Source organism: Cydia pomonella, chromosome 24 (genome assembly GCF_033807575.1).
Source record: "Cydia pomonella isolate Wapato2018A chromosome 24, ilCydPomo1, whole genome shotgun sequence".
NCBI classification, from domain to species: Eukaryota; Metazoa; Arthropoda; class Insecta; order Lepidoptera; family Tortricidae; genus Cydia; species Cydia pomonella.
The window spans coordinates 3100223-3172311 of NC_084726.1; the positions used below are offsets into that span (position 1 = coordinate 3100223).

Sequence of the window (72089 nt, forward strand, 5' to 3'; positions counted from 1 at the left end):
ATCATTATTCCCCTATAACTTGTTTTATGGGCGTGGCGTTTAACTACTCCTTATAAAACAAACTCCCCCACAGCGTTTGTCTGTTTGTATGTATGTTCGCGGTAAACTCAAAAACTATTGAAAGAAATTTCATGCGGTTTTCACTTATCAATAGAGTGATTCTTACGCAGTGGCTTACGTGAGCGATGACTCGCGAATGCGACGCGGCCCATCGGCATTCGGAGATTGCCCACGTAGGACACTTCCATAGGTACCAAAGGATTGAATTCACCCACGCCGCGCCGCGCCGCACTGCTTCGCGTTCGCAAGTTATTCGCTAACGTAAGACACTGTCTTAAGGAAGGTTTAAGTGTGTAAATTGAAGACGTGAGTGAGGATGCTTGAGATGCCTGAGGATACCTCGTAGAGAGGCGAAACACGTGTCGAGTTTTGTACGTTTGGTGGTAGGTTTTTTTTTACATTTATTTGCGTATTTATTTTTGCGGTTGGAGGGTGGGAACATTAATTGTATGTAAAAATACGCAAGTAAGTATAACGGGTTAGCACTGATTGACTAGCACTAACGTGTTTCACGGATTAGAAAAGTATTTTTTTTTTGTTTTAGTTAATTGTTAAATGTGCGAAGTTGGGGATAGAAATGGTGAAGTTACCTAGACTATATTAGAATTCTAAAATATTTACTTTCATACTAATTTTACGTACTTCATTATATTGAGAATATTTCTAGTTAAACTATTATTTTAATGTTTTACTTAGGCGAAGTACGGCACCATCGCTGAAGTGAGTTTTCTACGGTAGATAATTTTGTCAACCCTGATTTAAAATTATCAAAATTATACATAAGCCTAAAGAATATAAAATCTTTGAGTTTAATTCAGCCACCATAACCAGAATGCAGTTGTAGAGGTCTATTCTCAAGGGTACTTTCAATATTATCGGGACCCGCGGCCCAGTGCCTACATTTTGACTCGCGACATAAATAATATCACAATGTTTTGACTTATCTTGTGGGACGATGAATATGTTGGGGAAAGGGGAGTTTCAAGGGTACGTAAAAGCACATTGTATTCTTATAGTTTTAACATTTTTACAATACATATGGCACCGCCCTAGTGCGATAATTAACACATTACGTAACTATGTCGTAAAGGACCATATTATGTACTCTAAAATATTGTACGATACATGTGCGAATTCATAGGCAATTCGCAACTCGTGTCGATTTAAAATACTCCCTTCGGTTGTGTGTTAATTTATCCCCACTCGCTGCCAATTTCGTATTTTTCGCACTTGTATCGTAATGTATTATTAAACTTTGTCTTTTATTTATGCTTTTACAGTACTTATGGCGCTACTTTACCGAACTAGTGCGATAATTAGCACATTTCGTAACTATGTCAAAAACTTAAAGGGCCATATACAGGGTGATTCAGGAGACGTGAGCAGGATCAAGCCTGCATATTCGGTAAATTATCAGCAACTGTTTCGTACCAGTATTTGTGAGATTAACGTTAATTTAATTTTTACTGTTAAAAAAAAAGAGTTTTATTTTATTTACGATATTTATGGTCACCCTCTTTGTTTTATCCATAATAAGTGACAAATTGAATGTCATCGGAGTGTGGTTACTTTTATAAAATCGTATCTCACTCAAGTGTGACATTTTATTTTCTTCATAATCAAAGTGCTGTCATAACGGTTAAAGAGGTTTTATCTTTGTTAATTAATTGTTGTAGGGTGTCCATGATTGTAGATAATCAAATTTGTCCTTAAGAAAAAGTTAAATAACAGATAAAAAGCGTGATTGTTTTACTTAAATATGATGGTGAACGATTCATTAACATTTACTGATTGTGTGGTCTTAGTCCAGCTCACGTCTCATGAATCACCCTGTATACTGTAGAACGTTGTACGATACGACTACATGTGCGAATATATCGTAATTTACTATAAATTTAATTTTGTGACTATAATTGGCTACTTGACAGTTTTTTGTAAATAATATCAATCGATCTTGATTTTCCTGAGGATCAAATGTCTATATAGGACTCATGGCATTTAAGCAACACAAAGGTCAGAAATGAGAGTTAAAGTCTGACGCTCGCACACGACGATTGATACGCCTCTAACAAACTGATATTGTAATGTGACGTCACATTACATGAGTCTGTCCCAAATGTATGGAAGATTAAGAATATTGCGTTTTAGTATATAGTTGTCATACAATTTATTTTTAAAAGAAATGTAAGAAATCGATCTTCCGGGCTGTTCGATTAGGCATGGAATGCCTTGCCAGTACAGTTAAGATTAGCTAAATATCTCTTCATATATATAGATATATTTGTGTATAATACTTGGTCTCCATATTTAGCTCCTTGCACTACCTGTTGACGTTTGACGACCGGTCTGGCCTATTGGGTAGTGACCCTGCCTATGAAGCTGATGGTCCCGGGTTCAAATCCTGGTAAGAGCATATATTTGTGTGATGAACACGGAGAGTGTTTTCTATGCATTTAAGTATTTATAATTATATATTAAATATATCGTTGTCTAGGTACCTACAACACAAGCCTTATTGAGCTTACTGTGGGACTCAGTCAATTTGTGTAATAATGTCCTATAAAATTTATTTTGTATGAGTTCTACAGGTTGTCTGGAAGAAATCGCTTTTTAGCGATAAGACCGCCTGTTGTTACCTGGTTCTAATTTGCTTCAAAATTTATTTGTAGTTTTACATATATGTAAAATGTATAGTTATTGTTGCAATAAAGAATATTTACTGGAACCACGACTGGAATTCCCATTCATTGAATCAAATATTTTCAAAGCATGCTTGCAAAGTGAACTCTAATATATTTCCTAAAGGAATCCTTTACTCCAGCTCGAATGAAAGCAATGGCTATTGACATTCCTATTTACAGGAGTAATGTTCGAGTTTTATATTAGTATTTGTTCTATATAAAATACTAGGTTTAAAGCGGTGGTGGCCGAGATGACCGTCCAACTTTCAATCCGGAGGTCGCGGGTTCAAACCCCGGCTCGTACCAATGAGTTTTTCGGAACTTATGTACGAAATATCATTTAATATTTACCACTAGCTTTTCGGTGAAAACATCGTGAGGAAACCTGCATACATCTGCGAAGAAATTCAAAGGTGTATGTGAAGTCCCCAATCCGGATTGGGCTAGCGTGGGGACTATAGCCCGAGCCCTCTCGCGCATGAGAGGAGGCCTGTGCCCAGCAGTGCGATGTATATAGGCTGAATTATTATTATTATTATTACTAGGTTAAGTTCGTTGTTGAATTTAATATTACTTTGTAGGTAAAGTCGAGTAAGTTCAGCTAAATAAATAGGTAAATATTATATAATCCAGTAACTTTAAACATTAGCGTTTGCGTCAAATCCGGTAGTTCTGATTTTTGCAGACTTGTGTATGATGTTGGCCCAATGAATAATCCAAGTTTGAGACCTCGAACGCCGAACGTAACTATGTTAAAAATCGAAAATCTATATAAAAAACTATTCCTTCAAGGTTATAGTCACCCAAATCTAAAAAAACCGACATTTTCGTGGTTCTTTCGTTTTTTGTCAATGTTGCTTTCAGCGCTCGAGGTCACAAACTTTGATTATTCATTGAGCCAACATCATAAACAAGTCTGCAAAAATTCAGAACCGATTTGACGCAAACGAACCCAATATCAAAAGTCGACAGTTACTGGACTATAGGACATTATTAATCAAATTGACTAAGTCCCACAGTCCACTCACAACAGCTTGTATAGTGTTTTTTTTTTTAATGCCGCGTCGGTAGCAAACAAGCATACGGTCCGTATGATGGTAAGCAGTCACCGTAGCTTATGGACGCCTGCAGCTCCAGAGGTAACTTCCATACAAAGAGCAATTTTTTCGCATCAAAAAAAAAAAAATCTTCTACATTTTCCTAATAAAAACACTATACCGATTATTCAAACGGATACCCGCTAGTTTAGTTACATTCTGTATATTAAATAAGATATTATAAACCTTTGAAAAACTATCCTTACGCTTATTTATAACTTTCATAAAGAAACTTTCATTCAGCACCAGCAAAACTACCAATTAACTATAATCGTCCGAATAACGAGCGTTTCTTTTCACAACTGTAATAAATGTCCACAAATTGCCACACTTTGGCACCAATTAGTGGTACACAGGGGCCAAACTTGGCAACTTCCACGATGTCAACTTTTACCTGGGACCATTTATAATGTACGGATTCGCGAACGTAGTGTTGCGAGAACTAAAAATGGTTATAAGCTTATAAGGTCAATATGTTACGGGTAATGTAAAATAACTATAGTAAAAAATAACTAGTATTACCCAAATCTTGGACAAAGTCCGAAGATTTAGACGATTTCAATTTATTTATTCATAACGCAAGTTACATCACCGCAGCCCGTATGCTTGTTTGCCACCGACGTAGTATAATATAAAAAAACATAATGTCAATTTACATTAATTATTTACATTCACATCTTATGTATAGTGTTATATATCAACAACAATAAATAATAATAAGTAACTAATTTTAATAATCACGTAAAATTTTTCTGATTCATATATTCATCTAATGAGTAAAATGCTTTATCTACTCTTAAGCTTACTTGTCTTATTTTCACTTTACTTTATTTTTATTTTTACTTGATTTTCAATAATAATCTGTATTCGGAATTTACCCGTCCACATCTAGGTTTATCCAACAATGGTTGGGTAATATTAGGTGTTATATGATCACTTCTGACATTACCCTCCCAGCGTTGGGTAGACCTATACGATAAACGCTGAATACAAATTAAAGTAGAATTAAATTTCGGGCTTTACCCAAGAGGCTTGGATAATACCAGGTATACCCACTGTAACTTAAGTTTACATAACCTTCTAGTATTGCCAGTAACATTTAAGTAAACTTACCTATTATCACCCAAGTCTTTTGGGTAAAGCCCAAAAATTAAATCCACTTTAATTTGTATTCGGCATTTGCCCGTATATATTTAGGTCTACATACATTGGGAGGATAATGTCAGAAGTGCTGACGCAACACTTAACATTACCCAGCCAGTGTTGGGTAGACCTAGATGTGCACCGGTAAACGCCGAATAATGTTGTTAAATTTTTTCGATTTTACCAAAAAGGCTTGGATAATACTTGTTATACCAGGGTAAACTTGAGTTTAATTAAACTTCTAACATTACCCGTAACTAATACATGAATTCGCTACTTGCGGTTAGTGGCAAATGTATGTATATACAAACAACAGTAATAAACAGTGTGTAAATTCAATACGGGCGAATATTTAATCGGTACTAGATACATAAATTATACCTGTCCATTTTTAAATGAGTGTAACATCAATTATATGGCGCCAGATCGACCGACTCTTGAGAATCCAATATTTTTCGGCAAACAAAAATATATCAACATGACAGCCAATACCTAATAAGCTATATTCATTGGCCTTTGAGTCTATTACAGACTATTCAAACAGTGTCAGGTAGGGCGGCAGCGCTTTTCATGGCTGTGTAGGCCAATACGGGAGCGGCAAACACGGCCACAAGCCAGGCAGGTAGGTGTAGTGTGTCCGTGGCGAACAGGTGTCGGGCTGATGACGCTTGGCTCGCTTACTAGCAAGTGTCTTAAACCAAGCCTCATCGTGGATTTTACGTCCGTCGAACACCAGTTTGCGCCACTTATCTCTGTCCTCGGCAAGCTCCTCCCATTTATGAACAGGGATGTTGAAGGCGTGCATGTCTCGCTTGGCGCAGTCCTTATGCCGTAACATAGGCCGACCAACGCTTCTCTTGGCATCAGCTATGGCGCCAAGTAAAACACGTCACGGCAAACGAGAAGGTTGCATTCGATGCACATGCCCCAGCCATAAAATCGGCTTATTAGAATAGAATAGAATAGAATACTCTTTATTGGCACACCTCAGTAAAAATATACAAGAAAAATAAATCGATTAAATTTAGAGGTAGACAACAGGCGGTCTTATCGCTAAAAAAGCGATCTCTTCCAGACAACCTTTGGGTAGCGGAAATAGAGAAGTTAATCGAAAAAGTAGTTGTTGCTAAACCGTTATGAAGCCTACATTCACACACACAATTACAGTGAATAAACATATACATATAAGGAATAAATAATAATAAATAATAAATATAATAAATATTATAGGACATTATTACACAAATTGACTAAGTCCCACAGTAAGCTTAATAAGGCTTGTGTTGAGGGTACTTAGACAACGATATATATAATATTATATATAGGAAAGTACAGGGGTGTCGGCGCCGAGTATAATTTTATTCCATTCGGTGTCGAGACCCTTGGTCCGTGGGGCCCTGGCGCTCTGAGTCTCTTCAAAGATCTGTCTAAGAGACTCAGAGACGCCACAGGAGATCAAAGAGCTGGCAGCTTCCTCGCTCAACGTATCAGTCTAACGATCCAGCGAGGAAATGCTGCCAGCGTCTTCGGTACTATGCCGCAGGGGCCATTTTTAGATTTATTTTAGTTTTAGATTTAATTTAGTCATATTTTAATTTTAGTTTACATTATTAATTGATTATAAGGTTATATTATTATGGTACTTATATATAAATATTTATAAATACTTAAATACATAGAAAACACCCATGACTCAGGAACAAATATCCATGCTCATCACACGAATAAATACCCTTACCAGGATTTGAACCCGGGACCATCAGCTTCGTAGGCAGGGTCACTACCCACTAGGCCAAACCGGTCGTCAAGGAATACAAATAGACATACATAAACATACATATAAATATGTATAAAATTAATCGAAACATAGCTAAATATGACAGCAGCATGTCAGCCACAGAGTAAAAATAACTATGTACTATATAAACTAAGGGAGAGATAAATAATGTTCTTTGAGTGATTTTGAGTGGTTTTTAGGGTTCCGTAGTCAACTAGGAACCCTTATAGTTTCGCCATGTCCGTCTGTCTGTCTGTCTGTCTGTCCGAGGCTTTGCTCCGTGGTCGTTAGTGCTAGAAAGCTGAAATTTGGCATGGATATATAAATCAATAAAGCCGACAAAGTCGTATAATAACATATAAAAATTTAATTTTTTTTATGGTACCTCCCCTACACGTAAATTGGGGGTGAATTTTTTTTTTGCTACAACCCTACAGTGTGGGGTATCGCTGGAAAGGTCTTTCAAAACTAATACGGGTCTTCAACAAACATTTTTTGATAAAGTGAATATATTCGGAGATAATCGCTCCGAAAGAAAAAAAAAAATCTGTCCCCCCCCCCCTCTTTACTAACCCCCCACCCCCTAACCCCCCTCTCTAACTTTTGAACCATAGGTCCAAAAAATATGAAAAAAATCGTGGAAGTAGAGCTTAAAAAAGACATTAAATGAAAACTATAGCGGACATGATCAGTTTAGCTGTTTTTGAGTTATCGCAAAAAGTTTCCCCTTCATAGTAAAAAGACTTACTTTAATTATATATTTGCCTATTTGTTTAACTCGGGTGAAAGGTACCGTTTGATCCCTTGGTTAACAATGTACTATACTTTAAGCTCCAGTTTAGCTTATTGTGACGGAAGAGTAACCACGGAACCCTACACTGAGCGTGGCCCGACATGCTCTTGGCCGGTTTTTTATTTATTAATCTAGATACTTATTACAATCATCTTATGAAATGCACGACAGGAACTGACAGATATATTAGTCCACTAGGGCGTGAAACTAAACTTATTAAGAGAAATTGTCACAATGTCAATGGAAAGATAATATCGGTTGTCAGGCGGATTTTTCGCCCTCGTACCATGAAAATACTCGTAACAATAGTTACGATAAAGAATAGAATAGAAGCGTTTATTTGCAAGAATACGTAGGTACAAGGTGTTACATTAAATATTGTCACAGTATTCAGCCGAAACAGCATGCAAATATTAAAATATACTTATAATCTACTTATTCTTAATGAATGAATGAATGAATTTATTTCATAAACATCAATTTACATAGATTTCCTTAAATTAGAAACTCTGCTTCCTAAATAGGTATAACCTGTACTTTAGGGTAAACAGCGCTCCTCCCCAAAAATTTAGTTGCAGGAGATGTTTTATTTATATAAATTTTAGATAAAAATTGAAAAACTTTAGTATCATTAATACTGAGAAATTTAACTTATAAATCTAAACATGTGTATGTGTGTGTGTGTGTGTATGTGTGTATGTGTGTGTTTGTGTGTGTATGCAAAAAAGAGAAAATGAATATGCAGAAATGTTCAAAAATAGTTAAGTAATTATGTTCATAATATCTTCAGTGTTTTCGTAATTTTGATGTAAAAGCCAGTCTGTAACAATATTTTTGCATTCCCTTTTAGTTTTGTCGTAAATATTTAGTGTTTTATTAAGTTTATTATAAATATACGGCCCATTAAAATCAAAGAATTTTCTGCTAAAGGCTGTGTTAAATTTTTTTTGATCTTTTCCCAACATAGAACGCTCTACGACAATTATTTCTTACATGTTGTCTATTGTAGTCAAGTGTTGAGTGGTATTTGAGGGCTACGCTTAGAATAAATAATTGTCTTACTGATTCTAATCCCTATATGCTAATATGACATATTCATATATTCCTTCACTGAATAAAAACAATGTTCTTCAAGCCACTTATTGAATACATTCTTAAATTCTAAATCGTGCAAGAGCTTGATACTATCAGGTAGTTTATTAAAAATTTCTATGCAAGTATTGTAGGCATTCCGTTTATATATATCCGCACGGCAGGGAGGCTGATACAGAAGGGTCCTATATTGAGCTCTTTGGTTTCCTTTAAACATGTCTGAGCGCAACTTAAAATAGGTACTCCATATGAGTCTTTACAAAGATACAAACTTTTTTAATGTACATGCACGCCAAAGGTAGAAGCTAAAGTGCTAAACATAGGAAATTCGCAACGAGTGCTGATAATTTGAATCGACACGTGTTGCGAATTACCTTTCGCACGTTGTACAACGTTTTCCAGTATATACGGCCCTTTATATTTCTGATATACGCACGTGTAATGCTAGTTACCGCCCTAGGTAATGTGGCACCAAATGTACTGTAATAGTACATTACGATACAAGTGCGAAAAAGAGGAAATTCGAAACGAGTAACGATAAAATTAAAACACGACGGAAGGGAGTGTTTTAAATCGACACTAGTTGCTAATTGCCTCTTTTTCGCACTTGTATCGTATAACATTTTACAGTACATATAGCCCTTTAAATTTTCGACATAGTTACGTAATGTGCTAATTATCGCACTAGTGCGGTAAAGTAGCACCATATCTACTGTAATAGTACCGTAAAACCACCCAACTATAGTTCAATACTGCAACTATGGTCCACAAGTTCAAAAGGAAATTAAGTATCTAAGCAATGTTCCTTTTGGTTTACTCCTAGTTTTACCTTCCATTTATAAACATACTTTGCCTTAGAACTACAAAAATATAGTAAAATACACACCTGAACGAGAAAAATTGAGTTTATTTGTGGACCATAGTTGGGAGCTTTGGACTATAGTTTTACGGTACATTAAGATACAAGTGAAGTTGCGAATTTCCTTTTACAGTACTTATACCAAAGAGAATTTGAAACAGTTAGATTGTCAAAGAAAACTTTGTAGCCACAGTAAAGTTACTGCCATCTTCCGATACATGATTAAAACTTTTAGAACGCCATTTTACTTTGATCCTTCTTTCCCTGATATGTGTTCAATTTATTAAATTTCAAAAAGTGGCGCCAACTTACCGGGCATTGGTTAAAGATTGGGGCGCCATCGCTCGAAACGATGCCGGCAAACACCCATTGGACTTAATAATAAAATAACCAAAAAAATCATACCGGAGTATTCACCCAATTATAAGCAAACACAACTTATTATTTTGTACTTATGTTGAAATTAACCTTAACCTTTGCCAAAAAAAAAAACAAAAAAAAAAACTATAAGCATTAAGATACAAGAAAGCAAAATCAAAAGTAAAACAGATGTAACTATTCTAGAACTAACCTCCAACTACTAGTATACTGCGATATGGACAACTTTTAAAACCTGTACCCCTAGTGTAAATAAATTCGATTTTGAAACGCGTTTGCGTTTAGTCTCATTTTGTATGGGTTTTTGAACAGCGCGCCAAGCGGGACGTTTTGGAAAGTCAAAAATCTCATACAAAATGACACTTAACGCAAACGCGTACGTCACGTTTCGCTGTCGAAAATATTTACACTAGGGGTAATGAACCTTTTTTCGAACCTTTTAGTCTTCGGTAAAACCGTGTGACATTTTTCACCGCAACTTTCCTCCCTATTCCGTGGTACAGGCCACGTCATACCTAAGAAAACTAAGATTTCCCCCAAGTGAGAAAGGATAAATCGTGACAAGTGTCCGCACTCGCGGGGATTTCGCAAACTTGTCGCGCACAGCTTTTGGCCGATTCCGACTTTTAGAATACGACACCGACAAAAATTTCAGTCAAGTAGGGAATATAAATATTTTAATAACAATATTTGTGTTTTTTAATAGTCACACTATACCTCGGAAATAGATGCCTCACTATCCAAGGCCCTTGATGGTCTGCGGTAATTTTTTTATACTACGTCGGTGGCAAACAAGCATACGGCCCGCCTGATGGTAAGCAGTCTCCGTAGCCTATGTACGCCTGCAACTCCAGAGGAGTTACATGCGCGTTGCCGACCCTAAACCCGCCCCCCCCTCGTTGAGCTGTGGCAACCTTACTTACCGGCAGCAACACAACACTATGAGTAGGGTCTAGTGTTATTTGGCTGCGGTTTTCTGTAAGGTGGAGGTACTTCCCCAGTTGGGCTCTGCTCTAGATCTGGAAAGACATCCACTGGCTGTGCCCTACCACACGAAGCGAGATGATATTCTCAATGCCCATACCTCTCTTTTGGACGTAGTTTAAGGACGTACCCGGGTTCGAATTAATTCTAAGAAACGCTGGCTGAACGTCGTGATAGCGGACATGGAAGGGAACAATCTTACACCTGAGGATGCCGAAGACCGGGAAAATTGGAGAAGATTGAGTAGGAAAGCGGCTGCCACTAGGGCGAAAAAACGCTAGGTTGAAGAAGAGCTCAACGAGGGGGGTTTAGGGTCGGCCACGCGCATGTAACTCCTCTGGATTTGCAGGCGTACATAGGCTACGGAGACTGCTTACCATCAGGCGGGCCGTATGATTGTTTGCCACCGACGTAGTATTAAAAAAAAAGAAGAAAAAGACACTGTTAAATTTTAATCTGAAATGGACGTTATATACTAAAAAGATATGATCTAGCCCTCCAGTAGCCAAAGCCGGAATTGAACCGGCATCTTCAAATTGTTGGCTTCAAAAAATGTTTCTTTTACTTTCTCCCAATTAAAACACGATACCGAATATGCTCTTAAATGGATTCCCACTGTTTTTGTCACATACTGTATGATTCAAAGTTGACTAACAATCTATCTGGTATGTCTAGAGGTTGAACCCAAGACTCATATCATATTCGTACCATATTTTAAAAGTTTGAATATTCCCCCTTGTTCCCCACCGCCTCTGGATTTAGTCGCCAACTTCGCGAAAAGATTTTAAAAATTTTAGCTGCAGCGGAACACCATGTAGATTAACTTAATACATATAAGTGTAGGGTTTTCTTGTTAAATGTTTTACCATTTTGTATTTTATTTGCTTGGTCGTCTAGTTTAAGATGTTGAAATATGACATTCTAAAAAAATTTGACACCAAATATGTTTTATATAAAAAGAAAAAAGGAAACAATGGAATATTTCGCACACTTCTGAATTTTTTTCAGTAGCTCTATCTCTATACCTACCAAATTTAAACTAAATTGGTTTAGTCAGGGCCCGTACATTTTATGCCGTTGTTGTAAAAAATACGTAATTTCAGATATAGGCATTTTCTTTCATATAACAAAAAATTTTGAAAACTTACCTATTGACGCATAAATAAATACTTATTACGTAAAATACACCATTAAATATCAAAAATATGTGTTATTTAATAAACTAACAATGTATTAATTAGTTGAGTGACAATAAGATAAAAGTCAGTTAGACGTTCCTGTACCGATTATATAGGGGCTGACAAATGATTATTTATTTGAAAAAACTAATTGGTATATACCGTGACGTAATTTTTCCGTCAACGGCGTGATATGTACGGGCCCTAGGTTTAGAAGTTTAAACGTAAAGGGGATATAATTTTTTTTTTATATTTCATTTGCTTTTACTTCGGAATGGTGTCAATATGATATCTAAAATACACTCTGTATATTGGAACGATTTGATTTATCTCCTTCTTCTTCATTTTTTTTAGGAAGTAAACTAAAAAACTAGATCCAGTATTTAGCTATTTGTGGGTAGATAAAACATTACATGACTAATTGAAATAGGTTAAAACTAGAACGATGAATGAACAGATCCTGGCAGTTTTCTATTTGGTTGGTTAACTGATAAAATGTTTCAAGTACCCGAAAGTACATTTATTTAATCAATCAATCAATCAATCAATCAATCATATTCTTTATTTCAGACCAGTAGGGCTAATATGGTCGGCTCTTTATCATTTGTCACCATGGCTGTCACGTTCTAACAAGTATGTAAGCGCGAAAGTGACGGGTATAGTGACAAGTGATAAAAATGGAACCATACTGCCACCGCTGGTCCATAATTATACATTTAAATCATAACATTCATATACATTTAAAATTTAACATTAACATGAATACATTAAATGTGTTAGTAGCAATATGAAATAAATAATTAATTAGTATTCCTACAACTAAGGTTAGTAAACACGGGACATAACATACTATTTCTACATACAGTATATTGGCTTGCCTGTCAGTACATGTATCATATGGCAATAGTTTATGTACTGACAGTCAAACCTTGCCGCAAATGCCCTCAGGATGTCAGGATTTAAGTACCTAAAGACAAAAAAATATAGTATTATTCAAAGATGCGAATGAAGTAAAGGTATTGGGATTTAACTTTTACTGATACGTTTCAGATGAGTGTCACTAATTATGGACCATTTTTCGAAGCCAAACATATTAAATAAACTCGGTGTGCTCAATAAAGCGAGGCGATACTTTACTCCGGGGCAAAGACTGCTGCTTTATAAATCGCAAGTCAGACCCCATATGGAGTATTGCTGTCACCTTTGGCCAGGAGCACCTGCATGCCAGCTTGGACCATTCGACTCAGTCCAAAGGCGCGCTGTACGAATCGTCGACGATCCCAAACTCATAAGCGGTATTGAACCTTTAAGTCTAAGGAGAGACTTTGCCTCCTTGTGTGTGTTCTACCGCTTGTACAATGGGCTGTGCTCTGAAGAATTGTTTGACATGATGCCAACGGCCGCTTTCTATCACCGCACCGCTCGCCGTCGGCAGGGTGGTCATCCTCACACCCTAGAACTTAAATGGTCGCGTACTGTGCGGTTTAAGAGGAATTTCCTCCCGCGAACGCTTCGGCTGTGGAATGAGCTTCCTGCCTGCGTTTTCCCGAGGGGCTACAGTATGGGATTCTTCAAAAAAGGAGTGTACAGGTTTTTAAAGGGTAATGCCTCTGGTGTTGCAGGCGTCCATAGGCTACGGTGACTGCTTACCATCAGGCGGGCCGTATGCTTGTTTGCCACCGTCGTGGTATAAAAAAAAATTGTACTCAATGTGTCAAAAGAGCTTCGTCTAAATTTATCTTCGTTGTATATTTTACAACTTCCGTCCACTTCGTAAGTCAATATATTGTAACAAGTGTGCATTTATTTGACCACAGTCTGTCAATAATCCGATCATCTTGACAAATTGACCCGCCCCGTCAAATGGATTGGAAAAAGCGGGAAATCGGGAAAGGTTCGATAGGATTTGATAAAGGGCTAACATATTGCTGGGTTCTAGGACAATGTTACGCACAGATAAGTTGATTTTTAGGGTTCCGTACCTTAAAAAAAAACGGAACCCTTATATAAACTTTGGACCCGGGTACGTCCTTAAACTACGTCCACAAGAGAGGTATGGGCATTGTGAATGTCATCTCGCTTTGTGTGGTAGGGCACAGCACAGCGGATGTCATTCCAGATCTAGAGCCGAGCCCAACTGGGGGAGTACCTCCACCTTACAGAAAACCGCAGCCAAATAACACTAGACCCTACTCATAGTGTTGTGTTCCTGCCGGTGAGTAAGGTTGCCAGAGTTCAACGAGGGGCGGGAGGGGGTTAGGGTCGGCAACGCGCATGTAAGTCCTCTGGAGTTGCAGGCGTACATAGGCTACGGATACTGCTTACCATCAGGCGGGCCGTATGCTTGTTTGCCACCGACGTAGTAAAAAAAAAAAAACACTTTGTTGTCCATCCGTCCGTCTGTCTGTCTGTCAAGGCCCTTTATCTCGGGAATGCGTGGAGGTATCGAGTTGAAATTAATACCACATACTCAGGTCTAGTCTAGTTAATGTAAAAAAAGATACAGTTGTTTATGCCGCAAAAAACGTATATTTCGACACTCTCAAGGGAATCAAAATTTATAGGGTACTTCCCGTTGACCTAGAACTATGAAATTTGGCAAGTAATATCGTCGTACACTACCTACAAGTACAAAAAACCTCAAATGTAAATTTGTAGAAAAAAATAGTAAAAATAATAAATATGTTTAATTTGTATGAAACCCTCGGTGAGTAGTCCGACTTGCACTTGTCCGGTTTTTTTCATAAATTTTGATTAAATTTGCCTTGGCAATTTGGATAAAAGAGCTCCACATCCAAAAAAGTACTATGCTTGTTCGTAACTCACCCTCAATTTTTTTGATCGTTAACCTCATTTAAATTAAAATCAGTGGTAGATTTTTAAGACGTATGGTGAATCTACTTATTATGTACAGAATAGCCACTAAAAGAACCCACTGCCACTGTAAGAGATCCCTTAAAGAGATAAGTTCGCCTTTGAACGAATAATGTGTGTATTTTCCTGTTTTATGTTTCTTTTTCTTTAATAAAGTGTTTTACTACAACAAATAAAGAAAATGAAAAAAAAAAACTATTATACAACGTTTTACAATACATTATATGTATTGTAAAACGTTGTATAATAGTTTTTTTTTTATAGTTAGTTTAGTTTTGGCCGTTTAAATTTTCGACATACGTACGTATAGTGCGAGTTACCGCACTAGGGCGATAAATTAACGCCATATGTTTTGTAATAGTACATTACGATACAAGTGCGAAAAATAGGAAATTCGAAACGAGTGGCGATAAATTAAAACACGACCGAAGGGAGTGTTTTAAATCGACACGAGTTGCGAATTACCTATTCGCTCATGTATCGTACAACGTTTTACAGTACATATGGCCCTTTAAATGTTCGACATAGTAACGTAATATGCTAATTTTCGCACTATTGCGGCAAAGTCGCACCATATGCACTGTAAAAAATATTACGTCATTTAAGAACGTTGTTTTTAAATGAAAGCGTTACTTCGATTGTATGGGAGCGCCCTTTACGGCGGATTCGTGTGACTCTTAAAATATGAATACCGCTCATAACTTTATTTCAGTCAACATTTATATATTATAATTTTATTTAAATTTATATTTATATATTTAATATACGCGACTTTTTACAGAACTTTGTTTATTATGTTACCGTTACATAAAACACTATTATTTAAACTGCACCATTATTCAATCATTTAATAAAACAAACGTAAAACTCCCTAAACAGCCGTAATAACTGTTTACCGAGCAAATGGTCTATAAATAATGGAAGCTATGAAAAAAACTGAAGTCTGTATGACGTAATATGGATGGATCGATATTTAGCGTGCCTCGGGGGAATGAAGGGTTAGTTTGGAAACATACTGGTTCATATTACGTACAGTTATTTATAAAAACAGTTATTAACTTATTAATGTCTGTGGCGTATAGCTAGTGGAGTTAGCCTATAATAGAAGATAGGATTTGGCGAAAAAAAAATTGGAGGGTTCAAAAATTAAGATCAGGCTCGAAGGACCAGAAAATGTGGCGTAAAGCCTGTAGTTTTTGGTTCTTAACTATGCTAACCCAGATGAAAATAGTTTGGCTTATCGTCTGCGGGTCCTGGATATGCTAGCAGAGGCCTCTGCTGGTGGTGCCTTGCTTGTATATTTAACTGGGTTTTACTGATTGTTCATAAAAAATATATGTTATTTCGCCAGTGATTCATTTGACACTGATTTTAAGTTATTTCCTTTTCATGACGTGATGAGTTAGCATAGCTTCAAATAAATTAGAGCGGAATACTAAACAATGCAGGAGACGTAGTCTAATAATAATAAATTGTGCTCCGGGATAGACGGCAGCACCATTTCTCTCGCTATACCGTAATCTCGTAAGGGGTTTGAATAGGAGGTGCAAGCGCGTACTGCCGTCGCCCTTAAGAAGCTGTTAACACCCAATTTCGTTGAAATTGATGTTACTTAAGCAGTTTTTAAAGAAAAACTAATAAAGCAAAGAATATATACTTAAAAAAAAGTGGGTCAAAGGCGCCTAGTCTTTCAATGATACATACACTCGACAATTTGGAATGGGTACCGCCATGGCCGGGTGGTCTAGTTGCCAGGACGTTAAGTTTTCCGCGCAAGCTGAAGACGGTTCATTTCCGACCTCGGCATTCGGAGGGTTTGGTCACTTTTTCTTCGGTATATGACTTCTATATCAGTTAACAATTTATATACAGTAGTGTGTGGCGTTATGCGATTAGATCGCATACGTAACGAACACACCTGTGTCAGACCCGGAATCCGTGACGAAGCGAATAAGCTGCAGGAAAGTCGCCTCCGATGGTACGGTCATATAAGCCGCAGACCTAATACTGGTCTACTGACTACGTCGGAAATAGATTCATCGACCTCACTGTCCAAGGCCCTAGATCACGCGGCCGCGGTAGGCCTAAGAAGCGCTATTATAGCTGGACGTCGTGATAGTGGACATAGAAGAGAACAATTTCACACCTGAGGATGCCGAAGACCGGGCAAAGTGGAGAAGATTGAGTAGGAAAGCGGACCCTGGCGCTAGACCGGGAAAACGCTAGGTTGAAGAAAAAGAAGATGACCACATGTTTGTAAATTTTTAACAATTTGGGTTTTTTAAAACAAATAAAAAAGAGTATTTATTTTTTAATTATATACAATTTTAATAAAATTAATAAGTAATTTTGAAACGCGGCGTAACCGTCCAGAATTCTTTCCCGTATATTTCAACTATGTAAATGTGGGGTCAAATATAAACTAGTTATATTGAATAATTGTTTCCTTAAGACGTGTCAACGTCCACCCTAATTTCAGGCCAAGGTTTGTACACTTAAGAGGCATTCAATCGGTTTTTTTTTGTAGTGATGCTTGTAGCAAATGACCAGTTTTTATTGCTCTTGAATGTAGAGGTTGTTTGGTTTAAGCTGGTTTACTTGTAGTTGTGCCAGGCAGTTTTGGTGTTAGATTTAGTGACAGATTTTGGTGTGGAGTGGAAAAGTGCATGATAGTAAATTGTGTATTAAGGGCGGTAAACAAGAATTTACGAAGAAGTGTTAATTTTAAGGCTTAATTAACACGTGTTCGTAATTCTCGTACCGCCCGTGGCACACACAATGTTTTTCATAACACATGTGAGGAAAAAACTAAATTATAAGCGGAATAATTCTTAAATACGGTGACATGTTAAACATTTGTCCGCCATATTGTCATTTTTGACAGGTTAGGCTTTGAAGGCACAACCATAGGGCATTCAGCCTCAATTGAAAATTGTGTAAACATATTTTAAACGTCTATTAAATGAATGCAATCAAATATAATATATATAAACATAACATTAAAAAAAAATATAAACGTCAGTATTTTAAAAGTAAAACTCATTTATACTAGTGACCCTGTCTATGAAGCCTATTGTCCCGGGTTCAAATCCTGGTAGAGTCTGTTCGGAAAGAGAAGAGTCGTGGAATGTATTGGGCCCCATACATTCCACGACTCTTCTCTTTCCGCACAGACTCTAAGTGCATTTATTTGTTTGATGAGCAAGAATATTTTACATCGAGCTGTTACAAGTAATATTTTGGGGGTAAGAAATCTAAAGGAATAATATAAAATGTAAACTACAATGGTCAGTAACAAAGGTTTTATTGGAACCATGGAGGTTGGAAGAACCCGGCAACAATACTGCAAGAATTCACAGTTGAGGTAATAGGAATAATTAGGAAATGCCTGCACCAGGAAATAATCTGCTATAATTGCTAATCTGCTAGATTTGCGCCGTTATGTCACATCAATTTTTATTGACTTTTTTTCTAAAATAAACTAACTAGTGACTCTAATTGAAGGAAAAATTGAAGGCAAGCGTGGTCGTGGTAGAAGGCGCACATCATGGACTAAAAATATAAGAGACTGGTTAAAAGTGAAGAGCATAGATGGACTAATTCGCATGACTGAACCTAGAGAGACATATAGACATATGGTCGCAAACCTCCTGGACGGAGATGGCACGTGAAGAAGAAGTGACTCTAACTAACTAAACTAGTGACTCTGTGGCTTTAGACCTCGCGTTAAGCTTAGAAAATGTAAAAATGTAAAAGTTCCATGATTCGTTATCACAGTGAATCAACAAACTGGTCTTAAGCGCCAAAGGTGGTATTGGCGCTTAAGTCCTTTATGCCAATTTCCGCATTAAAAAAATGGATTGACAAAAAAATCTATTTAATTGGTTAAAAATTGTGACCTGTACAGGAGAACATCCGGACATACGAAAGCAAAATGCCTGAGTAATAAAGGAGACCTTCACTAACGCTTCGGCAGTAGCTTCATTATAAGGGTCAATTTTTATTCGTTGTGATTTTTTTTGACGGAGATCAATATAGTTCCCTATTTGTTGCAATATAAGCGCAATTTCACCGTATGTCAAAAAAAATATTTTTGATTTACGAAATTCGTGTCCGACGGAAAATTACATATTTTTGTAACAAATTTAGATTACGTGATTATTTCACCCAGAACGTGAAGTTCTCCAACTTATATTCCTTTTCAAATTTTGAGAAAAAATCGACATCAAATCAAAAAAATATAATCCAGGTCATCATAATAATGATCTACACCCATTCTGTAACTTCACCCCTCAATCGGCTATTTACCTTCTTATTCATAGAAAATATTAGAGAAACTTAAAAAGTTTATCAGCCCGGGAACTCCTTGAGGCAAGGGTAAGAACCCGACTTTTGTTGTACAAAGTTTCTTAAGAAGGAATATATCACGATAAAATTGAGAGAACCAGTGTTGGAGGCTTCAAGTTGGCGCATCGTTAAACAATAATATCCAAAAATGCGACGCTTGCTTGCTTGCTTCCCGAAAACCGCATTCATCCCGATACTTCGCACGTAGTGAATCTGCTTTTGTGCTAGCTTATAATTCTACACGTGCGGTCTGTGGGCCAACTTTACGCAGCGGGTGTATAGCGCTCTGCGTGTCCAATATAATGATGCATTTAGGATGCTGTTCAGGTTGCCGCGGTATTGTAGTGCCTCAGCGATGTTTGCTGAGGCACGAACAGACTGTTTTTTCGCCATCATGAGGAAGCGATGCGCGTCACTCCTCACTCGCAGCCGAAGCAGCGCGAACAGCATCCTAAGTACGCTGGCGCAGCGTTAGAACTCGCCCCTAGTCAAGCGGTACGTGCAGCTACACTCACCTGTTGCTGTGCCGCCGCGAAACTTATAAATATTATGTAATGTTTTGTTTTGTTTGTTTTGTCTTATTAACTGTAATACTAACTCTAGATACATAGAGAGCGCTGGTGGCCTAGCGGTAAGAGCGTGCGACTTGCAATCCGGAGGTCGCGGGTTCAAACCCCGGCTCGTACCAATGAGTTTTTCGGAACTTATGTACGAAATATCATTTGATATTTACCAGTCGCTTTTCGGTGAAGGAAAAACATCGTGAGGAAACCGGACTAATCCCAACAAGGCCTAGTTTACCCCTCTGGGTTGGAAGGTCAGATGGCAGTCGCTTTCGTAAAAACTAGTGTCTACGCCAAATCTTGGGATTAGTTGTCAAGCGGACCCCAGGCTCCCATGAGCCGTGGCAAAAATGCCGGGACAACGCGAGGAAAAAGACTAACTCTAGATACATAAGTCATTGTTACCTAACCCTCAGACGTCAAGTTCGAAATAAATATTTCAATTCAATTCATATAAGGTCGTATGAGGCAAAACGGGTTTATGTACCGTTTAAAGTAAAAAATCAAGAATTAATCGAAAAATCACAACTATAGTATTGAAGTTTGTATTTAGAGTAAACGTGGACAATTTGGAGGCTTGAATCGATCCCATTTGCCTGTACGATGAAAATGTTTGTTTAAAAAGAGGCATCTTTGATACGATTTTCTCTGCTATAAAGTTAACCAATCGTGTAACGACAACTATAGAAAAGAAGTCGATGCCATGAATAACCAGTTCACCAAACAATACTTTCATGAGTTTTGTAATTGCTGAGATAAATCAAGATACCTGACGCCAAAATTTACAATGCGTCGTCTTAGTAGTGGATTGTTCAATCATGATTTTTTTATTTGTTAAAATTAATACCTAAACCTACCTGATAATTAATACCTGAACTTAAATGGTCGCGTACTGTGCGGTTCAAGAGGAATTTCCTCCCGCGGACGCTCCGGCTGTGGAATGAGCTCCCTTCCGAGGTTTTCCCGAGGGTCTACAGTATGGGGTTCTTCAAAAAAGAAGTGTACAGGTTTTTAAAGGGTCGGCAACGCGCATGTAACACCTCTGGAGTTGCAGGCGTCCATAGGCTGCGGTGACTGCTTACCATCAGGCGGGCCGTATGCTTATTTGCCACCGTCGTGGTATAAAAAAAATCTTTTCAAAAATTCAAGTTTAACAAGGATATGATATCCTTCTCCCTTTCCTTTTTTTTGATTAAATGAGTGATGGATTGATCAGAAAGACGGCAGAGCCGACCTGGCATAAAACCGCCGTATACAGAACAACATGGAAATCCATGGTTCAGCAGTGGACGCAAATATACTGAGAAGAAAAGATGATATCCCCCTTCTGCCTCTTCCTTCTTTTTGTAGATTAAATGATGGATTAAACGTAATAATTTGACAGTAACGCGGCGGCGAACGTCACTTATGTTAACAAGGAAAATAAACGCCGCTACAGTAATGCAGCCGCAGTTGCCACGCGAACGTCATTTTAAGGTCTTTTTGGAATACCTAAGTTATATACTCAATACTCAATACATTTATTGCACATAATGGTTAAATACAGGTGGTAATCTTAATTCTATGTTCTCACATTATGTACCCTGTTGCGCGCAGCAAATATGGAGAAAGGCACTATGTAATCTAATATTATTTTATATACATTAACTATATTTTTAAAACTTATCATTTAAAAAATCATTTAAGGAGTAGTAATTTTTAGAAATCAGTAGCTCTTTTAGTTTTCTAATAAAGGTAGTCTCAGATTTTTCGTCTTTCAAACTTTCTAGTAATGAATTATAATTTTTTATGGACATTACAAGAGGTCCAGCCGAGTGCAGCTTAAGCCGTGAGGATGGCAATTGTAATTTATTTTTGTACCGCATGTTACGATTTTTTATCGCGTTTTCCCGTTTGGTGTAAAATTCAGGGTATTTACGGACAAACTTACACATTTCCAAGTTAAATATCACCCGTAATTTTCTTTGCCATTATTATGTTTTGTTGTCTATTTTCCTGTTTTCCATACCCATCACTAGCAGACCAACTCGCGGCGGACTTTTAAAAGCCTTTCTTTGTAACTAATTTAAGTAGAACTCCATTGCTCACGATTTTTAGAAGATAACGCTTATAGCCTTACGTAGGAAACAGAGTATTTATTTGTAAAATAAAAAACCGGCCAAGTGCCAGTCGGACTCGCGCACGAAGGGTTCCGTACCATTATTTATAAAAACGACAAAAAATTATGTTTGTTGTATGGGAGCCCCCCTTAAATATTTATTTTATTCTGTTTTTAGTATTTGTTGTTATAGCGGCAACAGAAATACATCATCTGTGAAAATTTCAACTGTCTATGACGGTTCATGAGATACAGCCTGGTGACAGACGGAGGGATGGACGGACGGACAGCGAAGTCTCAGTAATAGGGTCCCGTTTGACTCTTTGGGTACGGAACTCTAAAAAAGGAGGAGCGAAGACGACACATAACTGTTTTTGTGCACAGGAGATTATAAATATGTCAATAAATATTTAAGATAAGTTTAATATGGTCAATAATTATTTTACAAGAATGAACGAAGCTAAACCATGTAAGGTAATAACAGGATTGAAAACAATTGGCTACTTGACTGTTTTTTGTAAATAATGTCAATCGATCTTGATTTTCCTGAGGATCAAATGTCTATACAGGACTCATGGCATTTAAGCAACACAAAGATCAGAAATGAAAGTTAAAGTCTGACTCGCAGTCGACGATTGAAACGCCTCTAACAAAATGATAAGGTGATGTGACGTCACATCATATATGTCTGTCCTAAATGTATGGAAGATCAAGGAAATTGCCATTTTGACCCTGAACTATTGCGTTTGTGTGTATTGTTGTCATACAATTTATTTTTCAATAAAATGGAATCGAATGTGTACCACTGAGAAAAAATAGTTTCGAATGAAAGTGAACCTCATCGAATGTTTTGCTAATTTTGTGTGATCCGTTCAAATAAAAAGTCCAATTCTAAAGCGCGTTGTATTATTTATCTCGTAAATGGGAACCAAAGACGTGTCTCTTACAGAGCGTGGTTTGAAATTAGTCGGGCATCTTAGTACAAAGAAAGAAACCTGTTAAGTATACTACTAGTCTTTAGCTTACACTTATTAGCAGAATATATTATATACGCGATGACTCGATAGAATACATAAAAATAAATAAACTATTCATTATGTTCTGCAGGAAAACAAGAAGATTTGATCTGAAATACCGCCGGAACAGTAACCTGCTGCTTGCTGCTGCTGGTTACTGCTGCTTCAGGGAAGTGGACTGAATGAATTCAACAAGCGACCAGCAGCCCGCCTGATTCCGGCCGGGCATCCCTACACTAGATCTACATACTACTAGCTTCCCATATGAGTTTTTCTCAAAAGAAGATATATAAAACTTCACTTAAATGAAAATCTATAGATACTAACATTCAGATACAAATGCAGTCCGCCACATGCTTCATCAAAACACAAATGTAATCCGCAAAAGCATCGTCACAAACTCATTGTACATTAACACTAAAACAGCTTATAAATTCCGCAACAAGTTTCGTCAAACACACCTATAATCTAACGCCCATCCCCACTCTGCAACAAGCCCGGTCCAAAAGTTCCCATTATGCCGACAGGATTCCCCCGCTGTATGGCGATGGAAACTTTTTGGACCAGCCAAGACCCAGAGCGGGAATCATTACCCTTCTAACGTAAACGCCTGCCTAACTCCCTAAAAAACTCCAGAGCCTCATTACCCCAGGGTCCAGCAGTCTCCACGGCGAACGTTACGAAATCGTACGCCACTTCTAAGGTGGAGTACTTGGTGTGTTTGAGCCTGATGCCTGAAGATTTTTTGAAAAGGTCCTGAGTCAAAATCTACCTTTCATAATTGCGCAATCTTTTGGCATTGTTACAGAACATTTCTTAGAAAAAGTCTACTTTCCGTAGAAACTAACATCCTTTCCAAGCTTAAAGTCACTTAAAGCGCTAATTTAACGTAAAATGACACTATTAAAGAGCTTTTGTGTCTTCTACATTTTTGGCAAGCGGGAGCCTTGTAAGATATAAAGCTTAAGTAAAGAAACGATACAGAGTAACAGTTGCGTATTTATGACGATTCTTCTAGCCAGACTAAAATACAGACTGCCTGAACTGCATAAATCCAAACAGAGGGGGCACTTTGTGAGCCCAAATCAGATTTGACTACTTGATATCAAACTAGGATATAAATCAAAATTAAATATTTTTTGATTTGTTTTTAAGTAATCTATTAAATACTATATATAAATTAAGACCTGAAATAGATACACTAAAGAGAAAATGACCAAGTCCACCGGTAGCTGAGGCGGGAATCGAACCCGCATCTTCAACTTACGCGGCTAACGTTCTGCTTGACCATTAGACCATCCGGTCACCCGCCGGCCTAGCCCTTGCTTGGCAGCGGCCTTAAAATGAAATTGTTATACATCTAGTAGCATTTTACTGCATTCAACTTACATCAAAATGCTCCCAGAGGGTTATGTATGTACAGTAAAATGCATTTAAAATACTTAAAATTTTGGGGTATTATCGATTACAGTTTTATATATCGATGGAACATCAGAAATTATGTACGATACTGTTAAAAACCGAAAATCACAAAAAAACAGTGTTATTCCTCTCAGGTACGGAATTTCACATACACTGCTGATCGACAAAGTAAATATTGACGCTATGTACCGTCGTTACTTGCCAACTCAGAAATGTACAGGAAATATTCAGCGTCAGATTTTAATTTGGATAAATAATCGGAAGAGCAGCGGTATTGAAAGAACGTAAAAATCGGTTTGTTTTTCAGTATTTCGGTATATCGTACTGGCTGGGCACGTCAGCAAGGTGTTCCTGTTCAATTGTCTCTACTTATCTGTAGCTCTGTCTCCTTTCTTTACTCCTGTGTTCAAAAACCGCATTAACTTGTTGCACAAATGGACATGTTTACCCGCATTGCACTGGCCAAGTTATTTTTAAATGTTCAGCACGAAGTTTTACGGTGTTCAGGTTAACTTACACCTAAACAACGTGGGTATAAACTTTAAACCTTCACATTTTAAAATATCTTCTTCTTTCTTGCGTTGTCCCGGCATTTTTGCCACGGCTCATGGGAGCCAGGAGTCCACTTGACAACTGATCCCCAGAATTGGTGTAGGCACTAGTTTTTACGAAAGCGACTGCCATCTGACCTTCCAACCCAGAGGGTAACTAGGCCTTGTTGGGATTAGTCTGGCTTCCTCACGATGTTTTCCTTCAGCGAAAAACGACTATTTCTTACTTAAGTTCCTAAAAACTCATTAGTACGAGCCGGGGTTTGAACCCGCGACCTCTGGATTGAAAGTCGCACGCTCTAAACGCTAGGCCACCAGCTCTTCCACATTTTAAAATATGTATCATAAAAAAAACTTGCTGTTAACATATTCACTGCCAGCGCTCCACCAGTGTTCTTTGTTCGTAGGCGCTTCTTGCTACATACGAGTTTTCCTGTTATCGGCTGCAGGGAGCCGTCCACCCTTTTCCAGAAAAAAGCCTTTATATAGCTTAGTTGTTTATCGAATGGCCCCAACGATTTGGCTTTCCCGTTTAATTTCGTACCCGTTCATTTGACTTAGCTCTAGGAAAGGGTTTCCCTTTCAAAAATACCGCTAAAATGAAAGGATATCCCCTTCCTAATTCAAAAAATTATGACACCTGTGCTGTCAATGTCAACGCGCTAGATACCAAGTCCTTCATTTTAAAGACATAAATTTCAAAATGGCTTAAGCATTATAACTTATAATACCTTTTCAAGAGGTTAGCACTTAGAAACAAGTATCAGTTAATAAATAAAAATAAATATTATAGGACATTATTACACAAATTGACCAAGTCCCACAGCAAGCTCAATAAAGCTTGTGTTGTAGGTACTTAGACAACGATATATATAATATATAAATACTTAAATACATGGAAAACCCACACGACTCAGACACGAATAAATGCCCTTACCAGGATTTGAGCCCGGGACCATCGGCTTTATAGACACTACCCACTAGGTCAGACCGGTCGTTACACATAATGAATTTTGATTAGAGAAGTTACACACTATGTGAGAAACAATGTAAAATTTTATGTCAATCTAAAGGTACATTGGAACATTTTCTTCGAGGATATTATACTACTATTAAAAATATCAAAATCTGTTAGTTCTTCACGTTCATTAAAAAGTCTGCAAGCACGTCTAATAAACACATTACGGGCATAACATATTTTACAGTACATATGGTGCTACTTTACCGCACTAGTGCGAAAATTAGCATATTACGTTATTTATTTATTTATGTATACTTTATAGCACATAAAATATTAAGTACAAATGGTGGACTTAATGCCTTAACGTATTCTCTACCAGTCAACCACTGGGTCAAAAAGAGACTTTTGTTAGGTGCAGGCTTTGTACCTACTACGTTACTATGTCGAACATTTAAAGGGCCATATGTACTGTAAAACGTTGTACGATACATGTGCGAATAGGTAATTCGCAACTCGTGTCGATTTAAAACACTCCCTTCGGTCGTGTTTTAATTTATCGCCACTCGTTTCGAATTTCCTGTTTTCGCACTTATATAGTAATGTACTATTGATAATAATTAGAGAGAATAATTCGAACAATAGACGGGCACGAGGGACCTTAAGATAAACCATTTCAAGTAAGGAAGGGCTCATAAATCAAAAAATTCATTAAAACAAAAATCGAGTTGTCAAGAATTTATCTAATAATTTACCAATAAAAATCTGTTAAGGTACTGCAGACTGCACTGCTGCCGCAATATCAAAAACGGTGTTGCCAGGCGTACGATAATAATGGTACATGTATGATAATTTGGGCTTTGGTACGATGTACGTTCCAAAGTGCTTCATTGTACGCAAAAGTACTATAATTTTAGGCCTTAGACGATGCCACCTAAAAAGTCTAGTATTTGAAGCAAAATATGACACTTTTCCTCAGAAAAGGATAAAATTAGATGTTTGTGAAGTTGACATATCAAAGTCTAACAGATCACGTTTTCCTTGGAGTTCTGTCAGCATGCACCATAGTTCTAGAGTTCCTGATAGTTTATAGGAATACTTCTAGCGTTTTTATATATATAAAAAAATACTATGGATTTTTATAAAATGATATGCTAACTTCACACACTAGCATATCATTTAGTTACAACGCTCTATTGTTAATAGTACTCAGGAGTTCTCGGAGTTCTCGGTCCTAAATCAAGCAAGGAAGTCAGAAAACACGTAACATTCATAAACAACAAATTTGAGAAAATTCATGTCAAATATACTATGTAAATTATTTTTGAAAGTCCTAAGCATGTTTTGATTCTAAAATTGTAGCTGTGAGTCTAATTTATACAAAACAAGGGAGTGCCCGGCAACAGTCTGAAATTTAAAATTTAGAATTATCTGATTATATATTGGAAATTTAAACTATGGGGTATGGGGGGGGGGGGGGGGTATTTGGGGTAGTACCTTTTTGATAGGTGTACGATAATTTTTTCAACGGTACAATAATTTTGACACTCAAATACGATAATTTTCTTCCGCTCACCTGGCAACACTAATTAAAAATTTGGACAGGAACAGTATGGAGTGTGAAATTAAAAGGAGTGAAATCTCTTATGGTAGAACTGTTGCAAAAGTGTTCACCGATCAGCTATAAATAATAGTTCCAAATCTCTCCAGAGTAGCGCTAGAGTAGCTATGAACCTAGGCGTTATTGACGGAGTGAAGTGTGCTGTCTATGATTTAATTTTTTTTCAAGTATTCTAGGTATTGTAGCGCCACCTATTTAAGATTTTTTGTTGACACTTTTTGGTACATGGAGATTCCATTCCTTACCTCCACCTTCCATAAGGAACAGTAACATCGATTCTGACATTTGTGGCAGTAATGCAGTCGGCAGTAATGTGAACTAACGGGATCGCTATCTGCATAGACCTTCATGTCTTGCGTGATTCACATTCGTTTCAGCAATAACTATAATTATAACCTATTTTCACACTGTTCTATTTTTAGTCGCCTGAAACGAAACAAGACTCATTATACGGAAAGTAATTACAAATTCTAGAAAAAGGAAAAAACGAGCCAAGTCGGTCGTTCCTAGGTTTCAATGCGGTGGTTTAAATTGAGATGATTACTGTTATTTTCTTCAGTTGAAGAAAAGTTCTTCGATGGTTTGTAGTTTTCGAAAATAAGGGAAGATGGGTGGTAATTACATAGGTAGGTGTACTTTTAGGTGTAGAAAATTGTTTTTAGATCTATCCCTTGCTAAATTAGAAATAGACATGACTGCATTATTGATTCGTGACATTAAAGGTATTGTTCGGATTCCGACTTGCGGAATTAATATGGTACCTTAAGAGTGCTTTTTGTGTTAAAAAGTTTTTTTTACAGCAAACTGTCAACTTTGCCGTGATAAAATAAAAATGCATAATTTCAGGCTCCATTGACAAACTGCGCTAAAATACGTGTTACTTCGTAAAGCGTTGACTTGAATAAAATAAAGTGAAATAGTGTCATTAACTTATATAAACGTAGAAAGACATTGTCACACTTTGTCCTTACGAATGCCATGAAGAGATAGCTTGGTGTTACTCTAAGACTATATATGTTCTATCATTTAATTATTTATCGCATTCATGTACAACATACATAAGGGCTGGTGGCCTAGCGGTAAGAGCGTGCGACTTGCAATCCGGAGGTCGCGGGTTCAAACCCCGGCTCGTACCAATGAGTTTCGGAACTTATGTACGAAATATCATTTGATATTTACCAGTCGCTTTTTGTTGAAGGAAAACATCGTGAGGAAACCGGACTAATCCCAACAAGGCCTAGTTTACCCTCTAGGTTGGAAGGTCAGACGGCAGTCGCTTTCGTAAAAATTAGTGCCTACACCAAATCTTGGGATTAGTTGTCAAGCGGACCCCAGGCTCCCATGAGCCGTGGCAAAATGCTGGGACAACGCGAGGAAGAAGAAGGAGATGTATATGTGAAATATGAAACCTGACAGGGTTTAGCAAATTAGTTATTTATTTATATCTTAATATTAAGTACTAAAGTTTTAAATAAATATTTCAAAATAACAATAACAAATAATGGAATCAAATGAACATAACAGAAAGGCAACTCTAATTATATCTATAATCTACTCCTAAAACAATATACAGATTATGAAAGTTGGGGATCGATGGAGATGGATACACACAGGATGCATTTTGAGCTAAGATTTTTTTGGCGTTCAAAGACTAAAAAACGTTCCACCAATTTCGGAACCAACGCTTCTTTCTAGGTATGTCTTTTATTATTAACTAGTTCTTTTCTATATAAGATTTATCCCCGATTCTCCCCAATATCTCACAAATTGCGGCTAACACCTGACTCAATAAAAACGCGTAATATGTAAGAAAATTACAGCCAAGTTCGTATAAATCATTTTCTATTAGATTCGATATCGCAGATACCCATGTCAGGCCGAACATATTGCATTTTATCGTTACATATCGGGGTTAGGGAAACCAATAGGTATTATGTGTACACATGTTTCTGAAACTATATTTTTGTTGAAAGTTATATACATTATTTGACGTATGTACTGACGTATATTTTGACGACCGGTTTGGCCTAGTAGGTAGTGACCCTGCCTATGAAGCCGATGGTCCCGGGTAGGGTTGCCACCCGTACTTTTATAAAAAGTATTGTACTCTATTTTAGCTTTGTGTACTTTATATTTTACGAAGCACTAAAAGTACGCCAAAATACTTTATTTACGACCTTTATTCATTAATTATATTTTTTTAAGCGAAACATGCAAATTTTGGAAATTTCATATCTATATTCACCAGGAAAATACATTTGACAATGTTCCTGAACGCAACCTTAATCATACGCTTCGAACTTGACAAGTCGACGCTTGATATTGACAGCTGTCAATAAAGTTTTCGTTGGCGGTTTAACTCGGCGGCTAAATGCTAAGTATAAAAGTTTTGCGTTGAATTGTTAGTTTTCTTTGAATCGTGTGAAGCAGTCGAAGTTTCTTTAAATTAATATGGAAAGTGACTTGAGTGACGAAGATTCGGTGGCAAGTCCTAGTGTGAACAGCTACAACTACAATACGCCTAAAAAACGTAAAGTGCAAAATCGCATACAGAAATATAAAACTACTTGGGAAGCTGATTTTCCATGGATGAAAGGCGATCCAAACAATGAGTTCAATGGAAAATGCACCGTATGTGGCGTTGTGTTCACTCATAAGTCACTTTGACTTAAATTCGGCATTATCCTTTCAACAGATTTTTAAAATAGTTGAAATATTGAATATGCAATCAAAATTAGATATGGATTGCCTTTATACCTTCTAAATGATGTGAGGGAAAAAATTTACAACAGTAGTTTTAAGGATTTTTGCACGGCCAAAAAATGGGTATCCATCTTTTCTCAGGAAACAGTGTTTCCCAATATATTTAAAGTGGTATCACGTTTACTGTCAGTTCCCGCCACCTCAGCATTTACAGAAAGGGTGTTTTCCGTAATGAATGCGAAATGGCTTATCAGAAATGAACTACTAGTTTATTTAAATTTGTGCATGCCATGCTTAGAAGCTATAAACATATTTCAAGCTGATAAGAAACTGTTAGCCAGTGCGAAATCAAACAAAAAATATGTATTTAAAAAAATACAATAAAATACTTTATTTTTATGCCGTGTACTTTTTATTTTTGTACCGTCAGACGAAAAATACTTTATTTGGGGCGCAAAAAGGTGGCAACCCTAGTCCCGGGTTCAAATCCTGGTAAGGGCATTTGTTCGTGTGATGAGCATGGATATTTGTTCCTGAGTCATGGGTGTTTTCTATGTATTTAAGTATTTATAAATATTTATATATTATAATATATCGTTGTCTAAGTACCCTCAACACAAGCCTTATTGAGCTTACTGTGGGACTTAGTCAATTTGTGTAATAATGTCCTATAATATTTAAAAAAATAGATATTATATTAACTAAGTTCAAAAGGAGGAGGTTATTAATTTGGGATATTTGTTTTAAGACGACGCATTGTAAATGTTGGCGTCAGGTATTTGGATTTATGTCAGCAATTACCAAACTCAGGTAAGTATTGTTTGGTGAATTGGTTATTCATGGCATTGTCTTACGACTTTGAAGAAGTTTTTAATTATTACAGACTTATGTCTTGGACATATTCTATCGATTGACAAACAGCAGGAAAATATCTCCAGGAGAATCCAGCTAAGTTGGGCAGCCTTTATTTTAATAAACTAGCAGACATCCTTTTTGATAACGTTCCACAATGCCTGAAAACTTGCCTCTTTACGAATGTGTCCTGCCCACCATGACCTACGGTGCCTAGACATGGACGCTCACTAAGGAGAATGAGCGCAGCATGCTCTGCATTAAACTTCAATACCTAGTGAGGAATGTCGAGATCCGACGCCGCACCAGAGGGCCCCCGTTCAACGTGTTACCTCTCTGTCGCACTTGTAAATTCGTACGTAAGTGTGACAGGGAGGCAACACGTCAAACGTGGTTCGCGGTAAGCCCTCAGGCAACGCCGTGCGAGACGTGGGTAGACGTCATTACCAAGCTAAAATAGAATTGGGCGGGATATGTTGCCAGGCAGAGTGATGGCAGGTGGACCAAAATGTTGACAGATTGGTGGCCGATTTCGGATGAAAGAAGTTACAACTTATTTACTAAACATTTATATTCTCGCCAAACTGCTACGTTTGATGGCGAGATGCGCTAAGTTTTTGTACAACTTAACCGATTGAACTAATTTTATAATTATAATATCCTCCAGAGGAGTTCCATGCGCGTTGCCGACTCTAACCCCCCCCCCCCCCCCCCCTCGTTGAGCTCTGGCAACCTTACTCACCGGCAGGAACACAACACTATGAGTATGGTCTAGTGTTATTTGGCTGCTGTTTTCTGTAAGGTGGAGATACTTCCCCAGTTGGGCTCTGCTCTAGATCTGGAATGACATTCCGCTGTGCTGTGCCCTACCACACAAAGCGAGATGACATTCACAATGCCCATACCTGTCTTATGGCCTCTCTTCTGGCCAAACATATATATAAACTATGGGTCAATAGATAATAATATATAAACTATACTTATAAGATATATTTCATAATATGTGTGCTAATTTACGGTATTTATCTATGGGCTAATTGTTGCTTGAAAATAAAGTTTACATTTCATTACAATTCATCATCATTCGCTTGCCCTTATCCCATTCATTTGGGGTCGGCGCAGCATGTCTTTTCCTTCCATATCTTTCTGTCACCCGTCATCTCATCATTCACTCGCGTTCGTTTCATGTCATCTCTCACACAATCCATCCACCTTTTTCTAGGTTTTCCTCTGCCGTTCCATCCCTCCACATTCATTCGTAATACCTTTCTCGTCACATGACTTTCATCCCTCCGCATCACATGCCCATACCACGCTAGGCGATTCGCTCTTACTTTTTCTATTATGGGTGCAACTTTCAGACTTCCTCTTATATACTCATTCCTTATCCTATCCATTTTTGTAACACCACACATCCATCTTAACATTCTCATTTCCGCTACATGCAATCTCTTTTCATCCGTCACTTTTAGGGCCCAACACTCTGAACCATACATGACGACAGGTCTTATAATGGTTTTATAAATTTTACCCTTCATTACAATTGTTCCAATTAAATCTACACGACCTCCGTGAAACTAAGTTGAAAGTAAACTCCCCTACCTGGTTATTCGTAAAGTAATTAAAGTTGCTCAGAAGCCTCCCGATTAAGCAAATACGTGGCGTGCCTTACCTAATGAATAAGTTTTAATTACAAGACAACAAAGAAAGTGTTTAGATGCCTTTATGTTTAGCTAAATTGACTTAGGTGCGTTGGGGTTATTCCGATTTCGAGATAAGAGTTTCGAGTTATTTTTTTTTATTTTTTTATTAAGGTCTACCAACAGTTATTACATCCAATACGTTTACATAACTCAAAAAAAGAAACATTCAGTGATGCATAACTAATTATAGGTAAACACAGCATGCAAAAGGTTGTCTGGAAGAGATCGCTTCTTAGCGATAAGACCGCCTGTTGTTACCTAACTTTTACGTATTTTTTCATTTCCTGTCTTTTTTTAAATGTATGGTGCACAATAAAGAATATTTACTTACTTACTTACAATTACTTACTTAACATTAAGTGAAAGTTACAAGTTAAATAACAAAAATAAATTAAACTTGTCTATACTATAGATTAATATTCAATAATTTTCGGAACCTGAGCAATGAGTCAGAATGAATATCGCAGCAGTGGCTAAGTTTGTTGTATTGGGACCGTGCGAAGTGCGTGGTGGGGGTAAGTAAAGCGATCCCAGCGCATAAGGTGGCAAAAATTTGAACTAACTGCGGATAGCGTCTTTAACATTTCGTACAATTATATGGCTCGAAATGAAACTTTGATTTACGATTACTCCTGAAATATTCATTTAAATTGTATGGTGTAAGGGACCATTGTAATCTGTATGAAATGCTTAATATAACTAACGTATTTATTTTGATAATTGTTAATCATGTATCAATGTAAATAGCTTTGCAAATGCCACATATTACGTGATCTTTTTCTAGAAGTTAAGAATGGATATAGTAAGTTATCCTTAAAAGACAGACATCTCACATCGCGGACATTTTTGTAGACCTATGAATGAGAAACAACCCCACCATACATTGTGTTGTTATAGCTCAAACGGATTAGGCAGCGTTTTCGATTAAAGCTCCTAGCCAGCGTGATTTTTTCCGACAACATCGTTATATTTCAAACAATTTCCACAAAACCTTAACAAGTTATATACTTAAGCCTTCCTCAAGAATCACTCTATTGATAGATGAAAGTCGTATGAAAATCCGTTCAGTAGTTTTTAGTTTTAGAGTAGTTTTATAAGATGTAGTGAATTGACGTTTTCCCCTAGAATTGCGGACACTAGGTTGCGTGACAGTCGTGCACGCTCCCAATAATCTACATAGTCGTGGAATGGGTGAATTAGCGCCTAAGACGGTTTTCCTAAATACCTAAGTTCCTAATCGTGATAATGCTCGAGTTAGGACTCAGAGATAGTTTGCAAGAACTCACAGTTTGACAGCAATAATATACTAATATATGTGATGACACAAAATCCTTGGTACTAACAATTGCTTTTATTTTACTCCAAGTTCTTACTTCAAAACTCTTCAACAATCTTAACTAACAGTAGCCTTCGTGCTACATGTTACTAGTTCAAGCGCCATAGCGAGAATGAATGTTCCACCCCATGGTACGTTTTATTTATACTTTCTCATGATTAGAATTGGCGGGTACGACGGAAGGGTCATTTTCGCGAGTACCGACCGACTAATTAACAAATATTCGGGTAAACATAATCACATTTGTTATCACTACTCACTGAATGCCATTACTTTTACATATCTCAACACTAAATAATTATAATTTATTCTCGAAATCTTACGAAATATCACATATAATACATTTTATTGCCATTAAAGGCAAGCACATTTAGGTGTTGAAGTCCCTGACTTCTAAGCTAGGTAAAAACCTGTTTCAGAAGTCAGTGTCTTCTCCCATATAATAGAAACTATTAAGACTTATGACTTAGTTAACTATGCATTTACCATTTACATATTAGACTGAACGTAGATAATTAAGCCTTGTTTGAATGCTAGAAAACAACGCCATTCTAATAAGAATACAGTGCAATTACATTTATATTTGTATTTTGATGTGTGTGTGTGTGTGTGTTACATAAGTAACTTGGTAATTTCATTACATAACAAATAAGTCTACTGCTAGCGGCTGGAGCATACGTCAGTTTTGGAGGTCTGGGTGCCTAGCCAAGCTTGCTTCGCTTGCGCTATGACAAAACGCTTTGTGTCTCTCTATCACTCTTCTATATTTGTGTGACAGTGACAGTTGCGTTTCGTTAGCTACGGAACGTAAACGATTTGCATGTTGGCTATGCATCGTCACCTGTCGCCTGTCTAGTAAACATATCATCTAACAGAGTATCGTTTTTTTGTGTAATAAATAAATATAATTATATTATAGGACTTTCGGCCCGATTCGAAGAATCATTACGACACGTTTAAGATCTTGGAAAGATCATTAAAAGATCGATAACGAACCGACATGTCAAAATTGAGGTTTATTTCGATTCCGCTGTAATTTCAATAAGATCTGTCTACGATATTTCTAACGTCAAAGTGACATTGTTGCCCGAATTGAGCTGCTTCTGTCAATTATGCGACATACAAACAATATCTAAATGGAAACTTATCTAAACCAGAACTTATCGTTATCGTATTTCATTATTCGAATCGGACCCTTTATTACACAAATTGACTAAGTCCCACGGTAAGCTCAATAAGGCTTGTGTTGAGGGTACTTAGACGACGATATATATAATAAATAAATATTTACAAATACTTAAATACATAGAAAATACCCATGTCTCAGGAACAAATATCCGTGCTCATCACACGAATAAATATCTCGTTTTTGAAATAACCACAATACACTTTTTGACAGATAATTAACTACGATATAACTACTGTTCTGGTCTTGTTTTGAAGTTTTAATCGGTTTAAACTTAGAAGTCTAATAGAAGTAAAGTGTGTATGTAAAACATTTCATTTGGTTTCTTGACAAGTAAATTCATGGTCGCTTTGTTATGGCACGTTTACACGCTTGGCAAGTTTCGACAAGCATCCACGAACACAAGCGTGTGAACGGGGGTTTAGGTTTAGGTTTGTACAGACTTGGAGCTATTACACGTTTACCAGGTCGCTTGCCGCTGCCTCTGTCGCACGAACGGCGGATTACGTCAAAACGCTTGATAAAACTCCCTCAATTTTTACCAGGTCGCTTGCCGCTGCCTCCGTCGCACGAACGGCGGATTACGTCAAAACGCTTGATAAAACTTACTCAATTTTTACCAGGTCGCTTGCCGCTGCCTCCGTCGCACGAACGGCGGATTACGTCAAAACGCTTGATAAAACTTACTCAATTTTTACCAGGTCGCTTGCCGCTGCCTCCGTCGCACAAACGGCGGATTACGTCAAAACGCTTGATAAAACTCCCTCAATTTTTACCAGGTCGCTTGCCGCTGCCTCCGTCGTACGAACGGCGGATTACGTCAAAACGCTTGATAAAACTCACTCAATTTTTACCAGGTCGCTTGCCGCTGCCTTCGTCGCACGAACGGCGGATTACGTCAAAACTCTTGATAAAACTCACTCAATTTTTACCAGGTCGCTTGCCGCTGCCTCCGTCGCACGAACGGCGGATTACGTCAAAACGCTTGATAAAACTTACTCAATTTTTACCAGGTCGCTTGCCGCTGCCTCCGTCGCACGAACGGCGGATTACGTCAAAACGCTTGATAAAACTCACTCAATTTTTACCAGGTCGCTTGCCGCTGCCTCCGTCGCACGAACGGCGGATTACGTCAAAACTCTTGATAAAACTCACTCAATTTTTACCAGGTCGCTTGCCGCTGCCTCCGTCGCACGAACGGCGGATTACGTCAAAACGCTTGTTAAAACTTACTCAATTTTTACCAGGTCGCTTGCCGCTGCCTCCGTCGCACGAACGGCAGATTACGTCAAAACGCTTGATAAAACTCACTCAATTTTTACCAGGTCGCTTGCCGCTGCCTCTGTCGCACGAACGGCGAAATTACGTCAAAACGCTTGATAAAACTTACTCAATTTTTACCAGGTCGCTTGCCGCTGCCTCCGTCGCACGAACGGCGGATTACGTCAAAACGCTTGATAAAACTCACTCAATTATATTGTTTGATTTTAGGAAAATACAGATAATGACAATAATTTTAAGCATCATCATCATCATCATCATCATATCAGCCTTTTATCGCCCACTGCTGAGCATAGGCCTCTCTTCTAGTACGCCATTTATCCCGGTCCCGAGCCAATCTCATCCAGAAGATAATACACAGAATAATAATAATATACAGAAGATAATTTTAAGCACGTGACATATACACTTATGTATTATAATTATATCGCAGTGGCCAGATATGCTAAAAACAGGGTTCGTATGGAGGATAGCTGGAGCTGCCACTGTATAAACCAATTCATTTGAACATTATTTTTTGTTTAAAACGAGACGAGAAAGTCCAAAGTATAAAACATATAATTTTAGTCCAAAGGTTTACGATATATGAAAGTCATTAGAATGATACCAGTAACAATTATTTTTTAACCCAGAAAAATACCTGATATTTTCTCTTGTCCAAATAGTGCACTTTAAAATTAAACTATCATTGTTGTCACGAATAACGTATTATGATGATTGAAATTAAAAATAATCATGTCCCAATGTATTTTCGATGTTTTATTTTGGCTTGTAATTCTCACCATAAAATTAAGGAGTATTTTTTTGCCCGACATCACCAGGAGGCGTCAGAATTCCACGCAATTAAGAACTATATAAGGTTTACTTTCATTTTCATGGTATTATGAAAATATGTGCTATGAAAAGGATTAGAGAGATCGCCGGTGACCGCAGAGCTGGCAGCTCCCTCGCTCAAAGAATTCTTGCGATACAGCGAGGAAATGCTGCCAGCATCTACGGCACCATGCCGCAGGGGCATACTCGTAATTTTTAGTATTTTAATTTAAGTTTAGTATTATTTATTTTCTAGTTTAGGTTTTAAGTTTTGTAGTTTCGTTTTTAGTTCAAATTTAACACTGTATTAAGATATACGATATAAATTGAATACTTATTTTCTTTTAAATATGTGCTGTTCTTAATTGATAAATATCAAAGTCGTATCCATCATTTTTGAGGAGTTTTTAATATACTTTTCACATATTTTTTATTATTTTTCTTACAACACTAACCATTTCACGTATTCTACAACTTCCGTCCTTATTCCCATTAGCCTAAAGTATATTTTCAATAAACTTAAAGATGAAAAGCTGTATATTTCGAAAAACTTCAGAGCCGTGTCGATTTAATGAGGAACCTATTGTGGGAACTTTCTAGATAATATTGTAGTTCCTTCAGGGGTTTCAGTGCTAAGAAATTTACAAACTTTATTTACTTTATTTACTTCACGTCGAGCGGAGAAGTTACAAGTAAAATATACCTTAGACTAATGATCCAAAGACTTACGGCCTGATTCGAAGAATGATTAAGACACGTTTAAGATCTTGGAAAGATCTTTAAGAGATCGATAACTAAACGACATGTCAAAATTGACATTTATTTGGATTCCGCTGTGATCCCAATAAGATCTATCTACGATATTTCTAACGTCAAAGTGACATTAATTGCCCGAATCGAGCTGCTTCTGTCTGTACGACACAAAAACGATATCTAAATGAAAACTTATCTAAACCAGAACTTATTGTTATCGTAACTCATTCTTCGTATAGGGCCGTTGAAAACTTAACACATCAAACTTTCAATTTAAATAATTTCTAGTTATTATAGTTTGTCTTGTTAAACCCTTACTCAAAGATTTTGTATTCGGACTTTATGACGACTTCGACTATTCATACATACATACATACAGTATACATATAATCACGCCTATTTCCCGGAGGGGTAGGCAGAGACCACGGATTTCCACTTGCTACGATCCTGACATACGTCTTTCGCTTCCTTCACTTTCATAACATTCCTCATACACGCTCGCTAGTTTAGGGTGCTCTTGACCTGGTCTTCGGGGTTTCCCCGATTTAATCAGTGAAAGTCTGCTAAGGTCCATCGATTATTAAAACTAGCAAGTAGCAAGCACGCGTGTTGAATAGCTTCTGGCTGATGCTTATGAGATGCGCCAGCGTATAGAGATCATTGTGGGGTAGGGCAGGATGGCGATGGGATGGCCACGGTGTCGATTTTTTGTCCGCACATCAAAGATAGTGGGCTAGCGATGGTGCGTACGTATTTACACGTGGCTCATTTCATAGTGCGTGCTCTCAATCGTCGCATGGCCATCTCGGTGGTCCAGCGTTGAGCCATCATGTAGAGGAGCCATAACCATCGCATGGCCTTCTCGCTGGTCCAGCGCTGGGCCATCGTGTAGAGGAGCCATAACCATCGCATAGCCATCTCGCTGGTCCAGCGCTAGGCATCGTGTAGAGGAGCCATAACCATTGCATGGCCATCTCGCTGGTCCAGCGCTGGGCCATCGTGTAGAGGAGCCATAACTATCGCATAGCCATCTCACTGGTCCAGCGCTGGGCATCGTGTAGAGGAGCCATAACCATCGCATGGCCATCTCACTGGTCCAGCGCTGGGCATCGTGTAGAGGAGCCATAACCATCGCATGGCCATCTCGCTGGTTCAGCGCTGGGCCATCGTGTAGAGGAGCCATAACCATCACATGGCCATCTCGCTGGTCCAGCGCTGGGCATCGTGTAGAGGAGCCATAACCATCGCATGGCCATCTCGCTGGTCCAGCGCTGGGCATCGTGTAGAGGAGCCATAACCATCGCATGGCTATCTCGCTGGTCCAGCGCTGGGCATCGTGTAGAGGAGCCATAACCATCGCATGGCCATCTCGCTGGTCCAGCGCTGGACTATCGTGTAGAGGAGCCATTATGGGTTGCAAATGCATAACAACAAACGCTCTTTTCTTGAAAGTTTGAAGGTCTTATTGGGCCGAAAATTCTTTTCGTTGTCTTTTTTTTTGTCCCCAAAATTGTGACGGATTAGAGGTTTTTGTATGAGATGATATTTTGTTCTTAATGTTTCTAATTAGCTACGGCAAAAAAAACTGTGTTTGCAGTAAAAACACAAAGTCTAAATAACCGAACAAATCACTTCGAAAACTATTCTAAAATTTTAAACAAAAACTTTACTTCGCACTATTCCTAAGCAAATTCTTAACATCCCTATTTGCTAGAAAATTCTTTACCTAATTATATACCTCCACGCTTGCTAGCTATTCCTGTTGCCTAAACTTTTGCTAGTCGAACGCTCTAGCTACTATGTGATTAAAGTCCTGACGGGACTGATAAATCCCGGCTTGCGTGGGGATATAGATCCAACACGTAGAAGCCCCTTGGAGAGGTTTAATGTCATGTAGAACGCCTGCTGGAACCCGTTCACAGGCTCAACAGTAAACATCCATGACTCGGTCACAGTAGGCATTAGGACTTATTATTAGGCGTAGTCCTAATAATAAGTCCTAGTCGTCCTAATACAACGCGACTACGCGAATATAATATAACATCGAATATCGCGCGATCAAACATATTGAACTCGAATAGGTGTTCTAATTAACAATCGCGTGACCAATTAGGACACCCTATTAGAGTCCAATTATGTTTGATCGCGCGTTCGTGCGAGTAAAATTCGTGCGAACTTGCGATAATCGCGAAGTCGCGATGTAATAGGACGACCCCTTATTAAAGAAAAAGTGAACAGTATAACGGTCTATGGATTGAAGTTTAGGTGTATAACGAGACTGGGTTATTGCAAAACTCGATAACTAGTGAAAACAATGTTTTCATTAGTTATCCACTCACATGATTCCAGCAACTAAGGTTTCAACATTTCGCACCTCTAAAATGATCGTCGCAACTCGAGTTGCGAACGGAGTGTATGCGGTTTTTTATTTCTTATCTGTGAAGGGCTGCACAGATATGGTGTAAACAATTATTAAAACACAGAATACCAACGTGACAATATTTAAAAAATGTTTCAACCATATAGACATAACCACAGTATTTTTTATCTATGTCACTTTGCAAGTTGTTCGGAAAAGTGCGTGTGTTAAAAGTTGCTGCGTGTTTTAAAATGCCGTAAGTATTCAAATTTACATATTTCTGTTAGTATTATATATTAAATTACTCTGCGTTTATTGGTCTATTAGATTAAAACTATATTTTAGACCTACTTAATATTGATGACCATAAAATCTCACTTCAAACCAATAACTCTGTAGATTTTTGGCGTGTTTCCTATTTTAATGCCCTAGATTTCTATGATTACCAAATATATCTTGAGCAACCTATAGTCATTAAATAGTTCAATTATTAAATTACATTAATAAACAATAAAATGCATTAAATCACTGTGTATTATCCAGGATTAGCGAACAAACCATGTGACGGAAAATTGTAAGTACAAACACAGCAACTCTGGTTACTTAAAAGCATTTCTGTACATCGTAAGGCATGTGGTACACTAGACGTTGCATACGCGTTTTGGGGTGTTTGTTACTACTTACTTATAATTTCTATTTACTAATATTTATTTGCTATATTGCCCGGATCCTGGGGTAGCTTGCCGTTTTTCGTCTGGCAGTGAATGTGTTAAAAGTTCCTATTTCTGTTGAACATCTGCACCGCGCGACTGTTGTGTCTCCGACCTAAATAGGTAGCCATCTTTGTTTTTGACATGGCGCAGGTCAGTTTGTTTGTTTATTTACGTTTGTAATCAGTATAATTTCATGTGTTAATAGTTACTATTTGCTTATTGTGCTTAATTTGTTGTAAAGTGTATGTTATGGTGTATATATTATACGTGTTAGTGTAGTTATAAGTTAGTTCGGTTGTTGGTGATCGGCCGTTTTAAAAACACCAAAGTTTAGTAGGTATGTAAATACTCTTTTGTTATTTTAAGTTATAAAGCCACTATCATTGTGATAATTACATAAATTATGTATTTTATTTCAAGGTAATTAGTGTCTTAAACGGTTTTTTACTATATTTTTGTACTTCAGTGTCTAAATTAGCCACAAAAAAATCACGAACATAGCACATAGTTACACGCCAGGTGGAGCAATTCGAAAGTTCCTTATCAGAATTTGAATCAGTTTTACTCTGCAATTTTATAGGTGAGCTATCAAGGTTTTTAGTATCAGTTAAAAGCTTATTAAGCCTTCTTTAAATTGAATATAAAAAAAAGATATATTATCGATTTAGATTTTTTATTAAAAATAGTTTTCTACTATAACTCGGAAATTATTCCTTTGGGTAAACTTCGTATATTTTTAATAATTATTTTTATTATAACAGCAAATAGCTAAAGTAAGAAAATAAATTTCTTTGTTTCTTTACCATTATAAAACCGAAAGAATTATTCCAAATGCTTAAGCAGAAGCAAAGTTATCGATTTTTGAAGATATCACGACACTGTGCCGTCGTATCTGCGAAATGGCAGAGCAATTCAGGGCACCTTTCGTTAAAATCGGAATCATGTGAGTGGTTATCGAGGTAGGCGGTGACTTGCCAGATGGGCCCCTGACACTGCCGTCGTGAACGACCAGGAGAAACACCGGTGTGAGCGGCTCAGGGGTGTCGAGAGGTGTACACCGCTTTCTACTCAGAGGCCGATAACATGATAACAGGTACAAATTGTAGAGAGTTCGACTCATCATTTCCTAATCAGCGTTTAGAACGACTCTTAACACACTATTATCAACATTTTATCTAAACTCTTTGGTACAAGGTCTATTATACCATCTCTTCGAAAATAGAGTTAAAACTGCTTCGAACCGGGAAAGGAAAGTTGAGAATGTTCTGAAAAGCTTTGACGTCAGCTTATTTAGTAAATAAGGCTTCTTTATTCAACACCGAGTGTGACTTTCTAAAATTAACTAACGTATTTTACTATGTACAGGGTGATGAGGTCATTGGGGCTATAAATGGTTGAATAAACTTTGTGTTATTTCTTCCCGTTGTCAAAAGGAGAATAGTGGCACAGTTTGTTAAATTAAATGTTGTAAGTATCAATTTCCACTAACATGCTTAGTAAATAGCTTCTTATGAAAATGGTTCACAACTACTACAAAAATATAAGTTTGGTTAATATAAATACCATACAATCAGAATTTTATAATTAATTTATATTGAATTAAGGTTTGTTTTCCTTGAAATACCGAAAACAAGGCATCGATAGGGCGCGGACGAACTAAGAACGTGCCTATGGAACTCCCCACGCGATCTCGATTTTATGCCTACGAAACTCGTTCCGTCCACGGTACAAGTGTAGTAGGTATCAAAACGGCAGTATTTACATTTTCTTTGAGAGACAAGTATCTGTTCGTTATTACTGTTATATAATCTGTGCTAAGAATGACTAAATTGGGTTAAGTATAGAAAATAAAAGTTACTTCTGTTTGACACACATTTATTAAGTAAAGCTTTTTTGAACATAATTATTTATTATCAAAAATAATTTAAACACAACGAAACATTAGAAAAAACTAACAGAAATTTTACAGAGATGATGAAGAAAACTTTTGAAGGTCTGCCCATCTGAAAAAGATTTTTTATTTACTACTTTGTACCTATAGTTAAAAAAATATAACGGTAAGTATCAAATTTTTTTTGAGTCATTAGCCGTTTCTTTTGACAAACATGGACCAAACTGATATTTATATGTGTCGTGGCCAGGTCTTAGAATAGCCAGATTTCATGAAATGGTTGGTTTACCACATCATGAAATAGTCAACCTAACCTAACCATAAGTATCAAGATTGATCAAATTCTATGATTTTCCACGACATGTGTATATTATATAAGTATGTCGGCGGCCGATCGTAAGATCAGGCAGATCGTAATTTCAATTAAATTTCATTTTTATTCAAGGACCAACTTAGATCATTTTTTGTTAGTATAAATATGACTTATAAAATATGGTCAGTACTTACTCTATACACTATACAACGTCATGCATGTAAATAAATTAATTGAAAAATAAAGAAACGAAATGAAACCAAAATAAAATTTCATAATAACAATATGCTTGAATTAAATCATATTCCAAAAAAAAGTAAAATTACAAATTAAAATTAATAATGTTAATTAATAAAAAATGTCATAAATGTTTATTAAATGTCATTTCGATCACTTTCAATTTCTGCTCTTTCATAGTTCGCCTCTCAAGCTTCCATGAATCAGTGTACATACATACCTTACATTTTGGTTTAGGTGTATGACACAGCAGTGGTGGAGATACACACAGTCTACACGTTCAGAGATCATTCCCAGAATGCTGTTGGTACTGTCGCGGATCCGGCGCACCAGGGATGCACCCAAAATGTTCTTGTGTAATGGTTTGACGACAGTCACATTAAAACCAATACATAGGTAGTGTGAGCGACGCAATTAGATTTAAGTTTTAAATACACGTCCGAGGAGAGCGGGATGCGCGGGGGCGGTCCTGATAGTTAACCGCGCTAGAGCAAGTTTTAAAAGCAGTCGATATTAGCTGTTGCACTCTCCGCACCCTCTATGCTAGTATTTTGCGGATGTACCGCCCTCTTTAAAATATAAGTAGTTTCCCTAATTTGACTATTTTTCATCGTGAAACGTACAGGTAGCATAGGTTCGTTAGGTTGCTTCGGATGGCCGAAGGGCAAAACGTCCGGGCAAATAGGGGGGCTCCATCGACTCAGAGAACGAGAAAAAGATTTCACGTTTCACGATATGCCTAGGAATTTCACGATCTGCCTGATCTTATGATCGGCCGCCGACATATATAATACCTAAGATGTGAGCGGATTGGCTGGCAGGTTCAAATTGGTTAATTTCTAGCAATGTTTTATGTGAAAATCACTTACTTGTTACTTAGTGAAGGTTGTGGGCGGCGTTCCGAAGTTGAGAGAGAAGTTGAATGAATGGCCTTTCTTATTTAAACTGCAAAAAAATGAATACATAATTAAGATTAAACAATATAAGTACGGATTAAAAGGACTAAGAACTGCCTGTAGGAAAAAAAAGAAAAGCGCTGGTGGCCTAGCGGTAAGAGCGTGCGACTTTTAATCCGAAAGTCGCTGGTTCCCCCGGCTTGTCAAGTCTGTGCGGAAAGAGAAGAGTCGTAGATTGTATGGGCTCCCTTACATTCCACGACTCTTCTTCTCATTCCGTAAAGATTCTACCAATGAGTTTTTGGGAACTTATGTACGAAATACAATTTGATATTAACCAGTCGTTTTTCGGTGAAAGAAAACATCGTGAGGAAACCGGACTAATTTCAATAAGGCCTAGTTTACCCTCTGAGTTGGAATGTCAGATGGCAGTCGCTTTCGTAATAACTACGCCTACGCGAATTCTAGGGATTAGTTGCCAAGTGGACCCCAGGCTCCCATGAGCCGTAGCAAAAACGCCGGGACAACGCGAGGAAGAAGAAAATATCTACTTGAGGTTAATGTGGGGAAGACCGGCATATAACATTTTGGGTTTAAAAGACCATAAAGGGACTAGAACTTTCGTATTCGTATTACGTCGTTTACTCAAACACTGTCAAAAAGGAAGCGCCTTGTTTTTTCTGCTCTGGAGCATTCCACCATTACGTTATCGAAATATGCACTATTTTTTTTAACTTTCCAAGCCTGGTTCTCCTTTGGCTTGTATTTTTATCGTGTATCATTTTAGTATCATCTTAAAGCCGCTTGTGTTCCTTAAAAAACTAACTTTATAACCTTATTTTACTATAAGTTATACGTAAGTTCAATCAAACGTTATGTAAGCGACTCGTAACGAAACTTCCGTGAGACACAGACATGTTAAATTTATTCAAAAATTCCGGTCACTCACGTATTTTAAGTCGAAAAACGCATAAGTAGTGTGTAGTGACTTAAAATACGTGAGTGACCCGTTTTTAATATATTTACTAAGCTACTCGTGCTCATAATTACGCTAATACTTTGAGTTACAAGTAGGCATTGTTATAATAAATTTCGTTAAGAAAACTAGATGAAAATCCATTTTCATGGAATGCTCCTCTAGCGATCTTCGGTAAGTGAAGTATTAGCACAAATACAAGAGTTGGAAGCAACAAAAGAGTTTGTACACGGTCTAACCTGATAGACGGTCTTCACCACATTCTTAGCAGGAAATAGATAAAACTACTTACGGTTTCGGTTTTTTATTCTTTTTGGTTCTGAAATGAAAAAGTTATTCGTAAAAATTTGGTTATGCGGTGTAATTTATATACTAATAATTAATTATGATACATTTTCACGACTCGCATTGTATCTTGCGTGTACCAATAAGTATAAATGTGGTGAATTATTAAACGAATCTTGGGCAACACCATAAAATCATGGTTTTAATAGTGACCCAGAAGTACATTATAATGGTGACAAGAAAAAGTTCACCAAAATACTCAGATAACATAAAAATACTCATAATACTCACTCATAGTGTTGTGTTCCTGCCGGTGAGTAAGGTTGCCAGAGCTCAACGAGGGGCGGGAGGGGGTTAGGGTCGGCAACGCTCATGTAACTCCTCTGGACTTGCAGACGTACATAGGCTACGGATACTGCTTGCCATCAGGCGGGCCGTATGCTTGCTGGCCGCCGACGTAGTATAAAAAAAACTGTGTCAAAACACTCACTTCTTTGGATAATGAATGGTGACTCCTTTCGGGGTAACCCGTTGCCTGCAAGGCTCGAATTTCCCGCAATTGCATCCCTTATCAGGTACGAGACCTTCGTGACAGCGGTTCGGTACCGCTTTTATTCTGAAACATGGTAAAATCGTTTTTGAATGGAATGGAACTGTTCAAACATGAGACATGTTTTTTTTTAAATAACTTCATTAAAAAAAAATAGCAAATAATATTTGTCATTTCTCATGCTTTAAAAGTGGGTTGTTTTTATTTTAAAATGTGTGCAGAAAATTATACGTTTCTGCTCTATAGCACTTTATTTTTTAAGTACGTTTTTTCTTTTTTTTTACGATAATCAATTAAAATTTTGGTTTTCAATTATTTTTTTTGTACAATTTATACATTCTCATGACTAATTCCCCATTCCATAAATAACGATATGTTTTACCTAAATTATTAATTAAAAGTACTCTCAAGAAATATATATATTTATTTATGTAAAAGAAACATATTTTAGTTTCCTCGTATTCGAAATGAAAAGTAGAGTGTTTAATTCGGGTGAAAGGCACCATTTCAGTCTCAGACTATTGGCGCTCTCACTGCATTTGAGCGCCAAACTACCTCGACAAAAATGGGTGCCTTTCATCCCTTGGTAAATAATCGACTATTTTCACACTGATGTCTAGACATACTCTTTGTAATTCTGGATACCAGTATAATTATGAAACATTGTGGTTACGCTATTACAAAGAGTTTTCACTACATAATATCAGGCGGACCGTATACTTGTTTGCCACCTACGTATTGTAAAAAAAACCGGACAAGTGCGAGTCGGACTCGCGCACGAAGGATTCCGTACCATTGTTTATAAAAAATGGCAAAAAAAAATATGTTTGTTATATTTATTTTATTCTATTTTTAGTATTTGTTGTTATAGCGGCAACAGAAATACATAATCTGTAGAAATTTCAACTGGCTAACTATCACGGTTCATGAGATACAGCCTGGTGACAGACGGATGGATGGACGGACAGCGAAGTCTCAGTAATAGGGTCCTGTTTGACCCTTTGGGTACGGAACCCTAAAAATATACCAGAAATAAATTAATAAATAATAATAATAAATAAATATTATAGGACATTATTACACAAATTGACTAAGTCCCACAGTAAGCTCAATAAGGCTTGTGTTGAGGGTACTTAGACAAAGATATATATAATATATAAATATTTTATAAATACTTAAATACATAGAAAACACCCATGACTCAAGGAACAAATATCCATGCTCATCACACGAATAAATGCCCTTACCAGGATTTGAACCCGGGACCATCGGCTTCATAGGCAGGGTCACTACCCACTAGGCCAGACCGGTCGTCATAACAATATCATTCAAACTCTGCAAAATTTAATACTTAATTAAACTTAAGTTTACAAAATATGAAAAAATAAAAAGTCTTACTCTGTCTTTTTGAAAACTTTCCATTTCGGCTTTTCTGTCACTATGTATCTCAAATCAGATAAACTGAAAAGAAATAAACATTATTTTCAATTGCTTTATCATCCACAAAAAAATTGCAGAGAAAAATAAATCGGTTTTTTTACCACACCAGTTGGTAAAAGCTCTCTTGGTGTAGGGTAAAATAATCTGATGGAAATTTTGAGTTGTTTCCTAATGTTGTTAAATTAAATAATAAATAAATAAATATTTATAGGACATTATTACACAAATTGACTAAGTCTCACAGTAAGCTCAAAAAGGCTTGTGTTGAGGGTACTTAGTCAACGATATATATAATATTTAAATATTTATACATACTTAAATACATAGAAAACACCCATGACTCAGGAACAAATATCCATGCTCATCACACGAACAAATGTCCTTACCAGGATTTGAACCCGGGACCATCAGCTTCGTAGGCAGGGTCACTACCCACTAGGCCAAACCGGTCGTTAAATTGAATTTTAAATGATAAATATTTAATAACATCCATTTTGATTTGATTTGGATAGATATTTTACAGTTAGTATTTTCCTCGCGTTGGTATGGTGAAAATTTCTTGTTTTACTCGGTAGCAAAATGCCTTGAAACCCTGCGAGGGTGCGGTAGAAGCACGCTCAAGATTCTACTTTTCGAAACCGCTCGCTATATTTGTGGTTCAATTTTTTATTCTATGGCTTGCTTGACAATCAATATTGGCACGAGCGATTAAACAACAACTTTCCCCCCTTGTAAAACAAATAACTATTGATATAATATTGTTATCGCCGATCGTACGAGCATTATTCGTCAAATAGCCACAAGATGCTCAAGGTTTATTTCTACAGAACCCAAATTCAATTGAGTTATGTTGCTTAATCAGGCAATTCTTAGAGGGCCACCTTTCGCTTCACCAGATCAGCTCACAGTCATCGTACTACGAGTATTGTCACCAGGTTTTGGCGTCCAACATTTAAGCTATACATACTATATACTAACATCGATATTTAAATAAAAGCTTGTGACGCCCCCACAGCGTCACACACGACGCAAAAATACGACAGGCGAACTCAATTAGTTTGCATTCGTGCATAGCATAAGCCGCAATTGGGCCTCCTCTATACATTACCTAGTATTACTAGTAGAACAATCCACTTTTCGTGCACATGCCTTACTGCCATTGGTACCCATCGTGGCAGCGGCACTGATTCTTTAAAAAAACTAAACCCGTTTTCCACAAACTCATTCACTACAGGAATTTGCTTTCGTACATTCTGAAAAATAATATTCTAATTTTTTTTACTTAAACTCGGGGATATTTACATTATAATTTGACAAGCGTGACATTTGACAGTGAATTTCTTTATCTTCTTTATGACAATTTGTAAAGAAAGTTTACTAAATAGTTTGAATTGAAAAGAACCTCTATTTCTATCACTTCAACAATGCAGGAGCGAAAGAGATGAAGGCAGATTTTTAATAGTATATCTAAGTTTGGAATAATAATATGAATTAATTTAATTTCCCGACCGCCGAAAGGTAGATTATGATTTTCTTGCGTATGCACGTGTATTTTTTGGCACGCCCTATATCGTACACAATTTAAACGATTCAAAAATTAAAAGATTATGGAAGGTGGAGGTAAGGAATGGAATCTCCAAATACCAAAAAGTGTCATCAAAAAACCTTAAATAGGTGGCGCTACAATACCTAGAATATTTTAAAATAAAATCAAATCATAGACAGTGCACTTCACTCCGTCAATAACGCCTAGGTTCTTAGCTACTCTAGCGCTACTCTGGAGAGATTTAGAGCATTCCTTGTCGCTCCAATCCCCATTTTTCCGGAATTATGCACAGTGGCCGATTCCTGTTCTCAGGAGGTTGAGCATGTGCATGAGGCACGGCGCGATTGATTAATGGGTCCTCTACACTATGGCCCAGTGCTACACCATCGAGATGGCCATGCTATGGTTATGGCTCCTCTACACGATGGCCCAGCGCTGATGAAAGCACGCATTGTGGATTGGCCCACTTGTAGATGCGTACGAACCATGGCCCACTACCTTCGATATGCGGACGTAAAACTGACACCGTGGCCATCCCATCGCGATCCCGCCGCGCCATAAGCCATCCGACACCACTATCCTCTTTACACGTTGGCTCATCTTAGTGGGCCAGTATGATGGCCCATTGTGTAGAGGAGCCATACGGGCGTCCGCAAGCTGGCGCGGGTGCACGGAGCGGGCCCACACGCGAGGATGCCATTGTAGGTAAAATGTTAGCGTTGCTCATACAATTTTTCGTTAACCCGCTCACCCGCTCCGTACACACGCGCCAGCTAGCGGACGGCCTAAACCCTAACGCGTGTTTCCGCGGGTCTAGTGGTTCGCGGTAGGCCCTCTGAGCCGAATGTAGCCTTTTTTATGTAATAGGCAGCAAACGAGCAGACGAGCCGCCTGATGGGAAGCAGTCATCGCCACCCATGGACGTAAGTCAAAGTCAAAGTCAAAATATTCTTTATTCAAATAGGCCTAGCAACAAGCACTTTTAAATCGTCAAATTTTACAAATATCATCTTAATCTAAATATCAGAGCAATTTATTGATGCAGTTATTATTGTTCTAAAAAAAACATTGAACTATTATAGATATGGTAAACTTAATAATAAGAATTTCACAAAAAGATCGTCAAACATCAAAATTGTATAAAAATACTAGTCTAGAACCTTTCTAGAATAAAATCTAAATGTCAAAAAATACGGTATATATATACATTGAATTATCAATTTCATCATTAATAACATAACAATAAATAATTCATTCTTTACAATCACACTTAATCCCACGGTGTTTCATCATTCATGTAGTCTTGTGTGCTATAATAGGCTTTAGAGATAAGCTTACGTTTTACATAATTTTTTAATTTACTAACAGACAATTCAGTTATAATATTAGGAAGTTTATTGTAAAATCTTACACAATTACCCATGAATGATTTCTTAATTTTATGGAGCCTAGTGAAGGGCACTGCGAGCTTATGCTTATTTCTAGTATTAATATTATGTATTTCACAGTTTTTCTTAAAACTGGCAATGTTTTTATGTACATACAGAATATTCTCATAAATATATTGACAGTGCACTGTCATTATGTTAATGTCCTTAAACTTATCTCTAAGTGTGTCTCTATGGTACATTTTATATATTGCACGAATAGCCCTCTTCTGCAGAACAAAAATGGTATTTATCTCTGAAGCACTACCCCATAGTAAAATACCATATGACATAATGCTATGAAAGTAACTAAAGTAAACTAATCGAGCTGTTTTCACGTCTGTTAACTGACGGATCTTGCTCACTGCAAAAGCTGCAGAACTCAGTCTATTCGAGAGATTAGCAATATGGGGACCCCATTGTAGTTTAGAATCTAAAGTTATACCAAGAAAAACTGTGCTATCTACTAGTTCCAATTCCTCATCCTTGACAATGACACCTGTTTGCTCATTCCTTATGTGACTTGTAACAAACTTAATGCACTTAGTCTTTTTCTCATTTAACAATAAATTATTAACATTAAACCAATTTACTACTTTAGAAATAGCATTGTTTACATCACTGCAAGCTTGTTGCTGTCGTTTGACTTTGAAAATAAGTGAGGTATCGTCTGCAAACAATACTATGTCATGGTGGGTCTTTACAAGGTAAGGCAGGTCATTAATGTAGATAAGGAACAGGAACGGCCCCAATATTGATCCCTGCGGTACACCCATAGAGACCAATGACCCCGGTGATCGCTGTCCACTCAACATCGGACGAGACAGCAACATCGGACGAGCCACTTATCAGGGTAAACGTAATCTCGTCCAGTTTAACCCCAGTAAGTCACAAGTTTGCGTGTTTGCCGCTAAGAAAACTCCATTTGTATTAGCGCCAAAACTCCAGAACATTCCCCTTACCATTTCCAAGAGTATCGGGATACTCGCTGCCGACATTACGAACGAAGTCCAGATTCGGGGTCATTTGGAACTCAAAGCCAAACTGGCCTCTAACAAGCTCGGTTTGCTCAATAGAGCGAAACAGTACTTCACACCAGGTCACCGGCTTTCGTTATACAAAGCGCAGGTTCGACCACATATGGAGTAATATTCTCACCTCTGGTCTGGAGCACCGAAATACCAACTTCTTCCACATGACTCCATCGTACAGTTCGTATTGTTGGTGACCCCGATCTAACAGTTGGTTTGGAACCTCTCAGTCATCGAAGAGACGTTGGCTCTCTGTGCCTGTTCTACCGTCTGTACAATGGGGAATGTTCTGAAGAACTTTTTGCCACCGTCGCGTTTTTATCACCGCCCCTCCCGCCAAAGAAACAAAGTTCATCCTCACTTTCTCGGCACGTGGCAAACCAAGAACAAGCGGGCATCTCGCTCGTTTTTGCCCAGAACGTGCAAGTTGTGTAATGAGCTACCTTCTGAGGTGTTTCTCTTGCGCTATGACATGACATGACATGTTGCGCTATGTATGTATGTATTGTACTTGAGGCGACCAACCGGCCGTCGACCGATAGGGCGCCCCAGGTACCGCTGGTGTGATGTCGTGGAGGCGGACCTGCGTCGGCTGAATGCCAATTCATGGCAGGAAACCGCGCTGGATCGGGACAGGTGGCGTTCTCTCGTTTCGGAGGGCAAGATTCTTTTTGGATCGCTGAGCCAAAGCAGTTAGTTAGTTAGTTAGTTATGACATGGGGTTCTTCAAGAAGCAGGTATTTAGGGTTCTCAAAGGTTGACAACGTATAATTCAGTCATCCGAATATCGCCTTAAGGGAAATCACAATAGTGATTACAGGGTCCTAAACAAGTTTTAACTTAGCGTGACTCCTAACTTTTACGATTTCACGGCCTATTTTACTATAAAAACTTAAAACATCTTATCTCTACACAATTTCCATAGTAACATATGACTTTCTAAAATTAAACGCTGAGAAAGCCTGGGTGGAAAAAAGGGCGTATGTTGATAAGAAATTCATGGCGCTTAAGTAGTTTTGTTAATAATATAATAACCCGCAGTTTCTTGGTAGTAAAAAGGCCATAAGTTAGTATAACATTCTTGACGTTTAAGTCGTTTTATAAATAATGTAATAAAGAGAAGTTTGACAATAGAAGACGGTAATGAATGACAAACTTTGGTTGTTTCGTGAAATGTTTTATGGAAAATACTCGAGCGCTTTATGTGTGAGCAGAAGGCTTAAAGCAATTATCATTTTGTATTGTCACGCGATATATCTATGTCTTTCTTGTGAAAAAATGCTGAATGATATACGAAGACACTAAATATAGATAAATGTACATATCTACCAGAGAAAATACCAGATAAGGTAAGTAATATTAACGGACGAACATATGCGAGGTCGTTTAGTAATACGAGACATACAATGTCAATAAGTCACATAACAAAAAAAAGGTTAAGGTTAGGGTAAAGGTTGTCTGGAAGAGATCGCTTTTTAGCGATAAGACCGCCTGTTGTTTACCTCTTCTTTATGTGTTGTATTATTTGTATTGTTTCTGTATTGAGGTGTGCAATAAAGATTATTTGCATTGAGTCATGGTGTTTTCTCTATGTATTTAAGTATTTATAAATATTTATATATTATATATATCGTTGTCTAAGTACCCTCAACACAAGCCTTATTGAGCTTACTGTGGGATTTAGTTAATTTGTGTAATAATGACGTATAATATTTATTTATTGTATTGTATTGTAACGCCTACACTTCTGGACGTACTGAGTCCGTACTAAGTAAGTATCTTTAGGCTACGGTGGCCGCTTATATATATATTATTATATCTGGAGTAGCTGGAGGGTTGTTTACGTAGGAATAGAAAAGTTTTTATTTATACCTAAATGTAGTAAAGAGATTTTTTATAGGTGGCCTAGTGCATCGGAAAAGTCTAGTTTTCAGCTTCAGAATTTATTTACGGGCAGTATTGGCTTTCAACTAGCTTTCAGAAGTTCCAGTGTTTATTGAAGGGTACAGCTTTGTGAAGTTCGTATGTGAAAATGGAGCTTTTTGCAAATGCTCTAATTTTGAGTTTAGCTTTTGGAGTTGGATGAAGAAAATTGAGGGTTTAATCTCAATTTGGAGAAACTAAGCAATGACACTGAATTTGGAATTAAACCGAGAGTGATATTTAGACAACATTTGATTATAGTATTTTATGCAACAGTTGTATAAGAAGGGTTAAAAAAGGCGAGTGGCGTGGGTTACAATGTGAGCCGGAGCCGAAGGCGTAGGCGAACATTGCAAAGGAATACGCCACGAGCATTTTTGACCTACTTGTTCAACGTTGCATACAATACTTTTCCTCCGAGTCAACAAAAATAAATCTTAATTTAGGTAAACAAAGCAAAAGTATTGGGACCGTGCGAAGTGCATGGTGGGGGTAAGTAAAGCGATCCCAGCGCATATGATGGTAAAAATTTGAACTAACTATCCATTTCATTTCATTTCCACTTTATTTATTTCTTTAACAATAATATATTGTGTTAGAAAACTTACGAACTAATTACATACTTATAATTTAATCAAGCCAAGTAATGAGGGGGAAACATGTCAGCAAATAAATACATTTTCTATGATTAAATTAAACAATTAATTTACTAGTGAAAAGTACAAATAAAATAAAATAATGTCAAATATAAAATAAAATGTTAAAAATTCACATTTTGTAATAATTAAGTACAATTAAATAAATATCTGATAACATGTCAATCCATTATTGTAGTATATTGGAATTTACCTAATACTTTAAAAAAAACATTATCTTCTTCTTCCTCGCGTTGTCCCGGCATTTTGCCACGGCTCATGGGAGCCTGGGGTCCGCTTGACAACTAATCCCAAGATTTGGCGTAGGCACTAATTTTTACGAAAGCGACTGCCATCTGACCTTCCAACCCAGCGGGTAAACTAGGCCTTGTTGGGATTAGTCCGGTTTCCTCACGATGTTTTCCTTCACCGAAAAGCGACTGGTAAATATCAAATGATATTTCGTACATAAGTTCCGAAAAACTCATTGGTACGAGCCGGGGTTTGAACACGCGACCTCCGGATTGCAAGTCGCACGCTCTTACCGCTAGGCCACCAGCGCTTCAAAAAAAAAAAAAAAAAACTAAAACATATTTGATTGACTAATAAAAAATATGATTGATACCTAAACAGGGTAAAACTTATTACAAAGAATAAACAGAATATTACACAGATAATAAAATATCATGATCGGAACATTATTAGGCCCTATAGCATAATAGTAAGAATTCCAACATTATTAAAGTATCGAAAATCCCAATAATACCATATGGCAAAATGAGAAATAGCTTTCTGTTCCCTTTTCTTAATCTTATAAAATATGAATATGTTGAAGTAAGAAATATCTGGTACAAGAGAGAAGATTATGGCGATAATCAAAATTAAAATATTTAATTTTTAACCTATAGAAAAGACGCTAAACACGAATAATTTAGTACATTGAGCTGTCTGTTACTATTATTAAATTAATATTATACTTAGGACATGATTACACAAATTGACTTAGCATCACATTAAGCTCAAGAAGGCTTGTGTTGTGGGTACTCAAACAACGATATATATAATACATAGAAAACACCCAAGACTCAGGAACAAATATCTGTGCTCATCACACAAATAATTGCCCTTCTCGGGATATGACCCCAAAACCATTGGCTTCATAGACAGGGAAAAACCACCCACTTGGCCGGTTGTCGATCATGCTATCTCTGCCTCGCGAGCCTACCTACAACCTACTCGCACAAGGTTATTGCCCGCCGGCATCATGGGTGGGACGGCACTATATTTACGCCCGTGCGATAGAGATGGAAACTGATGGGTCAATATACGAAATTCTTCTTTCTTAGCGTCCTTTCTCTAGCTCTTAGCTTTGCGTAAATTACTTAGCAATCCATTTTGCAAAAAAAATAATTACAAATACCCTTGCCATTATTTTAACACTAACTTTTGCCCGCAAATTCGTCTGTGTGGGATGCTGATGATGATTGTAAAAAATTATCCCATGTCCTTCCCCGCGCCTGAAACTATCTTCATGCCTAATTTCATCTAAATCGGTTCAGTGCTTAAAGTGTGAGGAGGTAACAGACAAAGAGTTACTTTCTAATTTATCTCGTTAAGTCCGGCTACCATGAGTTGACACTTGTAGTTTTCTCTAGCGACTGCGTGAACTCGATCGCAGTCCGTCTCGCTCGTATTGATGTACTCGTATTGGAGCAATCGAGTTTACGCAGTTGTTAGCGTAAATATGTCAAATGTCAAATACAGCCAACAGTCTACTTGCCACATTCGCGGACATGGTAGATGGCGCTTTTTGGTAATATTGGAATAGCCTACATGCTTGTGATAGAATAAGTTAGGTACAGTCGAGTGTAAAAATATGGGTGTACACATCTTACTCAAAAATATATCCCATAGCATCTTATTCCAGTCTAATAAGAGCGTCGAGCGTAGTACCATTTATTTATGAGACGATTCTTTCAATACATATTTTTGCACTTGACTGTACATATAACATAATACATAGTATCACTAACACAGGTTAAGTATAGGCAGCGTCCATAGGCTACGGTGACTGCTTACCATCAGACGGGCCATATGCTTGTTTGCCACCGTCGTGGTATTAAAAAAAGGGTAATAATAATAAGCTACTAATACAATATGGAAAAAATCCATTACATTGGGTTATAGAACAGTAAAGTAAGTACTTGTATGAGGGCGGACACTTAACAAAATCCGCTGCCTCCTGTGTCGTACTCAATAACAAAAGCACATACTACTGCGGAGGTGTTTCATCAATCATTCGGCGACAACGTATAATCCATATGGCCAAGTTGGCATACAAGTTGGCACGTGCAAAGGAATTGTCCTACCTTTGACTTAGGAAATACTATCATAGAAATGATCATAAATATGGGATCCTATTTGAATGTAATCCTACAATGATTACCATATACGCCTAATTTGTAAAAATTGTTGTTATTTCATATTGAATTATTATTACTACGGGTATAACCGGCACAGAGAGGCAGTATTTTGCGCCATGAGTTGTTGTTTTGACAACAAACCATAGAAGCGGAGCGTGAATCTGGCGCTTACGAAGTTTTGGTCGCCGTGCCCGGGTGGTCTAGTGGTTAGGAAGTTAGCCGCGTAAGGTGAAGACCCGGGTTCGATTCCCGCCTCGGCCACCGGTGGACTTCGTCACTTTTTTTTAGTGCATGATATCTATTGCAGTTTATAAATAACAACAATTTTAACAAATTAGGCGTCATAATTGTACGATTGCTTTCAAATAGGATAGGATGATCATTTCTATGATAGTCTAATTACCGCCTTATGGGACAATTTTTGACACACAGCCGCAATACAGACAGCTGCAATTTCGCGGCGCATCACTGCAGCTGTACAAGTGTATTACCGGCCGTATTATGATGGGAGTAATACGCCCTTTTCTTGAAGGTGTGAAGGTCGCAGACGACAGTTCGTTCTACAGTTTATCTGTTCGATGAAAGAAGTTTCTAGACTGCTAGTGCCAACCATTTAAGTGGTGAGGATAAAAAATATCGTTTATTTCAGACGTAAAGTCTATCGGGATTAGCATCATTATTACTAAATAATTAAAATTAGAGTTAATATTACTTAAAACTTTTTTTTTGTTAGCCAACTTTAGTGTCCTACTACTGGGCAAAGGGCTTTCCTAGTTTTCTCCACTCGACCTTATCATTAAAATTTTCCCACAATTTTGGATAGAATGCCTCCAAGTCCTCCCGCCATCTCCTTTTCGCTCTGCCTGAACCCCGTCCTGCACCGTCTATGGTGTTGGGTCCCACTCAGTAACCATTTTGACCCGCCTTTCCGGGTGCATGTCCAGCCCAGTCCCAGTTGAGCTAAAACTAAATAATGCAATAATCTGCTGTGACCTGGGTTCCGGCAGAAAACCAGTGCTTTACTCGATAGAGTGAAGAGTATCACTGAGCCGTGACCCTTTTGTCCTGCTGCAACGCACACAGTATGTAGGTAGGTACTTTTATTTTATTGTTTATTAATTAAGCCTATTTTGTTTTCTCAATTTTCTTTTGTGCTATTTTTATTTTGTTCCTGTAATAATTTGTGTTCTTTATGGTGATTGAAACTTTATATTGTGTGTTTTTGCAGCTGATAAATCATTTATTTGGATAAATGATTTATCTATCTATCTATCTATCAATAAAACAAAATTAACTTGGCCTATGACCCGTTACATAAGGAACTGGCGCATGCAGACAAAGCCAGTGTCTCATTAGGGGGCTGTCCTACGTTTCAGAAACGATGCTCAAGATTCTATTGGGGCTGTCCGTATTATCCTGCTCAAGGTTGAAGCCCACCTCTTTCGCATCCGAATATTGTTCCTCGGAACATTCCTCGTTATACCTGGGGTTCCTGTTTTTTTTTTTTTGTTCTTTATTGGGGAAAAAAACAGATACAGGCCAGTAATATATACGGATAAGATTCTAAAATAATAAATTTAGCCTACATCCTAACACAATTCCCACTAGGAGTTCCGACAATAATTTTACGACAGCGTTGTAATCGGAACTTAAAACAGACATCCTTACTTATATTAATACTAAACTATTACAATATTTATCATATTTATCAATTGTTTTGTCAATTATTCATCTCTTACGAGTATTTCACACTTGTCAGTTGTTAATCTATACTGAATTAATATTTTATAATGTTTGTAATTTTCATTTTGTACCCATACCAACGCTCGTGGCAACGTCGGCCAATATCTCAAAGTTCTTTCTAACGTCAAACTAAGCTTATTTATTTTTTGTTATTGTATTGTTCTTCCCTCATTATTGTGACGGCAATTTATAATCTTTTAAACGGCTGTTAAATGAATCAAATTAACTCAGGTCCCCACGGAAAATCAGAAAAAAAGTTTGATTTTTATAGCATAGAATGAAACACTTAGACTAGTCTAGACCAGGGATCGGAAACCGGTATTTTTTGTATGGGAACGAAAACGGTATTTTTTCGTTCTTTGTTAATTATTTCATTCCTAATCGGGCAATCTAATAATACGAAGTCGTTATCTAAAAACACAACTGAGTCCTACATTTTGAGTATAAAATAAACCGAAATATATGGTTACTTCGATGTTTTTGCAAAAAACCGGTTCCGATCCCTGGTCTAGACTGTTTTAATGAATGAATTAGGTCTAGACTGCCTAATTATCATGCAGGATGAGAAGTTATTTGTAACGCTAATTAAAGTGAAATACGGCCGCCATGTCACGTGTTTTATTACGAGATAGCATTTAAATTTATGGTAGCGGTAGTTGCTGAATATATTATAAAATAAATATGTTTTAGAAAGCCCTAGCACCTTCAAAATATTGGTTGACAAATTTTGTACGGTCACGTCTGAAAATATTGATACGGACGAAGTGGCAAAAATATGTATACGCTACCCTAATATGTGGGCACATTTCTGTGGCCCTAGTGAAAAGGGGTACAAGTCTCTGGCAGTTTAGGTATATAAGGGCATGTGTTACGTGGAACTTACACCCCTTTACACCTGCGCTGCCGGAGACTTGTACCCTTTTTCACTAGGGCCACAGATTTATATTTGGCACTTCGATCGTATCGATGTTTTCAGACGTGACTGTACTAGCTTCAGTCTGCCCGTGATATTTGCATATATTCCTTTCCAATAGTTAATTTTACTTTATTTTTACTCCTCTTTCTTGTCTCTTACATGAAAAACAACGACTTCTGATCAGCCAAAAAGTATGAAAAAGCCAAAATAGTACATTACGATACAAGTGCGAAAAATAGGAAATTCGAAACGAGTGGCGATAAATTAAAACACGACCGAAGGGAGTGTTTTAAATCGACACGAGTAAAAATATCAAATGCAAAAAGATTTTCCTGCAAATAGCTGTAAAGAGCAAACTAAAATTTTAAATCATATTTAACCGAACAAAGCAATACGGAAACGTTTCAGAATAAAGAAACGTATACTTTTAAAGCGTAAGTGGAGATTACGGGAGACATTTCAAAACGCCATTTGCTAAAGCTGGCCAAAGAAACGTTTAGTTTACTTCCACAGAGTAACAAAGATATAAAGCACTAAATGCGAAAGAATATAAATTGTTATTTCTGCCCTCCGGGCGGAAAGCGTCAACTTTGCTCCCGCTGCGTTAAGAGGCTGTCAACATCCAATACCCTTGAAATTGATGTTACTTAAACAGTTTTTTAAGAAAGACTATTTGTTTTAGTCAAGTAAGAAAAATATATGTTCATATTCCGTGAATTTCAAAGACCGTGGTTGTACTCGATACATGATTGAACGAAATCGGCTCGATAGAAAATAATTGCAAAGATTGGTCTTAAAATCACAATTAAACGGTTTTATGCCTTTATTGTTTTGACTTATGGGTCTGCAATTAAAATCACAATTTCAAAACATTTATATCTAAACCGTGGTTGAGTAAAATATTACACTAATAATCCACTTTTTTTTATTTAAATATTTTTCTTATTATTCCCTTGCCTAGGCCCAGTAACATGCGACAGTGCTATCTCATTTACTCCGATAGAAATAGACAGTGTGCGCGCTTTAGGTATTGACAGCCTCTTAAACGAAGTTGCCGCTTTCCGCCTCCGTCGAGCAGAAAAATAGTATGCGCACCACGAGAGGAATCGTAGGACATTCTATCCCGCGTGTTTGCCAATTTTACACGCGGCACGCAATATCCTACTTTTCCTCCCTTGGGACACAAATAACTATTGCAAACGCGCTTGTTTTTTCCAAGAACGTGCAAGTTGTGGAGTGAGCTAACTGTGGTGTTTCCCTTGCGCTATGACATGGGGTTCTTCAAGAAACAGGTATTTAGGTTTAGTTTAACACCCTATCATCGTAAATTATTAAAGTTATTTTTGCACTGAAAACTCAATATGCGTTACGCAGTGTCTTACGTGAGCGAATAACTCGCGATGCGACGCAGCGCGGCGCGGCGGTCCAACGGCACAACGAGATCGCCCACGTAGAACACTTCCATAGGTATCAAAGGATTGAATTCACCCGCGCCGTTCGCGAGATATTCACTCACGTAAGCCGACACATTACACGCAACTATAGAATAATAATACATAGACGGCCCATCCCCTTGCAGATTGTAACCAAATGCTGCTTATTTTCGCAGTCAACGTGTAGCGTCAAGTAGCAGATTTATTAGTACCGCTACATGACACTAGATGACTCGAGTGGCGCGACAAACCAAAATTCTAACGCTGAACTAATTTTATTTTCATGACGACGACGAAAATAAGCACTATTTTGGTGAAGCATGTCAAGGGAATAAGCCGTCTATGTACGATTATTTTGTGGTGTAACAAACCATCATCGTCAATTATTAAAGTTATTTTTGCACTGGAACTTTCTCAATATTCCTTATACGGAACACGCAACTCCGCTCTCTAATTTGTGGTTTCAATTTACTAGCAGCCTCTAACAAAGTTCTAATACCATACACTTAACAATTAAACCGTATTCCGTTGCATTAAGATTCAGGAATGATTAATAAATTTTGCTGACGGAGGTAGAGAGAAACCGGGGGTAAACCTCTTAATTGTGATAACATGCGTTGCTGATATAAGTGATATTATATATATTATAGCTCAATTTACCAGAATTTTAAGTAGATTTATAGCTTTATACGGATAAAGCATCACTTTTATATCATAAAGAAGTCATCAACACTTTTATTATTTAAAATATACATACACTAAACAAATTTTACGAAATAAAAGCGCTGGTGGCCTAGCGGTAAGAGCGTGCGACTTGCAATCCGGAGGTCGCGGGTTCAAACCCCGGCTCGTACCAATGAGTTTTTCGGAAACTTATGTACGAAATATCATTTGATATTTACCAGTCGCTTTTCGGTGAAGGAAAACATCGTGAGGAAACCGGACTAATCCCAACAGGGCCTAGTTTACCCTCTGGGTTGGAAGGTCAGATGGCAGTCGCTTTCGTAAAAACTAGTGCCTACGCCAAATCTTGGAATTAGTTGTCAAGCGGACCCCAGGCTTCCATGAGCCGTGGCAAAATGCCGGGACATCGCGAGGAAGAAGAACACTAAACAAATTTTAATCTCAAACATATGGCACATACTCGTACTACAAAATTAAATCAAAATCGCCGCAGTAAAAAGAAAATACATTTATTTAATGACACAATATAGTATACCTATATTGAAATAGAAAAAAACATACAAATAAGAAAGCAAATCAGTTTTCAAACGACTACTTCGCAAGCATCTTCTGTCAGAAGAACTTAAATAAGGTTCACCATCATGTATATGTACATAATTATATGTATTAGTCTATCTTTTATACATTATATAAGTAGTAGTATTTAACTATTTATATATTTTTAATATTATTTGACTTCACGTATAATTTTTTTCTTATTATTTGTTATTATTTTTTCCTGCACCAACACAATTGTCTCTGTTTGACCCAATGGTTGGCTGGTAGAGAATGCCTTTTGGCATTAAGTTCGCCATTTGTACATTTTTCTTTATGTGTGCAATAAAGTTTAAATAAATAAATAAAGAAAGCATTGGATTCTAAAATAGCTTCCCTACATCCGTACTCAGCATAATGACGCGGCAATCCTTGGCGCTGGTTTTCATTGGGAACCTGATGCAACGAATTACTTTCTACTACTTTATTACATATATATATATTATATTATAAGACATTATTACACAAATTGACTAAGTCCCACAGTAAGCTCAATAAGGCTTGTGTTGAGGGTACTTAGACAACGATATATATAATATATAAAAATATAAATATTTATAAATACTTAAATACATAGAAAACACCCATGACTCAGGAACAAATATCCATGCTCATCACACAAATACATGCCCTTACCAGGATTTGAACCCGGGACACATCTCTCCGGGGAACTGGATCTCTTACGACTTTGCAAAACTTGACCGATTTACCACTGTTCTTTTGATAATCCTTAAAAACCAGCATTCTCCAATCTTGACCCATTTTCAACCTTTTTGATCGCGCCGATAAGACAAAGCATGGCCGTTCGCGCGTTCACATTAAAATGTACTGTAGACACGTTACTATAAACAACATTTATTTTAGTATAAAACAACATTTACTTTACATAGTAACAAAATTGTTTACGACTGCTTCACAACTTTTCCATCTTCGGCAGATTCTTTATAAGCCCATCTTGACCCATTTCCAGCCTTTTTGATCGCGCCGATAAGACAAAGCATGGCCGTTCGCTTTAAATGTATTGTCTCGGCGGTAGACAATGCTCGGAAAGTCGAGACCACTTTGCGGCTCAAGTACAGACACTTCAGCTATCAGATACACTATGTATTTACAGAATATAAGAAAACTAGTAGTTTAGGATTTCTAAACATTTTGACATTAATAAAATATTTGTTTTCTTAGAACTGCTCCTTAGAACTGCTGCTGCTGGTAGTTTCTGACATTATTGATTGGACTCAGTTAAGAATAAAATTTTTGATTTTCATTCCTATTGTTTTCATTTTTTCTGCCTCACCAAACATAACAACCTTCAGGATCCCCTCGAATCACATTTGACTTACAAACGAGAAAATTTTGTAACAATACTGTTGCAGAAAAACTATTTAGGTTGGCTTTACAACTTTTCCATCCTTAGGCAAATTCATTAATAAAAGTTCTTAAAATCTTATTTATAAGCTCATTTTGACCCATTTTCAACCTTATTGATCGCGCCAATAAGACAAAGCATGGCCGCTGTAAATATATTCCGTGTCGGTGGTAGATAATGCTCGGAGACTCGAGACCACTTTGCGGCTCAAGCACAAATACTTCAGCTATCAGATACACTATTTATTTACAGATGTATTCAGGCGGTTTTATCGTTAAAAAGCGATTTCTTCTAGACAGCTTAGAGTCCATCTAAGCTAACTTAACACCGTCATAAACTGGACCCGGATATGTCCTTAAAGTACGTCAAAAGAGAGGTATGGGCACTGTGAATGTAATCTCGCTTTGTGTGGTAGGGCACAGCACAGCGGATGTCATTCCAGATCTAGAGCAGAGCCTAACTGGGGAAGTACCTCCACCTTATAGAAAACCGCAGCCAAATAACACCAGACTCTACTAGTGTTGTGTTCCTGCCGGTGAGTAAGGTTACCAGAGCTCAACGAGGGTGCGAAGTGTTAGGGTTGGTAACGAGCTTGTAACACCTCTGTCGTTGCACGCGTCCATAGGCTACGGAGACTATCAGGTAGTATACAAAAAAAAAACTTAAACAGAACAAAATAAGGAGTGTCATTATTAAATGTCATATTTTCATAGAAATTTGACATTAGTTATGACTGACATATTTTGACATTGCAAATGCCATGCAAAGATATTCCATCTCTAGCAGCATAAATTCTACGTTAAAATTCCATATTGACCCATTTCTAGGCTTTAACAGATGGCCGTTCGCTTTAAATATATTCCGTGTTGGTGGTAGACAATGCTCGGAGACTCGAGACCACTTTGCGGCTCAAGTACAGACACTTCAACTATCAGATACACTATGTTTTTACAGATGTAAGTAGGCGGTTTTACCGTTAAAAATCGATCTCTTCTAGACAATCTAAAGTCGGTCTAAGCTAACTTTGCACTCACTTAAACAGAACAAAGTAAGAGAGTGTCATTCCAAACGTCATATTTTCATAGAAATTTTACATTAATTATGACTGACATACTTTGTCATTGAAAATGCCATGCAAAGATAACTTAGTCAAACTCTAGCAGCATAAAATCTACGTTCAAAGCCCATATTGACCCATTCTAGGCTTTAACAGATGGCCGTTCGCTTTAAATATATTCCGTGTTGGTGGTAGACAATGCTCGGAGATTCGAGACCACTTTGCGGCTCAAGTACAGACACTTCAGCTATCAGATACACTATGTATTTACAGATGCGATCTAGGAAAGCTAGTGGATGCGGGTTTTAAAACTGAAATGAAATATAGTTAAACGTAAGTTGTTTTAGTACCCAAGTACTTGTATATTTATGTTGTATGCAGTTCATTTTATATCTGATCGTAGATCTATACATTAGATAAACTTGATATGACTGTTTGGTTTCTGAATAAATAAATAAAAGATGGATAGAATATTCTTCACTGACTCACCTTCAGGGGTCGATTTTACTCGCTAAGTCGAGCTAGTTTTACCATGGGACCCAGAAATCACGAAAAAAAATTGGCGTTTCCATAGAAAACATCGACATCTGTCTGCGCAGCCATTATGACAATCGTTTACGCTAAGTAGCGAACGTAACGCAACTGTCACTGTCGCACTAATATAGAAGCGTAGAACAGAATGGCGCGAAACTGTGCATAAAAAGGTAGAGCAATACGAGCAGCGGCGCTTGGAAGACCTGGATGCCAAGCGCCATCTCCGTAAGACGCGACCGAGGCCCTCGTATACCTATACCTACAACCCAGCTGGTCAGCTTCATTGCGCACCATGCGATCGCATTTTCAAAACCAAAGGCTTTGCAAGCCATATTAGAGCTTTCCATGTTTCCGAATAAAAACAGTTGAAGGAGTCGCCGTCGTCGGATACGGCGAGGAGGACTATATATATATAATACGGAAGTGAGATAGAGAGAGATGACTACGCTACGCTACAGAGCGTTAACGATTGGCCTGTCGGCTGCTTGGGTGCTTACAGGGCTCGCGGTCGGATCCGTGTTTCGTTTACACGTTCCGAATACCCGTTTCCGAACAATAAATAAACGGTTTTCTGGCCCGTTCCACACGTGTAATTAAGAAACGTGTAATTAAGAGCCGTTTCCACGGATAAACGGGTATTCGAAGAAACGGATCTTATTTACCCGTGGCTCCGGAAACGTCCTTGACGAGTAGCAAAGGAACGGACCGGCGTACGTAAGAGCTACAAATTATTAGACAAAAGATTCATGACGTTTATGCCATATTTAACCTTATTCCGTGGTTCATAGAGTCGAAATTCAATAAACGGTTTATTTGCAAAACCGTTTTCTGAGCAGAGGGCCTACCGCGAACCACGTTCGACGTGTTGCCGCCCCGTCACACTTACGTAAAATTTTATAAGTGCGACAGAGAGGCCACACGACGAACGTGGTTCGCGGTAGGTCCTCTGTTAGTTTTTGCTTGCAATGTTTTAAGTTGCAATAAGTACTTGTAGAAAATTAGAAATACTGTATAGTGCTACCATAGTAGTATTTTATATAAAAGTTCAAATACTAAAACTTTATTGTTTATTATATAACTTGATAGCAATAAATATAAAGTGCTAGTAATAAAAAATAAAATCAATAAAGACTGTCCACGATAAAATCTGCCAGCCAAGTGCTTGATCTGGTATTCTTTTTACCAACTGAACATTTTAAATAGTTATATTTTTAATAATCTGTAGATATAAGTCCTATTGGGGTACCTATGTGGTAAAAATTCAATCAATTGTCAATCATATTACAATGTATGTGTGAGTTTTCTTGAATATACATTCGGTCAATATGAAACATATATTTTTATTTTTTAACTGACGTGAGCCTGACATCTTTGTCTTATTATAGTAAACCATGTAAAAATTATTAAATTATCATTTGTATAATGATCTGCCAATAATAAATGTACTTATAAATTGTATTGTAATTAATTTTGAATTTACGAAAAGTTTTATATATTATTATCATATAAAATGAACTTTAAAAGTTTAAGTGTACTAATAAATATAAGATGGCCCTTTTAGCTTAAAGCAATAAATGTCAAAATCAGAATTACCATAATGCGCAATGGTGGAGTCAATATAAATATTACTAAAAATCATAGACAACCTAACTATGTTTGTATTTTTATCATGTAATTCTTGTAGTCTTTAGTAGTTTGTGTCACAAGGGAGTAAAAAGACATATTTACGGCGTGGGTGTAAATTATCCTAAACGAAACGAAGAATTTTACAGTAAAACTCCAAGCCTAGCGAGGGACTCTAATCAAAGTGAGGGATTCAAATGTTAACAATCAAACTGGAAAAAAAAATTCTAACATAAGACTCATACTGTTTTTCACATCGCCAATAGTCCGAGGCTGAAATGGTGCCTTTCATCTGAATTAATTTTCACTCTCAACTCTAATTTTCATTTGGAATACAAGGAAAGTAAGATACATGTGTTTAAAAATATATAACTAAGTACATATAAACTTTTATAATCTTTCTTGAGGGTACTTACATTTAACAATTTAGGTAAATGTATCGTTATTTATAGAATAAGAAGTTAAATATCAGAATGGAAATTGTACAACAAATCCGTTTAAAATTAAAGTTTAATTGATTATTGTAAAAAAAAAACAACTACGAAAGAAAGACGCTAGTGCAGAAACGTACATTTTCTGCACACTTCTTAGAAAAACAACGACCCACTTTCAAAGCATGAGAAATGAAAAAGCCTTTTTAGGAATAGGTAATGTTATTTTTTTTTATAGGATCGGTCGAGTTCAGTAGGTAGATTAGATATAACAGAAGTCAAACAAAGGCTCAAAATTGACAATATTTACTAATATTATTTACTTAATTCCATCGAATATCGTTTAAAACAAAAATGTATAAGTATATAAACAAATGATATCAATAGGTTTCGTTAAATGTAGTGTATAATCAATTAATCAATAACAAACAATAACATAAATAGTTGTATTTCAAAAATAGGTAATCTTGGGGAACGTATGTAAAAAATATAATATCTTAGAACACAAAGATTGCAAGTTTAATAAAAAAATAATAATCATTAGTACGACTACGAGTAGACTACTTATTTAAATGATTACACAATAAAATTGAAATCAAAATGATATTCGTAAAAATTAAAAAATGCAATATCTTAAAACAATTATTAAAAAACAATCAAATGCTAGTATTAAGATTAATTTGAAAACAAATTGCAATCAAATATATATACCTAAGTAATAACATCTTGTAATTCTCACTCTCGTCATAGAAAAATGCCTTTTAGTGTGGTGCGGCTACAAAACAATGGGATACATTTACTTTAATTTTTGCCGCTGCATCTGTTACAATTTTAATATATGCAGATATGTTTACCTTATTACAAGGACATAAAGCTCATAATTGGTTGTGACAGTTCTGATAACTGTTTGTGAACCTATTTGTTTTGGCGATATCGTACAATAGGGTCTTCGAAAAACAATACGTTCTAAGAATCTAGTGAATGGAACGCCACCGGGCAGCAAACTGTGAAAGTGTCCCAAGTGAATATGAATGATTGCCAATTTTGAGATCTATCTTAATGTATTAAACAATATAATCGAAAGGTAAGAAAGGTAGCATGAGTCTTTAAGGTTATCGCGTGAAATTCTTCGTTTCGAATGCCGCTTGTGTGTGTATTTTTTTTGCATCATTGGCAGATTTGTTGTTTTCGCATAGCAGTAAATTGATAAAAATTACCACAAAGTAATTAATAATTATTTTCTTAACTGTTATTTTTAACTAATATAGGTAGTATTTGTCTAAATACATATTCTTCACGAAACTATTACACCAGTATATATAAAATGTGTTTCTTTCATTGAAATATAATATGTTATGATATTAGGTTAAAAACAATAATACTAAAAAAATAAGATTCTAAACTAGGGCCGAATAGGTTTAAAATTAAAAATAATAGACAATATAGAATAGGGACACCTACTTCGATTTATATATAGTATAGTTGGCTAAATATGTAATATCCACCCAGTTAGAAACAATTAAAAAAAATTGTACGCCTAACAAGTTCATCTGAAGTCAACATTCAATAGTAGACCTTGTAAGCATTGGCTCAAACTGTTTCGGATCCGTTCGGGCCGGTCTTAAGTACACGTTTAAACGGAGATACGTATCTGAGAAACGTTTCTTGGGAACGGTTCTTGGAGACGGATCCGGATCCCGGCGGTTCCGTTTAAACCGTGTTCTTAGCACCGCCGGGCTTAAGAACACGGGTATCCGTTTCGGCGTGTAACACGGATACCGGGAGCCTGCTTACCCTGATCAGCAAAACTGTATGAAAAATCAAATTATTTTTCTCGAAATTTCGGGGGTAGTCCCACAATAAAAGTACCTCAATGTAGCGAGTAGAATCAAGCCCTTCATTTAAAGCCCCAGGATGGGATGGGATTAAAAAACTCCATTTACAGCATTTTGCCACAAATATCGCAATTTAACTCAGAGCTGACGAAACCCAGCGAAATAACAACGGAATACCCCGGATCAACATGGCGACATTTAAAAATTAAAGCATCATTCTTTTATACGCTGATTTGCAATTTTTACGCTTGCAACTCCATTTTAAAGTTTCGTCAGCATATGCCACACCTATTTCCAACCTTATCTCTATAAGAATAAAGTACAAAATGAAGTGTTTTGGTGCGACAAAGACCGTGATAGGACAATGCATCGTCAGACTGACTGACGTATTCGCTGCCGTTTCTTTTTAAAAAAGTTCGTCTGTCAATGTTAGTTTACTTTAGAAGCTTAATTTGAATTTTTGGTGGAAACATGCCGCATGTGTCTGGTGACTAGGGAGGGGAAAAAGCGTAATTGTAAACAGGTTTTGATTTCCAATACAATTTTACATCCTTACATTGATATTACAGATGTGAAACTACTTAACTCTGTCTGTCTGTTTCATTTTCACGCTTAAACTGTTAAACCGCTGAGATATCTAGTGGCCCGGGGAAGGACATAAGGTAGGTATTAGAGTTCCGTACCCAAAGGGTAAAAAAACGGGACGCTATTACTACGACTCCACTGTCCGTCTGTAGACAGCTGTCTGTCATCAGGCTATATCTCATGAACTGTTTTTTGCGTAATCGGACGGAACCCTTCGTGCGCGAGTCCGACTCACACTTGGCTAGTTATTTATCATCATCATCATTTCACGCAGAAGTCGCGAGCAGAAGCTAGTGCATTCGTCGCTGATAATCCTCATACAAATACAGAGCTCCAGAGGGTTAATTTGTTCCTGACTATTACCTTTTTTTTTCATCTCACGCGCTCGAAAAATATCTTATTTCATGCAGGTGTACAGAAGGACAAAGGCCTATCCCGCGGGAGTTATGTATTGTGAAAAAAAGCTATAACCCCCTAGGGAGTTTTTAGCTTTTTTTTTAAACGATGTCACTTATTCATACAAACCAAGTAGCATAAAAAAGTATTACTTTTAAAATACTGACGTTTATAATTTAATATTTTTGTTTATGTTTTTTAATCTGATTAATTTAACAGCCGTTTAAAATATTTTTACATAATTTTCAATCGGGGCTGAATGCCAAAGAGGTTTGTGCCTACAAAATGGCGGACGAGTGTTTGATATGTTACCGTATTTAAGAATGATTTCGCTTAAAATTTAGTTTTTTTCTTCGCAAGTGTGATGAAAAATATTGTGTGTAACTCCGGGAGTAAGAATATTACAAACTCGGGTCTTTAATTCTCTCGTATCAAAAATTTCACTCCCCCCCTCGTTGCACTATGGACTATTATATAAATATGTTTTTTTTTAATACAACGTCGGTGGCAAACAAGCATACGGCCCGCCTGATGGTAAGCAGTCTCCGTCGCATATGTAGGCCTGCAACTCCAGAGGAGTTACATGCGCGTTGCCGTCCCTAAACCCGCGTCCCTCGTTGAGCTCTGGCAACCTCAACTCTTGAATTGATGTATATTATAAAGTACCTACGAATATCCTTACCTTCTAGCCCAAGCTTTGCTTAATTTCCGTGTGAATGATAGCTTAACAGTACTATAAATGAACCTCGAAAACCTAGAAACCGACTAATATGCCACAAGGGAATAGTATGTTTCAAAATCCCGCTAACTCTATTTACCTAGTTTTTAGAGTATTTTCATTAAATTATGAATTTGAAACTGAACATTTAGCGGGATTGCAAAGTTGCTAACTGAATTAGGGATATTGAGTTAATGTGTTTTATTGCAATATTTAGGATTTCGTTGCTTTTCCTTGTATAAAATAATCCATCTGCTGCTAAAATCATGATTAGCAATTTTTTTTATTTATATACTACGTCGGTAGCAAACAAGCATACGGCCCGCCTGATGGTAAGCAGCCTCCGTAGCCTATGTACGCCTGCAACTCCAGACGAGTTACATGCGCGTTGCCGACCCTAAACCCGCCCCCCCTCATTGAACTCTGGCAACCTTACTCACCGGCAGGAACACAACACTATGAGTAGGGTCTAGTGTTATTTGGCTGCTGTTTTCTGTAAGGTGCAGGTACTTCTCCAGTTGGGCTCTACTCTAGATCTGGAATGACATCCACTGGCAACTGGAATTAAAATTTAGCATAGTTTTTGACAATTTTGACGACCGGTCTAACCTAGTAGGTAGAGTCATACCAAGATAAGTTGTAAGCGATTTTGACAGCCTAGACAGTGAAAGTGTTATCTGAAACGTCATACTTCTATGAAATTATGACGTTTACTTAACACTTGCACAGGCTGAGCTATCATAGCGCTGGCAACTTAGCTATGTCTAACTCTAGTGACCCTGCCTATGAAGCCGATGGTCCCGGGCTTAAATCCTGGGAAGGGCATTTATTCGTGTGATGAGCACGGATATTTGTTGCTGAGACATGGATGTTGTCTATGTATTTAAATATTTATATATTATATATATTCTTATTGAGCTATTGCTGTGGGACTTTAGTCAATTTATTTATTTATTTGTTAAGCAATTATATGATATCGACGACAGTAATAAATAATCTAATGAAAATATAAAAATTGCGAAAAAGATTTTCTACAGAGCATTAAGAGCCCGGTAACGATTTTAGAGCAAAAATGTAAAATTGATAGATTTAGTCGTTGAAATTGTACACCTTTTGTTACGTAATATCTAAATAACAAGTATTGGTTTCTATTAGCACGTTTTTTCATCTTGCCTTTTAATAATGAGGTCGCAAGCGAGCGTCCCCGGTAATAGGTGACGAGAAGGGACAGTTTTTAAAAATTTATCAAAAAAATATGGTAGTAAATTATACAAAATGTTGTATGACAACAGTTTCAGCAAATGTTGTAAATTGTTTAAGTATCTAAATTACGTTGAAATTAATTCGATTTTCAGATAAATTGTCACTTGTTTTGAAGTAATATTTGGAGAAAATTGATTTCGTCTAACT

At 37.2% G+C, this 72089-nt stretch overlaps 1 protein-coding gene across 1 annotated transcript; it reads right to left on the reverse strand.

Annotated features, from left to right (window-relative positions):
* Positions 1–43049: 43049 nt before the first annotated feature.
* On the reverse strand, positions 43050–49192 carry LOC133531098 (uncharacterized). The gene is made up of 6 exons (XM_061869204.1): positions 48888–49192; positions 47738–47800; positions 46280–46405; positions 45797–45823; positions 44502–44577; positions 43050–43194 (listed from the first exon to the last, which is right to left on the reverse strand). Exons 1-5 carry the CDS (start codon positions 48947–48949, stop codon positions 44505–44507), a joined length of 351 nt encoding a protein of 116 aa, XP_061725188.1. The 5' UTR covers positions 48950–49192; the 3' UTR covers positions 43050–43194; positions 44502–44504.
* Between the last annotated feature and the right edge of the window lie 22897 nt (positions 49193–72089).

Excerpts from the sequence above, each read along its gene's own strand:
- LOC133531098 (XM_061869204.1), bottom strand. The coding sequence starts at position 48,949 with ATGGGTACCAATGGCAGTAAGGCATGTGCACGAAAAGTGGATTGTTCT. Across the intron at positions 45,824-46,279 it reads ACCATTCATTATCCAAAGAA|AACCAAAAAGAATAAAAAAC; the intron begins GTGAGTGTTTTG and ends TTTTCATTTCAG. Across the intron at positions 44,578-45,796 it reads AAGAATAAAAAACCGAAACC|TTTAAATAAGAAAGGCCATT; the intron begins GTAAGTAGTTTT and ends ATTTTTTTGCAG.